Source organism: Vigna unguiculata, chromosome 8 (assembly GCF_037176805.1).
Source record: "Vigna unguiculata cultivar grain cowpea cultivar isolate G323 ecotype 2 chromosome 8, ASM3717680v1, whole genome shotgun sequence".
NCBI lineage: Eukaryota > Viridiplantae > Streptophyta > Magnoliopsida > Fabales > Fabaceae > Vigna > Vigna unguiculata.
In genome coordinates this window covers 9,743,428-9,804,375 of record NC_140799.1, presented here as the reverse complement: position 1 = coordinate 9,804,375, position 60,948 = coordinate 9,743,428, and the positions used below count along the sequence as shown (strand labels likewise).

General features: G+C 36.4%; 3 protein-coding genes across 5 annotated transcripts; 2 read left to right on the top strand and 1 right to left on the bottom strand.

Annotated features, from left to right (window-relative positions):
• The first annotated feature begins 11,300 nt into the window (after positions 1–11,300).
• Positions 11,301–11,817, top strand: LOC146884119 (uncharacterized). Its single transcript, XM_085665858.1, has 2 exons — positions 11,301–11,513; positions 11,575–11,817. Exons 1-2 carry the CDS (start codon positions 11,301–11,303, stop codon positions 11,815–11,817), a joined length of 456 nt encoding a protein of 151 aa, XP_085521984.1.
• A 5,124-nt stretch (positions 11,818–16,941) lies between these two features.
• On the top strand, positions 16,942–22,152 carry LOC114193416 (Thioredoxin superfamily protein). 3 transcript variants are annotated; one of them, XR_014984026.1, is made up of 11 exons: positions 16,942–17,244; positions 17,331–17,375; positions 17,993–18,049; positions 18,412–18,481; positions 18,855–18,896; positions 19,054–19,127; positions 19,705–19,775; positions 21,078–21,163; positions 21,310–21,419; positions 21,806–21,899; positions 21,993–22,152. XR_014984026.1 is itself a non-coding variant. In XM_028083205.2 (11 exons), exons 1-10 carry the CDS (start codon positions 17,115–17,117, stop codon positions 21,897–21,899), a joined length of 720 nt encoding a protein of 239 aa, XP_027939006.1. In that variant the 5' UTR covers positions 16,942–17,114; the 3' UTR covers positions 21,993–22,152. The 3 variants fall into 3 exon arrangements, 2 of the variants coding, with proteins under 2 accessions (XP_027939006.1, XP_027939004.1); XM_028083205.2 differs by having other exon boundaries at positions 19,705–19,747; positions 21,837–21,899; XM_028083203.2 differs by having other exon boundaries at positions 16,944–17,244; positions 21,837–21,899.
• A 6,761-nt stretch (positions 22,153–28,913) lies between these two features.
• On the bottom strand, positions 28,914–39,361 carry LOC114194345 (TOM1-like protein 9). The gene is made up of 10 exons (XM_028084506.2): positions 39,083–39,361; positions 38,015–38,093; positions 35,884–35,982; positions 35,677–35,790; positions 35,273–35,433; positions 34,491–34,572; positions 31,217–31,302; positions 30,846–31,049; positions 30,017–30,516; positions 28,914–29,766 (listed from the first exon to the last, which is right to left on the bottom strand). The coding sequence occupies exons 1-10, from the start codon at positions 39,181–39,183 to the stop codon at positions 29,198–29,200; spliced, it is 1,995 nt and encodes a 664-aa protein (XP_027940307.1). The 5' UTR covers positions 39,184–39,361; the 3' UTR covers positions 28,914–29,197.
• Between the last annotated feature and the right edge of the window lie 21,587 nt (positions 39,362–60,948).

The window sequence follows — 60,948 nt, the reverse complement described above, 5'->3', positions numbered from 1 at the left end:
GAATAGAGGGGTTTGGAGGTTGGATTTTTGAGAGCATTGTAAGGTGTACGAAATTAAGAAAAAATAATGATTAGTAATTGAATTAGAAGAGCTAAATTGAGGTGGTGCTAAGGAGACCATTGGTAGCATTTGCATTTTAAGCAAGGAAACCAGGTTAGGGGAGCTTTTACGCGCTAATTTTATTTTAAGTTTGATGGGCATGCTAAATAGAGTAACCTTATGCGTTAACTTTATTTTAAATTTGATTCGCATGCTAAATAGAGTAACCTTACGCGTTAACTGTATTTAAAATCTGATTCACATGCTAAATAGAGTAACCTTACGCGTTACCTATATTTAAAATTGGAATGGTATGCTAAATAGGGTAATTTCATGCGTTGATTAATTTAAGTCTGATTGGTATGCTGAATTTGGTATTATCATGCTGATATTTTATTTCCTTTTAATTTATTGTTTTTGGAAATTTTCAAAAACAGTCTGGTTGGCGATGAACTGCCGCCAGACGATCCTTTCCATTCTAGGCCATTTAGGGTTCTTACAGAGGAACCATCTGCCAAAGATAGTGTAAAAATAGCCTATTTGACCAACGTTGACCGCCCTTGCCCAGAGTTAACTGGTTGACCAGTGTTGACTCTTTGACTGTCCCGTGAGAGGCTGCCACGTGTCAGAGCAGTCTCTCTCCCAAATCAGATTTCCTTTCTGCAATTAGGGTTTGGCGACCGTGAGGGTTACCGTAAGGTGCGTTTCGCAAATCAGAGACCTGCGAATGGTAGAGGCTCTGCGTTGCATCACATAATCTTGGTTTCCCTCACGGTGAAGGAGAGCAACAAAGGTTGGTGGTGCTCCGCGAGTGATTCAGTGAGTTCATGGTGGTTGTTGCGGAGGCTGTCGAGTTGACGGAGTGCGGGTTTGAGGGAGGTCGCGACGCGTAGAGACTCGAAGCTGCGCAGAACAAAGGCGCTCCGACGGTGCAACGGTGGTGTTTTTGAAACGAGCAATAGTGATGGCAACGTGATGATGAAGGAAGAAGAAGGTGTGATAGCCATGGATTCCGGCAGTTCTGCGCAGTTCGCGACAGCCATGGATTCGTGTTCGTGAATGTAGGGTTGTCCCGACAGTTCGTGCACGAAGGAAGTGCAGCCATGGATTTCGGCGTGATGGTGGCTGCAGGATCTGCGAGTGCAGCAATGGGGATTTTCGACAACGGGACGACGCAGAGGAGTCGAGGCGCAGCGGAGACAGTGGTCTGCAGTTGAAGGCGCGGTGGTTCTGTAAGTCATGGATGTTGGTTCGAGAATGGTGCAACTTGGTGGCAGCAGGACGCATCGGAGAAGACGGTGGCTACAGTTCCGGCGAGCTGCAGCGGTGGTCGGAGGTGGTGACTGTGGAATGGTGTTGGTGCAGAAAAGAGAGAGAGAAGGAAAATTAGGGTTAGGGTTTTGGTTGTGTGAAAGAGAGAGAGTGATGAAGTGTCACTTTATGATTGGTTATTTTAGTGAGTGAGAGATTGAGGACGTGGCATATTTTCATTGGTTAATTTAGTAAGTGGAGGATTGCCACATGGCAAAATCTGGTGGATTGGAGTTTAAGTGACATTAAGGGTGTAACTTAGTAAAAAGAAGGGGTGCAGAACAGAAATATAAAGTTCAATTATAGAAGGGGGGTGTACACCTGAAAACAGGAGGTGTAGTTAGCTCCAGAAATGTCCTTTTTCTAAAATAGATAATCCAATTGGAAAAACGGGTGTAAACATGAGAATTAGGGGTGCATTTAGTACCTAAACTATTCCTCTCCAAAATTCTTATTTTGGGACTTATTTTATGACTTAAAATATTCACTATTTATAATCTTAAGGACCTAAATTAAATTCTAGTTGCGTTATTTAACTTAAGATTATCCAAACAAATATGATGCAACTAATATCATCTTTTAAGTGCGAAAATAATGTTAAATTCCCAAAATTTAAATATTTAATGTGAACAAAGGTTTGACCCATCACACCCTCCAGGCGGTCTGGAAGCGCACAGTGTCTGGTGGTACGTGTCCCCCGCCAGGCGATTGTACTGCAGCGGTATTGGTGTTCTTACTTTGACGTGCGTGATCTATAAAGCTTTAGTGATGCCTTAAAGGCCGGCTTGCTGGTGTTCCTTGAGTTGAGCTCGGAAGTATCTCTTGAGTTGAGCTTGGGATAGGGGTTAAGCACGTGGCATTCCTCGAGTTGAGCTCGGAATGACATCCCTCGAGTTGAGCTCGGAATGGCATCCCTCAAGTTGAGCTCGGGATGGCGGATGAGCACGAGGAACCCTTGAGTTGAGCTTGGGTTGGCGAGTGTTGCCAGTGTGAGTGTGCTGGTTGTGGCTAGTATGGATGGGTCCAGAAAGATTGCCCTCCTCAGTAATTAGCTTACGAGTTTGGTAGTCTTGGGGCGTTACGAATTATGTTCGTATATGAGAAGTCCACCTGGCGTTACAATGTATGATCCGTAGCATGGTTTCCCGTACGTGCTCTATCGGTTGTGGCCGATAGGTATGGGAGCAAGACATCTTAAGGTAATCGCTAGAAGACGTAGAACACGATTAACATGGTTGTGGCCATGTGGTATGGAATCAAAGGAAGGAATTCCTTTGGTGTGATTGTGTGATATATATAATTGTGCCATATTTATATATATATATATATATATATATATATATGTGTGTGTGTGTGTGTGTGTGTGTGTGTATGTGTGTGTGTGTGTAATTTTTTAGCTCACCCTATCTGCTTGTGTTTGGCGATGATCGTGTACGCGATACACGGGAGTAGAGATGATATTGTAGGTGGATTTGGTGAGGCGTAGAGCCAGAGCGGGGCTAGACTTGGGAGATTTTTATCAGAACTTTTATGAAGTTTTTATGATTTCAAATAAATTGTAATTATGGATATTACTTGACTTTTGGATAATTACAATATTATTTATACTTATGGATTTTGGTTCATTATTGAAAGTAATAAAAATTTTAAATTTCCCGCATTTTTGGGAAATAATATTTCATTAACTGCAGCTTAATTGTATTTCTTTATTTTATTATTTTAAACCCGTAATATCCAGTCGGGATGTTACACTCACACTGTTTCCCAGACCCCACACTTCTTTCACTCAGGTTCACACTCGTATCAGGCCCCTTACGGAGCTATGATACCAATTTGTTAAAACTCAGAGCACAAAATATACTCACACTGTTTGTAGATGAAAAATACTCTGATGCATTTCAATTGAAACAATATGGCTTTTATAGGCGTTTACATGAAGCGGTTAGAAACTGACACTATGTACATGGCTACAAAGTAGGCCACACATACATAAAGAATAGCTAACTGACAGACTACTTCAACCCCGAGAAATAGGGATGCTTTATTAATAAATGCAAAAATAAGCTAACATTTCCATGTATTTTGTTTTCTGAAGTGGATTTTTGCTTTATAATTATTTGGGTAAAATTTGATAATGAATAGGAGGTTTTGTTGATTAGGAAGAGAATAAAGGCTTTGTTTGTGTTGTAATTTGTATAGGAGAAGAATGTTGTTGTGTTAGTGGATGGGAAGAAAGGAATTTAGCAGAAGAAGAAAAGAGAGAAGAGGTGACCTATGGGTGGTTTTGTAGAAGAAGGAAAAACAAAATGGGGAAGATAGAGGTATCTTGTGTGTGCTCTCTCTTCCCGTTAGAGGGAAGATGAAGGCCTCTCCTGTGTCCTCTCCATGTTAGAAAACAAATTACATCACAATGTAGGACATCTGCTGTCACCTATGCAACCCTTTTCACTCTACTATTAATAATTTTAACATCGTCATCAATTAGGACCAAATTAAATATTTTTGAAAGTTAAAAAACTTAATTGAACCAAATAAAAATTAGAACTTTAATGGAATTTTTGAAACAAATGAGAGAAAAAAAAATTTAGGCGATGCTTATATTGTTTATTGTCTTTTATTTGGTGCATGATTATATAATTTATCAAGGATAAAACTTGTGCTAAATTTTTAAAAATGTTATTTTATGGTTACTATAAGATGTAATTTTTGCACACCTAGTTTCTGGTGGGGAATTTAGGCTGATAGAGCTAAAATTGATGTCTTTGTTTCTCTATCTTATCTTGCAATTATGGTAAATGTGTTCTTTTATTTAGTATGCACGTTATTTTGATAGAAATTTCATCCACGACTTCAACAAGATAACCTTGTCATTGTCCAAATTTCTACAAAATGATGTGTAGTTTGTCTTTAACCAAACATGCTGGGAGGCATTTCAAGAGTTGAAGAAGAGACTTGCCACTACCCTTATTATTCAACCATCTAATTGGAAGTCTTTTTTCTTTTTTTTTTACTTTATCTGTGATCCATCAACTTTGCATTTGCCAAGCGATTGAATATTTATGCCTCTCACCTATTAGATACAACTCATACTAATTATACCACCATTTATAAAGTACTTTTGGCCATTGTTTTAGTTTAAGATAAAATTTTATTCTTGTTAGGCTTTAGGATTGTAATTTTTGACCATACAACTTTGCATTTCTTATTGAAGAAGCCCAAATTAAACAAAGATTATTAGACGAGAGTTTATTTAAGTCTAACTCAATATCACAACACAAATTTATAAAGTGAGGTTTATATCTATTTATATATTGTGAAATCATCTTATATTTATTTAGTTATTGTGAGATCTCTAACACGTTTCCTCACATCAAAACGTATATATCTCGAGCATGAGACTAGACATTAATGACCAATTCGATAATAACCCAATAACGAGTAAAACAATAACATAACAAACAACAAATTTCACTAAAATATGCTTTGATCCATGATAACTTTGATACCATGTTAAGTTTCATAGAAAAAAACTCATACCTCTTTATTTATCAAACCATTAATACAAAGATATATTTCACTTTATTCATTCTAAGCATAGTATAAACATAATAAATATTAATACATACATTTTTTTTGCAAATTTAAAGAACTAAAAAGGAGGCCAATTGTTGGTAGATATATAATATAATTTTTTGGGTTAAGTATGTTTTTAGTATCTGAATTTTGACTCAAAATTGAAATTTGTCTTTCTCCGAAACTTCGATAAATTTTGGTTTCTGCACTTTAAAAATAAATGAATATAGTCATTTTAATCCAATTATGTTGAATTTAATTTTTACGTATTTGGGTGGGTTGAAAGAACTATATTCATTTATTTTTAAAGTTCAAGGACCAAGATGTATCGAAACTTTGAATGTAAGCCCACTTACTTTTCTGCCTTTATTTTAAAGGGTTGCCCCAAATGAGTTGGGCCTAGGGTTGGCCCAAAAGGAACCAAAGTCCCTAAACCAGCTGAAACACTTTCATTCTTCTCACTTTCAGAAAATAGCCTCCTTTCTCTTACAACAGTAACGCTCCTTTGCTAGGGTTTGGGATTCATCAAAGTTCAACTGAGTTCAACCCCTTTCTTCCACTCACGTAAGTTATTTTCGATGCATACTCTTCTCCTTTAGTTTAATCATCGTGCTTATTGTTAGGGTTCCTCGTAATAATCTCGTGCTCCATCTGTATTAAGATTTTCAGCTCTTAAACCTGCTCCTGGAGCTGTCGTGCTCATTTGCTTAAGTGTCGGAGTCATTTGGCTAGCTCCTTCCAAGTAAGGGAAGCTAGGGTTTTATCTGTTCATCGATTTTATGCTTGTTTTGGTATGACTTTATGCTATGATAGTTTATTGTATGTGGTGAGTGCTTGGAAAAATGCTAAAACTTTGTGTGGTTGTGAATTCTTGGTTATGCGTGCGAGAATAGTGGAGAACTCTGGTATCTTCGCACAAGCGAGCTAGTCTCGCCCAAGCGAGAGCCTTAAGGGTTTCTCCCTGGAGCTTGCGCGAGCTGTCGCTCAGGTGACGAGCTTCTGTTTTGAGCGAGAGCCATCTCGCTCAGGCGAGGAGGTCTCGCCTAAGCGAGAGAACGCGAATGCTTCTTGTTCCTCTTTTCGAGCTCTCACCTAGGTGAAGGGAGCTCACCTGAGTGAGGGAAATCTCTCGCCTAAGCGAGACACTTCTGCCTGAGCGAGCAGTTGGGCAAGAAGTGCATTTGTTCTGTGGTTTCTTGGTTTTTGGATGTTGGTCATATGTTTGGACTGATTATATATTTTAAAGCATGAGTTGAGTGATTTTTTTTTGCATGAGCAAGATGAATGGTGGTTTGTGGTTTATGAGTTTAACAACGATTTGGGTATGATGCATGGGCTAGATTCATGAGTCTTGGCATGGCTTTGGTATGATACATGTATGAGATGGTTGGTACTAAAGTGACATGGAATTGGTATGAGCAATACTTGTATATTGGTTGTTGGAACATGTTGTTGGTTTGGGTTAAGGCGTAATTCCATGAGCCTCTAGGAGAGACCTCATGGTGGTGCCTCACTTGGTCGGGACGCAATTCCATGAACCCTGTTAGTGGGAGTTCATGGTGGTGCCCCATCTATATAATTTCGTAAGGATTCAAGGTAAGGTTGCATCTTGATGCTCTAAGGAGTCAGTTAGTCTCACATAGAGCGGACTGACTCTTGTGGTGAGAGTAGCAAGAGGCCTGAAACTCATTAAGGGCTAACCTTGTGTGTGGGGGTTGAGACATTGTAACACTTAGCTCGGGGGAGAGCAACTCGGTAGAGTAGGAAAATCCACCACAAGTGCAAGCATCCGCTGAATCTGACTAATTATATGTATTCGGATGAGTCGAGTCAGAGTCTTAGTGTATTGGTTGAAAAGTCATAACATGTTTGGTTGACATATACTGCTTGGACTGTGAAATAGCCTGTAACTGTATGATAAACTATTTTCCACTCTAGCTTACCCTTTTGTTTGTTGTATGTTCTATCGTGTGGTTTTCTCTCTTTGTGATGATCATCAACTTGTTGATGTGAGCAGATGTGAGAAACACCCATGGTCATCAGGATGATGGAGGTTCCGCTGCGTAGCCTACCCAACCTGGACTTTGCTGTTTTGGGCTTTATTATAGGGTTATGGCCCATGTATTGGCTTGTCCTTTAAATTTCAATTTGATTACTGTTGAACTTTGTATCTTGTTTTGTTTTGGCATCGTTGTATGCCTTGGATATGGTAAGGAGTAATGTTTTTGCTCCAGGACCGCGCTACTATATTATTCTGTGTGAAGTTTCCTTTAATTAGGATTATTAATTAAATGGGACGTTACATTTATGGTATCAGAGCGGTCAATCCTTAGAGTCTGTGGACTTGGATTTCTGCTTAGCTTTCTCTATGTCATTCTGAGTGTTCTTAGTTAAGTTAATGTCTTATCTACTCTAACTTTTGGTTTTCCTATGTGCCAATGAATTATGGCACCTCCTCCTAGGACCTCTTAATCATCTCAAGGCGATGTACCTGATATCGCCAGAGCAATAGAAGCCATGGTGGCGGCGATGACCCAACAGAGTACGACTATGATGCAGCAACATGAGACATCAATGCAGTGACAGGTAGTGTCCCTTGAGCAGCAACAACTGGTGATGCAACAAATGGAGGCTGCTAGGGTAGCTATCGAAGATGCCCACAAGCAGCATATGGAAGCCCTCCTCCAGCTGGGGGAGAACATGATGGTTGCACTTGCCTTTGGTCTTGAGCCACGACCTACAGTCAGGGAGTGGAGTCTAGAAGACTTTCTGAAGCACCATTCAGCGAAATTCAACGACAAGAAAAGTCCTGATGCCACAGACCAATGGCTAAAGGACATAGAAAGAATATTTAATGCGAAGATGTGCCCCGCTGAGAGCAAACTGGCGTTTGTGGTGTACATGCTCACCGGTGAGGCAGAACATTGGTGGATAAGCATGAAGTCCATCATGGAGGAAAGAAGGGAGCCCGTTACTTGGGAGGCCTTCAGGGGGAAATTCCTCTCTGAATATTTTCCAAACAGTGTGAGGTATACTAAAGAGGTGGAGTTCCTCTAGTTGACCAAGGGAGGAAAGTCAGTGATGGAATATGCTGAGAAGTTCAAGCATCTCAATTGCTTCTACACCTTGCCGCTCGATGAAGAATGAAGATGCCACAAGTTCGAGAATGGCCTCAGGGGTGATATCCGTTTGATGGTAGCCCCATCAAGGACTTTGCTGCATTGGTGAAGAAGGCCAGGGTGATGGAGAAGATGAAGAACGAGGTAGAGGGTCAACGCTCACAGCACTAGAGGATTGGGGGACCATTTGGGTCCAAACCGAGGCATGAGGAGAGGAGGAAGCCTTATGACATACCTCATCACCAATCCCAAGGGTCTAGGAGTTTTCCTACACAATATGGCCGAGTCCAGTGCTTCTAGTGTGGGGTCCCTCACTTGAGGAGTGTCTGCCCCCGTATGAAGGGTTACCGCAGATGTAACAACTGTAGCAAAGAGGGCCACTTTGGTAAAGATTGCCCTTCCCTTACTAGGGCAGTGGTACGACCTCTAGTGCAGACTCCTACTCAACACTAGTAGAGGAACAGAGGCAACAAGCCTCAAACGACAAGCAAAGTCTACGCTTTGATAGGAGAAAAGGCTGCAGACTCAGGTAATCTTGTCATGGGTCACTGTGTGGTAGCTGGAAAGCATTGTTGTGTATTGTATGATTCTAGAGCGACACACTCCTTTGTGTCAGATGCTTGTGTGAAATGTTTGGGTCTGCCGGTATGTGAGCTATAGTGTGAGCTTATGGTGTTTACTCCAGCGTCAGGATTGGTCAGGACATCGTCCTTGTGTGCTAGGTGTCCAATGGAGGTAGAAGGACGCAGGTATAAAGTGAATCTGATATGCTTACCTCTACAGGAGCTAGAAGTGATATTGGGGATGGATTGACTCTCTTCCAATCGCATTCTTATAGATTGCCGAGAGAAGAAGTTATTGTTTCCCAACTCAAAAGAACCCGAGTTGTCATCTACGCAGGGGGTTATGAAGGAGATTCAAGATGGTGCTTAGTGCTTCATCATCTTCACGCACCTAGAGGTGGAGAAGGAAGAGGTGACGTCTATGATACCAGTCGTGCATGAGTTTGGAGATGTATTTCCAGAAGAAGTACTAGGGTTGCCTCCCAGTAGAGAAGTGGAGTTCTCTATTGACCTGGTGCTAGGAACCGGTCCAGTGTCGATGGCTCCATATCGTATGGTTCCAGCAGAACTGGTAGAGCTCAAGAACCAAATAGAGGAATTGTTGGAGAAATAGTTTATACGGCCCAACACTTCAGCTTGGGGAGCACTAGTGTTGTTAGTAAAGAAGAAGGATGAGAGTTCACGCCTATGTGTGGACTATAGACAGTTAAACAAGATGACCATAAAGAACAAGTATCCCTTTTCGAGAATTGACGACTTGATGGATCAGTTGCATGGGTCGTCGGTGTTCTCGAATATTGATTTGCGGTTGGGATACCATAAGATTCTAGTGAAGGCGGATGATGTGCAGAAGACGGCCTTCAGGTCCCGATATAGCCACTACGAGTATGTGGTTATGCCGTTTGGTGTGACCAATGCTCCAACGGTGTTTATGGACTACATGAACAGGATTTTCCGACCATTCTTGTATAAGTTTGTCATAGTCTTCATAGACAACATACTTATCTATTCCAGGACCCAGAAGGAACATGCAGAACACCTGAGATTAGTGCTTAGCGTCCTGAGAGAGAAGCAACTATATGCTAAATTGTTTAAGTGTGAATTCTGGATGGATGAGGTACAATTCTTGGGCCATGTGATATCTGCACAAGGCATTGCACTAGATCCAACAAAGGTTGAGGCAATGGTAAAGTGGGAAAGTCCCAAGTCAGCGACAAGATAAGGAGCTTCGTGGGTTTAGCTGGCTACTATAGGAGATTCATAGAAGGATTCTCCAAGATAGTGGCGCCTCTGACCTAGCTTACCCGGAAAGACCAACCCTTCACTTGGACAGATAAGTGTGAGGAAAGTTTCCAAGAGCTGAAGCGATGATTGACGAGTGCTCCGATATTGGTTATCCCGGATGTTGGTAAACCCTTTGAGGTGTATTGTGATGCCTCTCACCTTGGACTTGGTTGTGTTTTGATGCAAGAAAAAAAGGCGGTGACATATGCTTCGAGGCAACTCAAAGTGCATGAGAGAAACTACCCCACTCATGACCTGGAGTTAGCAGCCATCGTGTTCGCCTTGAAGATCTGGAGGCATTATCTTTATGGTGCTCAGTTTTGTGTATTCAGTGACCATAAGAGTCTCAAATATTTATTCGATCAGAAAGAGCTGAACATAAGGCAGAGAAGGTGGATGGAATTCTTGAAGGACTGTGATTTTGAACTCTTGTACCATCTGGGGAAGGCGAACGTAGTGGCAGATGCTCTGAGTAGGAAGATCGTACATACTGCACATCTCATGATCAAGGAGGTGGAGCTACTAGAGAAATTCAGAGATATGAAGCTACATGTGGAGTTGGGATCCGAGTTCATTAGGTGTAGTACGCTAACTATATCTAGTGACTTCTTGGACTTAGTTAGAGAAAGATAGTTATTAGATGTCAGCTTGAATCAAGTGAGAGAACAACTTGAATTAGATGAAGCAAAGGATTTTTCTTTGGGTAATGATGGCATATTAAGGTTTCAGGGCAAGGTGTTTGCCGGATGATGTTGAGGTGAAACAGTTAATCCTTGAGGAAGGGCATAAGAGTCGTCTTAGTTTGCATCCTGGCATGACTAAGATGTATCAGGATCTCAAGGAAACATTCTGGTGGCAGGGTATGAAGAAGGATGTAGCTCAGTTTGTATCAACTTGTTTGACGTGTCAGAAGGCAAAGGTAGAACATCAAAGGCCCGATGGAATTCTACAGCCCTTGGAAATACCAGTGTGGAAATGGGATAACATCTCGATGGATTTCGTGACCCATTTGCCACGAACTTTTAGGGGGCATGACACCATCTTGGTTATAGTGGATCGACTGACTAAGAGTGCTCACTTCTTGGCGATGAAGTTGAGGATGTCCATGGCCAAGTTGGCCTAGTTGTACATTAAGGAGATTGTGAGGTTGCATGGGGTGCCGTCAAGTATTGTTCCAGATAGAGATCCACATTTTACTTCCCGGTTTTGGCAGACATTACAGAGTGCTTTGGGAAGCAAGTTGACTATGAGTTCAGCCTATCATCCCTAGACCGATGGCCAGTCTAAAAGAACGATCCAGTCGCTAGAGGACTTGTTAAGAACATGCGTGCTGGATCACTTGGGTGCTTGGGGTGAAGTTTTACCATTGATAGAGTTCACCTACAACAACAACTTCCACGCAAGCATTCACATGACGCCATATGAGGTTCTATACGGTAAAAAGGGTAGGACCCCTCTATGTTGGTTTCAGGATGGGGAAGCAGTATTGGTTGGGCCAGAGTTATTAGAGCAGACTACTAAGAAAGTGAGAATGGTGAGAGATAGAATGCAGGCTTCACAGAGTAGGCAAAAGGCATATGTAGACCGTAGGAGGAGACCCTTGGAATTCGCGGCTAGAGATCACGTATTCTTGAAGGGCTCTCCGCTCAAGAAAGCTTTCTCCTAAGTTCCTTGGCTCTTATCAGATCTCAAGGAGGATTGGGCCAGTGGCTTATGAGATTGCTTTGCCTCCTCAGTTGGCAAATCTTCACCCAGCGTTCCACGTGTCACAGTTGAGGAAGTATGTCTTTGATCCCTCTCATGTGTTAGAAGCAGATGATGTACATATCAGGGAGGATCTCACTATGGAAGTACCACCAGTGGCTTTAGAGGATAGCAAAGTTGAGGAATGCCGAGAAAAAACAGCCAATCTTGTCAAAGTCATCTAGGATCGGAGGACAAATGACTCTACTTGGGAGTTGGAGGAGGATATGAGGAAATTGTTGTAACGTCCTAGCCATAAATTACTTATAAGATAAATAAAAATAATATTTAACTGAATAACCTAATTTATTAAGAACAATTTCCCAAAACGCGGGAAGAAATTTAAACTTAAAGTCCAACGTGCCAAATCAATTAATCATACAGCGCGGCAAAAACCGAAATGTAATATAGGTGTCTATAAAATTTATTACATCAAATCCATATCATGGCAAAATAAAATCAGAAAAACTCTCAAAGAGGTCCCCTCTCCGCCTCTATGTCTCGGTCTATCCACTTGCATCAACATCTGCTCCCATGTAACAAGTTACATGATCATCGTCACACATATACAGATAGGGTGAGCTCGTTTAAATAAAATCAAACAATATATTAATAAATACCACATTAACAAATTTAAACCCGGTTAGCACACTTCCCTTTCTTTTACTCTTTAATAACCAACACTTGCCTTTAGACGTCTATCATTTTCATACCCTTTAGGTGAGATCCATGATCGATCTTTGCTGTACGAGTGTCTACTCGCCCCTCCGACTATAGGCCACCACCCGATAGTCCACACGTGGGAATAACTTTGCCACGGCATCTCACCGTGACACCAAGTGGAGTTCCCCAAAACAAACATAAGTTTGTAGTTGTTCCCAGACTACCAAATCTCTATCAGAATCCACTGAAGAGGGCAATCATCTGAAACCTCGCCGTACGAGCCACAACCCGCACACTCCACTGGACTTCCTAAACCACCAGGCTACTACCTAGAGTGGTCATGTGTTACCCCAATACAAGATGCACTCGTAACTGGGCCCCCAGCCAAAGCATCGCATCATAAACGTTCTCTAAAGCGGTGTAGAAAACTTTCCTCACGCACCATCACTGGACCAAAATCAGCTGGCGCACATCTCACGCCGCTAGGCGGAACTTAGCTCCAGACCGCCTGGCGGGCATCACACACCGCCAGGCGCCATGCATCTGCAGTACCCCCTTTCTACCGCCACTGCTTGGCGGCCACCACCGCGCCGCCAGGCGCACTGCTCCGTCGTCACCGCCTGGCGAAGCCTTCGCCTGCCGCTAGGCGCCCTGCTCCGGTTGTGACCACTGTCACTTATTTATTTCCCGTCCGCCTGGTAGCTCGCTCACGCCGCCAGGCGCTATACCAGTAGCATAATGCTACTTGTGTTTGGCACTAAAACTGGTCCTAAAGGATCCCAAAACATTCAACATAGGGAATTACAACACAGTATGATTTTCCAAACATAAACCTTTAACTAGATTACATTACAACTATTCCCAACACCACCAATTTGCTCAACATCATGCACACATGCTCACAATCTTTTGGTTCTACCATTTACTGACTATAAGATTCATGCCACAACAGTTTTCTTACCAACATAGCTCAATATATTATCACAAAACCACTTTCAACTCACTAATTAAAACATAGATAACACACATGCAATATCATTCATATCAATCCTACCTCTATTGACTTATAACACATGATACCAAACATGCAATATCATTCATATCAAACCCACCCTTTATTGACATTTAACACATAGTCATACACCTCCTATAATTTTCAGTGCATACCAACATATACTCATTTAGTTAACTCACTCTTCTTTTTCCCCTTAATTACCCCTCATGCACACCCAACCTATAACCTGTGATAAAAGTTCCTTTCTTCCTACTATTCTCTCTCGAAATATACCCTCTGTTTATCCCTCATACTTCTCTTGGCATACAATCATAGTTTAAAACTCAACAAAAACATCAACCGAAGCCATGACACACCATTTCACAGATTCATACCCATCAACAAATATCTGTAGATCATATAATAATCTGATTTCGTAACGCCATATCTAATCCCGAATTTATATCATGCATAATTGTTTCCAACCCTCAACATAAACCCTAACCTCCCAATTTCATATCAAAAGTAGTGTTTTGCAGCAAAATCAACATACGCATAGTCTATCAACATCAAAATTCATATTTGAGCATACAGACATCACGACCACATCACAGGTATCCCAAAACATCAAAAAAATGACCAAAACAGTGAAACTGGGTTCGTGCCGCTTGGCGGTTCATCCTCTGCCGCCAGGCGGTTCATCGCTGATACCTAGAAACTGGGTTTGGTGCTTTTGTCGCCTGGCAATCACGCGCGACCTGCCAGGTGGTTTCTGGAAAAATTCCAGAAAACCGATTTTCCTTCTGATTTTCACGTAAATAGTAGTTCCCATTCCCACATACATCACGATTCAGTTAATACTGAATAAAACAACCATTGGCTGCTCCTCTAGCTAGGTTTCTCTCGCCCCTTCACATTCTTACCAAAACTAAAATTGATAAAAAGAAAGTCTATGGTTTTGTCCAAGCCAAGGTTTGAACCCAACACCACACAATTCAAATTCAAATGCATAACCAATCCAACCAAATCACATTTTATGATACAATTCATACTTCAAAGGTTATATCCTACTATCACGCTCCAATCACATTATCAGACCAAAATAATAAAATAAAATAACACAAATGACATACACAGGACTTGAACCCAAGTCCTCTCGTAAAACCAAAGTACTCTCAACCATTTGAGCTAATACTTTTCCATGTCATGAAAGTTAACATTTAATGCCATAAAGGCTTCTCCTACCCACATTTATTAAATAATTATTTATTTAATTATTTAAATTTCGTGGGTCTTACAATCACATTCACACCTTTTTACCTAGTAAGTTTTCATTTTTGAGATCGAAAATTTTTGTTGTTGGGGAGAATGTAAGGTCCACTTACTTTTCTGCCTTTATTTTAGAGGGCTGCCCCAAATGAGTTGGGCCTAAAGTTGACCCATAAGGAATCAAAGCCTCTAAACCAGCTGAAACACTTTCATTTTTCTCACTTTCAAAAAATAGCCTCCTTTCTCTTAGAACAGTAACGCTCCTCTGCTAGGGTTTGGAATTCATCAAAGTTCAATTGAGTTCAACCCCTTTCTTCCACTCCCGTAAGTTACTTTCGATGTATACTCTTCTCCTTTAGTTTAATCTTCGTGCTTGCTGTTAGGATTCCTCGTAGTAATCTTGTGCCCCATATGTATTAAGATTTTCAACTTTTAAATATGCTCTTGGAGCTATCGTGCTCATTCGCTTAAGTGTCGGAGTCGTTTGGCTAGCTCCTTCCAAGTAAGGGAAGCTAGGGTTCTTTGTTTTATTCGATTTTCCTTGTGTTTTGGTCCTGTTTTCTTGGTTTGGGATGCTTGATTTACGTTATCATTGTTTGAGAAATGTTAGCACTACTACTTTGGTTTGAAATGGCTATCTGTGCACGCGGGAACAGTGGAGAACCCTAATAACCTCGCCCAGGCGAGCCACTCTCGTCCAAGCGAGAGTATCAGAGGTTGCTCCCCAAAACCTGCGTGAACTGTCGCTTAGGCGACGTGCCCCTGCTTTTGAGCGAGAGCCCATCTCGCTCAGGCGAGGAGGTCTCGCCTAAGCGAGAGGACGCGAAGACCCTGTTCCCACTTTTCGAGCTCTCGCTTGAGCGAGAGTCCCTCTCGCCTGAGCGAGACCTTTCTGCCTGAGCGAGGAGGTGGGCTAGAGTGCGTCCTTGTTGTGATATCTCTTTGTTCTTTGATGTTTGGCATATGTTTGATTGAATTACTATATTAAAGCATGAGATGGGTGAATATGCATGAGTAAAGATGGTTTATGGGTGGTGAAGGATGAGTTTGCCATGATCTTATTATGGAATATGAATGAATGGTTGGTTACATATGTAATCATGGATTGAGTATGAGCATGAAAGTTATATTGATTAATGGAATATGTTGTTGGTTTGGTTAGGACGTAATTCCACGATAGTTTCGTGGTGGTGCCTCATTGGTTAGGGTGTAATTTCATGGGTCTCTATGTGAGATCTCATGGTGGCGTCTCAGTTGGTTGGGACGTAATTCCAAGACCCCTATTAGTAGGAGTTCATGGTGGTGCCCCATCTATATAATTTAGTAAGGATTCAAGGTAAGGTTGCATACTGATACTCTAAAGAGTCAGTTAGTCTCACATAGAGCGTACTGACTCTAGTGGTGAGATTAGTAGGAGACCTAAAACTCATTAAGGGCTAACCTTGTGTGTGGGATGAAACATTGTAACATTTAGCTCGGTAGAGCAGGGAAGTCCATCACAAGTGCAAGCATCCGCTGAATCCGACTAATTATATGTATCTGGATGAGTCGTGTCTGAGTCTTAGTGTATTATGTGCAAGTCATAACATGATTAGCTGATATATATATATATATATATATATATATATATATATATATATATACATGTTGGAATATGCAAGTGTGTGTGATAGTATGATAAACTATTTTCTACTCTAGCTTACCTTTTTGTTTGTTGTATGTTTTGTTTGTGTGGTTTTCTCTTTTGCCATGATCATCAATTTATTGATGTGAGCATATGGGAGAAATCCTCGTGGTCAATAGGGAAATGGTGACTCCGCTGCATAGCCCACCTGAGCTGGATTTTGCTTACTTAGGCTTTCCTTTTAGGGCTATGGCCCATGTATTGACTTGTCTTTTAATCTTAATTTGATTACTGTCAAACTTTGTACCCTGTCTTGTATTGACATCGTGGTGTGCCTCACTATACCATTTTAAGTACCTTGAGTATCTTTAAGTTGTGATTTCATACCCCGCATTTTGGCTCCCTATATTATTCTGTGTAATATTTCATTTACTATGTTATTATTTAAATAAGGTGTTACATTAAACAGAAATGAATTTCAATTTTGGATCGAAACTCAAAGACTAAAAACATATTTAACCATAATTTTTTTTTAATTTAGACAATTTTATCCCTTACTAAATTATTTTACCATCTTATAATTATTTTTAACAAAAAAATGTGTTCTTTGTTAAATTAAATAATTTAATTATTCGGTCTTTATTAAATTAAATAATTTAATTATTCGGTAAAATAAAATTTTAAACAAAAAACAAGTCTATAACCTTTTAATTAACAAATTGATACAACTTCTCAATTTATCTTTTTGTTTCATAACTGGAAATTTTCTTTAACAATGCACATCGCAATGCACAGTAATACTGAAAGACTTGAATATGTGATGAGTATAGTTGTAGAAATCGGGTGAGAGGGAAATTCCAGATCCATACGAACCAGTTAAGAAAGAAGCAAATGACAAAGGAAAATGGCAATAACACGGTTCCAGGGTTCCAATGGCTGAATCGCATGGTTTCAGAACCCTATTACCTCTTCCATTTCTTAACTTTCTTCTCATATTTCATCATTCGCAGCTCCGCTTCCGAAGTTCTTTCCCCTCATCTCATTCAACATCTCCTTCGTCGCGTAAAATTCTCTCTCCCTCTCTCTCTCTATATATATCGCAGGGAATTCCATTCAGATTACTTACTTTACTTGTTCCCCTGTCTCAGGAAATACAAACTTTGCTTGTGTTGGCGATATTGGTTGTCATCAAGGTACGTGCTGTTAATGTTAGATCGAATTTGACCTCGATTTTTCCTTCCGTGTTTACATTTGCCTGAAATTTAGTAGTTGATAGTTTGAATGGTAACTGTTAACTCTAAAAATTGATCATAAAAAATGTGAATTGCAGGCAATTCAACTCTTGGTCTGGTCAAGTTATTTATTAATTTATTTTACCCGAAAAACATTATGTTAAGTATACCATCGCAATGCTAATGGAAATGTCATGTCATGTGGCTAGTTCATGGATACGTTAATAACTGTTTTAATATCCAACAATGCCATAGGTTGTGGGTGAAATTTATGCAACAGTGGTGAGTTGGTTGGCATTAATAATGAAAGGGGTTTTGCGGTTTAAGTGTGAATGGCGCAAAGCTGAAGTGTAATCTTTCTGCATTCTCTAATCATGAAGCTTCTAGTTATGGCTCATGTGTTAGTGAGATTCTCCGTTATAGATATCTTGTGTTGTTAAGGCACTCTGATTTTTTTGACTAGTTTGTTGATTTGGGTGTATATGATCGATTGATCAACTGTTGTTTCACGCACTGCTGCTTTTAACCTTGGAGAACATGTGTGTTTTGTATTCAATTCTACTTTTCTTTTGTTACAGGGAGTAAAAGAAGACAACTGGGAAGCCTTTATAGCCGATGCACTTTTCCTTGGCAAGGTAATCACAATTGATGAATTTGTAGGACTTTTACAGCTCCCTTCTTTGATTCATAAATCAATTCTCGCTTGCCCCATTTTATTATCAGTAAGATATGGTTCTGAACTTTTTATTTTATTTGAAATTAAATTGTTCATAACATCTTAAGTCTAACTAGGTTAGATGGCTATTACACTATGGAGCATGCATTATTATGATCTTCCTGCTCCTTGTTTATTATTGGCAACTGCACAGTTTCTGTTGTGAAAAAAAAAAATGACATGTTAAATCACTTTCTTGCTGCTGCATCCTGTGATTTAATTTTTTTTTTCTGTGTCTATATGGAAATTCTCAAACCTTCTATCTTATCTTATTATTTCCAGATTTGTCTTTTTGTCCTAGCCTTTACGATGGATCGCCAGTTAGCAGTGTGGTATATTCTTGTATTTTTAGGTGGGTAGTTTCATCTTATTCTGTGTTAGTTAAGCACAGATGCCTTTTATTCACACCATGTTTAATTTCTTGCAATATAATTTTAACTATAAAAGGCATCATGAACCATCACACTATTGTTTTTTGTTATTTTAAAAAAAATATCTTATATATTCTTTTCACCATTTTTTGTGTTTTAAAAATATTTTTTATTGGTGATTTTTTTTAATAAGAAAAGTATATTAAAAACTGCATATTTAATTCTCATGGAGTTAGATCAAAAGGAAACATTAGATGTGCGTTAGATAACTACTGAAAGTAACTTACAATTACAGCTTGTGATGCTACACCCCATTTTGTAGAGGCGTGCTTCTGATTATTTTCTGTGTTGCAGTGATCCATATGTTAACACAACAACCTGTATTCCAAGGACTAGGTACGGTTGGTTGGGTTCGACTGATTGCCTGTGCGATTTTGTTATATTAAGCATCTTATCATTGGAAAGTATCCTAAGAAATACAAGAATTCGTTATTTTATTATAGTCATAGATCATATGATTAAATTCTGTTTCTCTTTGATTAATTCTTCTCAGGCACGTCCAACAAGCTAACCCCATTGCAGTTGGAAAGCCTGTTGACAGAGGGGACAACTACAAGATTGTGGCTGGTGCGTATCTTCAGTTGAATGAAATTGCTTTCTGTATCTTACGGAAATATGCTGTTAGTTTAGTGAATGCAGTCAATGCACAATGATAATGACCTGGAAAACAGAGTGTGGTTCAATACCTATATTTATATAATGTACTACTTCTTTTTTACCCATTTTCTGTTTTGTTTTTTCGAGTATTGCTTGGTGGAATTGGCTGGGTTGAAATTTAGTTGGTGAGAAGAACTTATTTCTGTTTTTTCCTTTTTTTGCAATTTATTGGTCTACTAGTGATGCAAATGGCTAAATTTCTGCTTTATATTATTATCAAGCAATTAAAGATTATTCTATATATCGATACTTACATCTCCTAGTACCAGTGGGATGACAGCTAGTTTTGGGATATCATTATTGCCGAACCAAAGGCTTATATTGCATTTGCTATAAGAGTAATTGAACAAACATTGAATACCCGAAAATTTACAAGTAGCTGAATGTTTATTTCATAAGGGTTTGGTCATATCATTGCTTATGTTTTAGTTCTCTTTCATTTTTCCTTTGGTTTTATCCACTTTTCTTTCTTTGTGTGAGTTGGCAGGTGGAATTTCGTGCTTCATATTCACCTGCTTGCATTCGCTCAAGTCAGTATTTTCCTGACCTCTCAATTACGTATGTTTCTCTTTGACTTTTGTCTTGAACTATTTGTCCTCTCAAGTGAAAGAGGAAAATATTGGAAACTTCATATTGTTGTACTTCTTACCTATTATGAGTAGCTTTCGTGCCTTTAATAGGTTTAGAAGCTGTGTAAATATTGAGTTATTTTTATTTGAGTTAACTTTTTTTTGTGTTCTATTTTCTTTATAATGCCCAAATGAAGGAAACGTTTTGGTTATAGTTTTTTTATTACAATATAAAGTTGCAACCACACTTTTCCTATTTTAATAATTGATGGAAATGAATACTTGGTTTTCAAATTTGACCTCTTTTTTTATTTGTTTACCAAGGCCTTCATTCAAACCTAACCAAACAATTTCAAATTTTAGTTCTTTTTAAATTGAAAATTAAAATACAAAACTAAACACTCATTTGTGGTGTTTTACCATTAAACGCAAAGCAATCTTATATTTCTTTCATTGTTTGGCTTGGGAAAACTAAAACCACATGAACTAGTGTTGAAATCCCACACCAGCTAGGTCTAAGTATATGACTAAAATACTCCTTAATATGACTTGGGTGGAGCACGGATAACGACACGGACACAAACAGATGTGTAGTCTCCAAAATGTAGGACATGGGACATAGATCTATATATTAGATCATTATGAATATTTAATTTAATAACCAATATTTATATACTCAGTATAAACAAGTTTAGTAAAATATAATAATCTAAACATATTGTCACCTTTTACAAAAATGAATCTAATCCATCTATGTAATATCTAAAAATTGAAAAGTAGTGATCATATAGTTTTGTTCTTTATTTGTATAATCATAATAGAGTCTTATGCAATAAGTTTTCAAGTTTGAGTTTTTAGAAAATAATTGTATTTGTCTTTATTAACATTCTATTGGAGCCACGTCAAGATTATGTTTGAGGCAAACAAATGCCTTTCAAATTGAACACTTCTCCGATACGTAATCATACGAGTATCGTAGGTGTCCGATTCGTGTTAGACACATGGACACGCCATTTTTGAGGCGTGTCCGAGCTTCATATGGGTGATTCTCTTTCCTTCAGTTAGATTCTGGAATTGTTTTAGATCCAGTCTGTTATAAATTCTATTAAGGCATTAAAACCTATCCAATGCCAATAAATTATATTAGGGAAACTTATGTATTGTTTACACTGCAAGTATACGAAGTTAACTAATTTGGTGAAGAGGAATTTACATCCCGCATCAGCAATTTCCATGAAAATTGTTGTGATTACAGTTTTTGACAATTTCCATACATTCATGTCTCTGGCAGATATTCAACCAAAAATTTATCGTTTGGAATAGTTGATCTTGGTCTCTTTCCCAATGCTGCTGAAAAATTTGGAATATCACTAAGTGGTACCTATTCTAATTGTTAGCTTTTTGAAAAAAAAAAATTCACTAAGTGTTTAATTTCTTTCTTTTACTATTATGTTGTTTTTCTAGTTAATGTTGTATAGTGATTTAGTGAATATGGAATTTATATGATGCCTTGTGATTATCAGGAAGCATGGGCCAGCTTCCTACATATATCTTATTTGAGAATGCAGCTGAAGTTGCCCGCTTTCCAGAGTTGGATTTTGAAGCAACATATTTTCACCCTACGATTACAAAGGTTTGTCATATTTAGGATATATGCTATTTTGAATAGTGACTGAATAAGACCAACTGGTCAATCTCTGTTTAGAAAAACTTAGCAATCTCTTTATAAAAGAAGAAAATAAGTTGAGTTTCTTGTAAATAGAAATAATTTATGAATCTTAGTTTCATGCAGGTAGATGAAAGAACTTTTATACAAGTGAATGGCATAAATTAATTTTAACTTAAAAGAGAAAGTAAAAAGTATTTGCAGAAATTTAACCAAAAAGGTTCAAATATGCTTTGATTTTGAAACATTGTCAATGCTCTGCATATCATTGAACTCGGGCTGGGACAATTTAAAGTTTACTTCCATCGCCTTGTTATCGTCACTGTTCAATTAACTGTCTCCGATTTGTATAGTTTAACCGGGCACATGAATTGTGAGCTGCAGGGGCTTCTTTCTCGTCATTTTGAGCTTGATCGGCACCTTCTGGAATATTTTAATGGTAAATAGGTAATTTCTCGGAAATTCTATCCTACTATGTTTCGGTTTTTTCTGGCCCTTTCAGTAACATTGTAATAATTGAGATTTATTTGTTGGTTCTAGGATGTAATGGAGCAAGTTGTTCTCCGAAATTTCGCCTCACTCCACTCTAACTTATGCTATTCCTACGGGTAGTGGGAAATCTTGCATCGGTCCAAAGAGAAACAGTTTCTTTTGTAAAAGAATTCAATTTTTTTAATGAAACAATTGACCCTTTTAGAAATATTGCTGTAGTTTCCTTGCTTGCTCTTCCTTTACTGTTAGCGAGAAGGTTATCCTCCTCATAATAATCTCTTTATTAGATAGTCACAGATTCTCAACAGAATTTATTTTATAGATGCTAAATCTTCTGAGATACATTTTAATTCATCCATGTATGAAATTTTAATACATTTTAATCTTTAAATATAAATAATAAATAAATATAGTATTTTTATGTTAATATTTAAGTAGAAACGTGAGAAACGTGTGAAATTGTATAAATAATTTAAATGTTAAAAATTTGACATGTAAAAAAAATATAATAAAATTGAATTAAAGAGAATTAAATTCATTTTTAGAGTTTGAAAATAAAAAATATCTCAATATTTCAAATTAATTTTAATCTCACTTTAAGTTTAAAGAATAAAATCATATTTAAGACTTATTTCATTAATTTCTAAGTGTAATGCAACATTTCCGGTATACTGGATTTGCTTTTGGTCCAGACGAAAATTGCGTGTAGAACCTGAGAAAATGTATGTCTTGTCGTAGTCTATCTGCATAAACATACAGTGTACATTTTTTTTATCAGCAGTGTACATATATCGTTGCTCCCTTATGGCATTCTATTGGAGTTGCCTGAGAAATATATCGTTATTATTCAATATTATGATGAGATTGTTCTACAGAGATTATATTTCCGAGTAACTATAAATATAAGATGAAAAAACAATTCTACTTTCTTAGGAAAAACATATATTCCGAGTCTTTACTCTTGGTAAGTTTGAAAAAAAAATACCTTGATATCTTAATATCGTTGATATGATATTGAGAAATCGATGTATTTTGAGTTTTCTTTGTAATTTTTATTTTTTTAATTAAATATGATATAATGATCTATCTAATAAAAATTGAGGACAATATCAGTGATATTAAATATTATTTATTGGTAATTAATGTGAATTTTAGAAGGTATTATCTAATTTATTATATATATATATATATATATATATATATATATATGAATTTTAATGTATAATTTAGTTTTCACTTTATGAGAAGAACCTGAAAGTTAATCACATAATTTATCGCTCATATTTTAAACATTATTTTTTTTTTAAATGTAATGTCAATATCCTTTCCAAAACCAAATATTATAATCATATACTCTTGTTTTTTCATCAATTGATATCAGAGTTTGGCTATTGATATTGAGTAATTTTTGTATACTTTTTTTTTCACACTTATGATAAGTACCGATACTATAAATGTTTCCCAACTTAAGGTATATCATTGTTTGTTGATAATACTGTTTCACAAATGAAGAGAAAATTAAAAGAGAATTTTGAGTAGAGAATAAGGGGAAAAAAAGAAAGAGAAAATGTATAAGAATAAGGGAAGACACACAAACACACAAACACACAATTCAGTATCAATCAATCAATATTGTTTGCATAGATTTTTGTTTTGAATTGAAAAAATAATGAAATAAGAACCCCATATTCCATATTTGATTTTATTACAGTAATCGGTGACGATTAACCCTATGATTTATCACCTACTTTCTCTTATTTCTTGAGTGCAACATCAATATTCTTCTCCAAGCTCTATATCAAAATGGTACTCCCTGTTTGCTCATTGATAATTAGAAAAAAAATGGAAGTTATAAGTCATAGAGGGAGATTAAGATGATATATTCATAAAAGGGTTATATACTCTTTTGTAATTAGTGGAATCCCTTAAGAGTTTCTTAAAGTTTCTTAGCACTCCATTTATAGGTTACTTTAAGTTGAGCTCAAAGCAATGCCTAACAAGTGTGAACAAGAAAGAAGAAAATGCACAAATTTCCATATTTGTTGCATTTGAAAATTTGATGTATGTTATAGTGTGTACAAGGTCAAACATTAGTCATGTTGTTGGTGTTGTTAATCATTTCTTGTTAATCCTGGTAAAAGGATTGACAAGTTGTAAAGTGGGTACTCAAGTATCTTAAAGATACTTTAGAATTTGGTTATGCTTTGGAAGTGGTAAGCTTATGTTATATGGTTACACAAGCTAGTGATGTAGATTCTAGGAAGTCTACTTTTGGTTATATGATGACTTGTGCAAGGACAATAATGTCATGATAATCCAAACTAAAAAAAGGTATTGTTCTATCTTTATAGAGGTAGAATATATTGTTGTTATAGAAGTTACTAAAGAGCTCTTGTGGATGTAGAAATTTCTACAAGAGTACGGACTGTCACAAGAAAAAATATGGTTTGCATTGTGATAGTCAAAGAACAACCCAATTCAGTAAGACCTCAACAATTATATTAGAGAAAATGCATACTAATAAGAATGACTTGTTGAACATGAAGAAGAGCTTCAAAGTGAAGATGAATGATGATTGAAGACATTGATGCTAAAGAACTGTCTAGCTTTCTTTGTATTTTTTTATTCAAAGTATTCATAAGGACTTCTAATTCGGCACACCTTAAAAGAATTAAAGAAAATGATTTGATATGGTTAAAATCAAGCATACAAGGATTTTCATCATTTTTAATTGATTAGTTTCATTTGTAATTGATTAAATTATTTCTGGGAAGACTCAAAACAGGATAATAAATTATTTAGGTTAATAATTAATTAAACCAAAGAAAGCTTGAACTGTTTTCAAACTCCCAATAACCAATTAAACTCATTTATAATCGATTAAACTTAACTTATTTTATGTTATTAATGAGGAGTGTGTGATAAGAGTCTTCTTAGTGATTTTTAATTGCCAAGGTGTTATATTCAAATTATTTACGAAAACTCCAAGATCCCTACTGGACATTAAGATAATTAAGTTATCTTAGATAAAAAGGTTCACTTTAATAGGGGTTCATGAGGAAGAAGAGAAGTTGGATTCAAAATGAAAAAAATGAAAAGAACTAAACAAAAACCCAAGATAACAAAAAGTAAACACAAGCTAGAAAATGAAGTAAAAGATGAAAAGAGGGGGATGGAAAAAATGGAGGTAGCACATCACTTTAGAGGATGGACCAACCCAAAGATGAGTGGTGTGTCGTCACTTGAACCTTAGTTCAAGATGAGACTAAGAAAGCTCAAGAACACTAAAAAAAGAGCACTATCTCAACTCTCTACAAAGGTTGAAGCATAATAGCTTTACTTAATCAAATGTTCAACCCTTTCATAAGTGGTGGAGGCAAGAGAAACCTCTTAGCAATAAGAGTGAATGAACTCCCTACCAAAAGAAAAATGCATCTTTTAGCAAACCTAATGATAAGGGAGGGACAATGCATTGAAGAATATTCTCCAATCATCACCAAAATCATCAAAAAATGTATTTTCTCTCCTCCAAGTGTGTGCCGTGAACCCTAATAGTCATTACTTCAAGACGCTCTCCATTTTCACTTTTAAAGGATATTCTTTGCAAAATTAGGAGTGTGATGATTACACATCTTTAAACCAGACAAATCTTTCATTTCCTTAGAAATGCGACAATCTCAAAAAGAGAAATACCACTATCAACCTACAAAATAAACACACTAGATGCTAAACACAAAGAGAAATACTAAACAAATTCAAAGAGTAGGTGAGGAAGAGATTTCCCTTTATGTTTAATCGATAACACGTGATAATCAATTTTAACATAAAGATGTACTGTTTTTGAAAATTCTATCAGGATAATCAATTACCTACTTGATTTAATTGATTAGATATATAATAAAATACACAACTTAAAGAAACTATTTTGTAAGGCCCACTAAATTCCTTTTTCCTTTTCTGCCATAAATTAAAAGGGCTGCCCTAATGTAATGGGCCTAAGGGCTGGCCCAATGGGGATTCAGACCCTAATCTACCCTAATTCCATTCTTTTATTCACTTTTCAGAAAACACGTTCCTCCTTGCCTCCTTTGAGCAGCCGCAACTCTCTGCTAGGGTTAGCCGTCAACCTTCTTCAACCTAGCTCAAGCCAGGTTTCCACTCCACGTAAGTCATTCCTTAGCTCATGATTTCCCTTTTCTAGGCCTATTTTCGTTTTTACCGTTAGGGTTTGGTAGTAACTCGTTACTTTTTCTGTTTTACCATTTGTTTTAGCTCTTTGGCCATCCTTAGGACAGTCGTGCTCACTGTGTGCGTGTCGGAGTGTTCCGCTAGCTTGTTTTCCAGGTACGGGAGGCTAGGGTTTGCCCTTTCTTGTGTTATGCTGATTGTGCTAGTGTTTCATCATTTAATATGCTTGGTGTGTTGATTCAAACCTGTGTATGGTAGTATTGAGCCATTTGTGACCTGTTGAGTGTTTGTGCACGAGAGAACAATGGTGAGCACTGGTTTTCTTGCCCAAGAGAGCATGTCTAGCCTAGGCGAGATCAACAGAGGCTCGCCCAAGCTGCTTCATGCGAGTGGTCGCTCAGGCGACCCACGTTGCTCTTGAGCGAGCGAACATCTCGCCCAAGCAAGAGGGGTCTCGCCTAAGCGAGATCCTGCGTGAGGTTACTGTTCCTCCTTCCCGAGCCATCCGGGGCTCGCCTAAGCGAGCGTCTCTCGCTTGAGCGAGACCCTTCAGCCTGAGCGAGGAGCTGGGCGAGGGCAGTGTGATGTGTGATCGTTTCTTTGAATCTTGAACAGTTAATACTTGCTTGGATTTGTGTATTGTGTTAAATGCATGAGACAAATAAATATGCATGAGTGATGTGATTCATGAATTGTGAATAATTGGTTTGGCATGAACTTAGCATGTGATCTTAATGAGGAGGTTGGTATTAAAGTGGCATGGTAACAAGATGAGTTGGAATGGTATATTCATGGATGGAGTATGATGAACTGGTATGGATTGATCTAGAACGTGTACATATATATATATATATATATATATATATATATATATATATATATATATATATATATGCATGATAGGTCTTTCTTGATTGAATGAACATGATTGGTCGATGGTCAGTGCATAAATCCTTGAGATCTCTAGGTGGGATCTCAAGGTTGTGCTTCAGTGGTCGGGACGTAATTCCATGGCCCCTGTTAGTGGGTGTCCATGGTGGTGCCCCATCTATATGGTCTGGTAAGGATTCAAGGTAAGATTGCATCCTGACACTCTGAGGAGTCAGTTAGTCTCACTTATAGCGGACTGACTCTTGTGGTAAGAGTAACCGGAGGCTTGAAACTCATTAAGGGCTAACCTTGTGCGTCAGGGATTGATTCATCGTAACTCTTGTAACACGTAGCTCGGGGGTGAGCAGCTCAGCGGTGAGTAGGGGTATCCACCACAAGTGCAAGTATCCGCTGAATCCGACCAGATTATATGTATCCGGATGAGTTGAGTCATGGTCTAGTGTATTGCTTGAGAAAGTCATAACATGTTGGATGATTTATAAATATTGCTTGAATTGGGTGATAGTATGTGACTGCATGATAAATTGATTTCTACTCTAGCTTACCCTACTATTTGTTATTGTATATTTTGTGGTGTGGTCTTTTCTTTTGCAATGATCATCAACTTGTTGATGTGAGCAAAGGTGAGAACTCCCCAAAATAATCAGGGTGATGGAGATTCCACTGCATAGTCCGCTTTAACTGGATCTGTATCTTGATGGGTTTTCTTTCTGGACTATGGCCCATATATTAGTTTACTGTTTTAATTGCCTTTGGGTCTACGGTTGAATATTGTAACTGGTTTGCTTTGGCATCGTGGTGTACCTAGGATCTTGTAGAGATTGTGTTTAATACCCCAGAACTGTGTTTGTGCGTAACGTTTCTTTTAATTACACTTATTAATTAAATTGGACGTTACATATTTCATAACTCATTTGAATTTTAGCCTTCTTTTAGAATTTAAAATTCTACAATTAATTTTAACAATTAAAACATCATTTAAAAATTTTCATTTTTATAAATTATTTATCTATTAAACTATTTCACATGATTTAAATTCCATAAAATTAATTATAAATTATTATTTTAATGTATATATATATATATATATATATATATATATATATATATATATATATATATATATATATAATGTGTGTGTATTACATATTACCATCGAAGGTACCCGTAAAAAGAAATTAAAGCTAATATTTGTTCTTTAAAATCAAAGTACCGTTCAAATAAAAACCATCATTCAACTTTAAGTCAGACATAGTTCTGGAAATTCAAAGCAAACCAACTTGTATCCCCTAAATTAAAATTTAAGAAATTAGAACGACCTTTTTTAAAATTTAAGATCCAAATCATGTATATGCTAACTTTCAGAGCGTAACTGCATAATTAAGCCGAAAATTTAAGTAGTTTTTCCTATACAACTTTAGCGAATGCAAACATTTACGTAATAATTAGAAACACTAAGAAAACTAGTCTCACAGTCTTGTCTGTTTCGAATAAAAATAATAGAAATTTGAGACCTACAGAAGAGGGTCCCATTGAAAAGGAAAAGTGGAGGGTACATTTTTTGTTTTAATTGGTTTAAAAATCTTATATAATTTGTAACAAAATAATAATGATGTAAAAGTTTACGTTTTGGGCTAAAATTAATTTCCAACTAAACTAAAGCATTTTCCACTTTCTCTACTTAGTTAAGAAAATTTATCCACTTCTTGTTACTTTGTTCAAACAAGAAACATTTTTAACTTTATTTCAGTTTCATTTTTATCATCTTTTTTCTTCCCTCAATTTCAAAGGGCAGAAGAAAAGTGACGTCATGATCTTTTTCTACGACCTGCTAACGACAGAATCCTTTTCCACATTGATGCTTAAAAGAAAGAAGCTTTAGATCATAACTACAGGCACAAGAAGGGAATGTAATGTAATACAAGGAGAATTGTCACAAATTACAATCCAAAACCAATTATGGTTTAGCCCCTTTCTCCCCATTTTTCAATATTTTCTCTAAAACGAATGTACATTATCAAATGCTAATTCCCAGACAAGCAAACAATATGTAACAAGAACCAAAAAAAATTATATATATATAGTAATATGAAAACATAAAAAATAAAAATCAAAGAAAAAGGAGGCCAAAAGTTAGCAATCGGATGAAATGTGCAAACCCGGTAATTTAGTTTTTACATGCTACCAGCTCGGCCTGGGGTGGGATTGGGCTTCACCTTTGCCAAGTTAACAAGGTCACCAAATAACTTATCCTCTGGCTTGGAAGGTTTCCCAGATGGTGGAGCATAAGATGTGGTAGAAACTGTGTAAGAGTTTCTCAAGGCACTGTCATCTTTCACAGACATACCATACATTTGACGTTCAATATATGGAACTCCTTGTTGCTGATGATCATAACCGTATCCCATAAATTGGGTTCCGTACATCTGTTGAGGATACATCACAGGACCACCCTGCATTTGATGTGAAGCCATACCCATGTAGGGCCCAGCAACACCTTGTATATGCTGAGGATGTAAGCCCATTTGATTGCTCCCAACATGGTTATGCATTCCTGGCATATGGCTGTTAGCATTTGGCTGCATATACATGCCAACGCCCTGCTCATTGCCCATTGTTTGAGACCCTGGAGGATGTGCAGCATTCTGCACATATGGATACTGAGCGCCACCTACTGAACTTCCATTATCTGCTGCTTGAGCTTCCCAAGGAGGGGGTGGCAATGATCCACCGCTTTGCGTACCTATCAAACAAAGTAAATAAGTCAGTTATGCAACCTAGTACAAACAAACTATTAGAGCACAATCCTATTTAAATTTACATTCTCAACCCATCCAGCACCAACTCAACATATCAGTGCCAGACCAATTTAAAATATTGCAACTTTCACATTCCAACACAAACCAATTTAAAACCATCTTCTAGAAACAGTGTAATTCTGAAGGATTTCTGTCACAGGAATTCGTTTAAATCCAAAGAAACATGAAGCGCACCATAAATAGGCGAAGGTGGTTGTTGCTGCTGTTGTGCAACCTGACCATTCCATGCAGGACCTGTACCGTGTGTATACAGCGGTTGTTGCTCGTACTGAGGCGAACCCGCATTTGGGACATTTCCATTGGGGTAAAATCCACCTTGAGATATGACTGTTTGCTGTTGCTGAAATTGGGGAGTATATGGAGTGCTTTGGCCAGCAACATTGGCTGGCTGGGGCAGCTGGCTATTGACAGATGTAGGTGCATTATTTCCATTGGAAAACATATCAAAAAGAACAAGGGCATTCTGCTGAGAAACAGGACTAGCAGGTGGTTGTTCTCCCACAGGAACAAGAGCATTTGAAGCATCTGCCTTTGGAGAGTTATAGTCATCACCACTGAGTAGGTCCAATTTGGGGTCAACCTTAACAGGAATTGTTGAACCATTAGAAGTAGGAGGCGCAGGAAGCAGCAACTGATTCATTGTTTGGGATTCTGCTTCAACATTAGAAGAGGGTCTGCACATATATATGTAAGTAAATAGCTATGAGAGCCATATAGCCAAAGCATCATATGGATCAGATCAACATGAAAGTAGTTCATATACATCAATCTCTTCCTACATGTTTACAAATAAAATAACGAAAGTAGGTCTTCAGCCAAAATGAAAGGTTTTGACTACCTCATGAACAATAATCGATCAATTGTAATGAGTGAACTGAACACAAATGAATCCTAATACAATTATTCATTGCATGAGTCCTAATACAATAAAACTAATAGTAACATGCCAAAATGTGACATTCATGAGCAAAGCAATAATGGAAGAAACAAGAGACTGGATTACCTTTCTTTAGTTTGTCTGCTAGTATCCCCAGTATCAACCAAAGGAGCATCTATATCTACAAGTGCTCCAGGAAGGGCAGGTTTTGAATTTTCTGTGTGATTTTGGTTTTGGGCGGGAGTTCCCGAAGAAATAGATTCGTGCTTGGCTAGTACACGCTGCAGATCATCATTCAGGGCCAGTCCTTGGCATAGCAGTGATTCATCGCTAGAAAATAGTCAGAAAAAGATAATAATAATAATAATAATAATAAAAATAATAACATCAAAAAGAAATTATTTTACAGAAGATGCAATTAACATGAATTAAGGATTTAGCGAGTACTATATCAGTCATCATTATATATTATCACGGGAAGGGACTCCAGGACTTACGAAGTTGAGTTGACAAGGTGTACCACTCTCTGCTTGTAAGTTCGACACTGCTCCACCAAGTCCACAATAACCTCCTGTCTAATCCCCTGAAAATAATAACAAAGGTCATCCATTAGATGTCAAGAAGGTTTTGTAATTTAAAGCTTGGTAATCAATGACCACTTGAAATTAAAGGTTGAAATAAAAAGTAATTAGACTTGGGCAAACATGTTTACGAGCAAGGTCAAAATCAAATATACTGTAACAATGAGTTACGCTTAGATTTGATGAAAGCATGGAGGTGAATGAAATTTCATAACATATTCAGAAAGGATGGAGTCATACAGACTGGTCAGCTGGCATACCATGAGCAGCAAATTACTTGGTAATAGATGCCTAGCAGTATTGGTTGGATGAAGAGGTTTCCCATGCATTTTCCAATACCAATCAATGGTATGACCATAGCAATGACAATGCTCACATTTTAAATGATTTTTAGAATTACCTATCCAAAAGTGCCCAAAATTAGTACTCTAATGTAAAAACGGAAGTGTCCCCAAAAAAGAGGTATGAGTCTCTGCAGAGCAGAAGACATAATTGGGGTTACTGGTGATCCCAAAATCTAATCATGTGTAGTAACATACTCAAGAGGCAAGCCATAAAGTAAAAAATTGTACAGTTCTTCTCAAGTTTCTATTTTAATCTACATATGGTGGCAGGAGCTCATTAAAATCATGTATGGGAACATGAATCCGCCCAAGATATAGCATATATCAGGGCCATCAAATCACCGAGGAGAAAGTAGTGTCAAAAGAACTTGCAAACACAATATAAACGTTGGGTATCATTAGTATTGAGGGCACAAGCCTCACTCCACATTGTTGCATTGCGTCTCATGAGGGAAAGTAAGTTTGTTTGAGTGAGTTGAAGATAGTGGACTTTAAAACACCAGAGTCGAGCATCAATCTATATATACCCACTATTTGTGTTCCTTTATTGGGGTGGATTCAGAAATGGCACGGAGATGGAATTCATGGAAGAATGAGAGACAACACGTGTGCAGGCACATAGATGGGTGGTTTGTCTCAACATTTGTATGGTTTGAAAGATCTGTTGGATGCAATCCCAACCCTGTGCTCACCACTGCAAATATAGGCCGCAAGAAAGCTCCCCAAAATACTCAATGAGCATAGCACATGAATCTAGGAGAAAGGTTCGCTACAAAAAAATCATCCTTCGGATACAATTGGTCTAGCTTGCCAACACAGTTTTTAAAAACACTCTAGATACTATGTTAAAATATAAGAAATAGAGAAGCATTGAGCTAAAACAGTGTATTTTTAAAGCATGGTTGTTTTATTTATATGAAGAACATGAATCAATACAATAAATAGAAGGGATTTGTACCCTCTAATAATAAAGATATAACACTAGAATAAATAATACTGTTCCTAATAAAACAAATATAATTGAGATTCCTAATTTTGAATCTGCTCCTTATTTTATAAAGAACTCTGCTTTCCTGGGGGTGCAGAATTCACTGAATGCAGAAATCATGGGTGTTGTTCTAGCTATTGAACATTCTCAGCTGGCTGGATATAGGCATCTCTAGTTGGAAAGTGATTCCATGTTGTTATGTAAAGCTTTTTCTACTGTACAAATTGTTCCTTGGTCACTTAGAGGAAGATGGAGAACATGTATGGAGATTTGTGAACGAATTGAGTTTAAGTATTCTCATATTTTCAGAAAAGATAATCATTATGCGGATAAGTTGGCTTATCTTGGATTAGAAAATAAGATTCAGTATGAATGGTATGATACTATGTCATCTAAGATAGCTCTTGATGTCTTTCATAATAGGTTTCAACTTCCAATGTTTAGAGTTGTTTAGTTCTTTGATAGGAAGTTTTCCTTTGTTTTTACATACAAGGATTTGCTTTGAAACACAAAAGTAACTTCCATTTTCACTCTTCTTTTCTTTTATATAAAAGGTTGACCAACATGTATCACTATGGAAAAATGTCTTCTCAACAACGTTTATGGCCCAAAACCTAACAATCATTTGATTCTCACTCATACTTTTATTCTAATTATTTTGAATTCTAAACTAAAGTCCCAAGATTCTCTTAAAAAAAACCCATGTATTTTTAAATTTACTCAAGAATAGCTTTCTTGGATAGTATTTGTAGAAATTTTATTCCAGGAAATACAGGACCATAACTTGAAATTAATGTCACTATAGAATCTACCTTTTTGTCCGTATCCTTAAAGGTAAAGTAAATAGTAAATAATACAGTTACATAGTGTTAAGACATCTATCGGGTAAGGCTAATGCTATTTGGTTAAAGAAACAAAACACCAAACTAAAGGCATATGTAGACCAGTTAAAATACGTAATATGATGTGGTGCGTATTACTATACAAGCCATTCATTAATCATGCGATGCACTGAAATCAGTACTACCAAATCTTTTGTTCTTGTAACCAGTGTTATCACTAGTGAAATCGAACTTTTGCCTTGTCCGATAAACAATTTTCAACACCTATTGTTAAACTATAGGAAAGAGAGACATTAAGCTGAAACCATGTGTTTCTCAGACAGAACCGATGCTTATTTATATTGTGAAAAGGAATAAATAGAGAAGATTTGATATATATACATAAATATATAATCTAGATATTGTTGATTATAAAAGATTTGTCCCTGATTTCTATAATTATAACACCTATGAATAGCAATCACCATATCAACAGTTAAAGCATAACCACAACAATGAAGACGGAGCACAAAAAGCAGTCAATCAATTTAGTATCAAAGTAATTCAACAAAATTATTAAGATAACCAAAGAAAAAACACAATAGTTGTGAAACAAAATTGGACTACAGTGAATCTGATAATTAATACACATTCAACCAGATCAATGTATTATTTTCAATATGCTACACTCATAATCTTCACCATCATTACAATATAAAGAACTTTAATACCTTTATGTCAAAACTGTGCTGCTCATTATGTATTTTAGGAAGTTTTTTATTTTAACCTTACTATAATTTTATTCTTGATTACAGGTGTATCTTGCTATTAAAACTAGGATTACGTATTCAAAAACAATCCCAGAACTACAAGGATTTGTTTCCTTAGAATTAACTCTACATTTCCCAAAATAAACAACAGGCTCATGTATTTACAGATCCAATGACCTCATCATTGAAATACAGAAGGAATATAGTATTCTTTCTAAATCAGAGAATTTGTTTTCATAATTTGAATAACAAAATTGTGTAACTTACTTCTTTGTTGCTAGGATCTAAGGCATTGAGCATTTCTGCAAGAACATCCATGATGCCACGAGCATTCTGAATTTCTGTCAAACTGTAAAAGAAATATCGATTAGATATTGAGAACAAAATAAAGCATTATATATGGGAATCTGTACCAAAGCTTAACCCTCACTATCATTATATGAAAATACCAATTAAGTACATACTAAAAGAAACATGAGCTGATTACATCAAATGAATGAAATTAAATTCATTCAGCTTATTTAATAACACATAGAAAGGCACTGATAAATATAGAAAGAGAAACTTTGATTAAAATTTGAGTCCTCTAACTTATTTAGCATATTTTTTTCACATTTCATTGGTTCCCCAAATACCATTAAACTTTTCTTGATTCCATACAGCCATCAAAGAGTACATTGGCCAGTAACAAGCAAGAATATGGCTTCAAATGTGACATCAGAACAGCAAATAAAAAAATCACTTTCCATTGGTTCCGCAGATACCACCCAACTTTTCTGATCTCATAGGGAGAAAGATCCCGTACAGCTATTAAATAGCACATTGCCCAGTAACAAGAAAGAATATGGCTTCAAATGTGACATTGGAACCGCAAAATATTCTGCCATTATTAAAACTACCACAATGCATATATGATTCTTATGCGCACACACACACTGTATAACATTATTTCAACCATAATTAAAAACAATACAAAAATTGAATGACCATGAATATATAAGAATAAAGTCAAACTCCCTTCATATAAGAAAAAGGAATTTAGTCTATACCTTAGAGTTGGAAACTCAGACTCAGCAGAGGATTCAGCTGTGTCCTGACGAGTATCCGTGTCACGTATATTTTGAGGGTATGACGCCAATGGCTGTGTTTGTGGAGGTGTGAATACAGGTGCAGATTGTTCCGATCTCTGAGGGAATACTGCCCCAGCACGCTGAAATAAACAAACCCTTTATAAAATAAACTATCATTGAAAAACAATTTCATTCTAAAAGTTTTGGGTTAAATTTTGACTGCAACAATTCACACTCATAAGCAAGCAGATAAAACAGTGTATGCAAAAAAAAATGCTAAAATATTGATTGTTTTGTTGAGCAGCTTTCCTTCATTTTCACAATGGCAAGAGGAATACTTGGCAACAAAATCTCTATGTTAAACAATTCATAGTAAACATTACCAACAGTTCCTGATAAGCAGCAAAATATTGTGGATATCTTGCCCTCGGGCCTCCAAATGCTTCTTGCCAAGTATCTATAAGAGTCAATATCTTCTCTTTGACATGAAAATCAGGCTACAATCAGCATGAGAAATGACATCAACATATTTTACAAGCAAACAAAAACATCAGAAAACTAAAAAAAAATGTTCAAGAAATTATGTATACCTTTTTCTTCACTATTTTGACCATATCATGAAGCACATCTCTCTCTGCAACATGCATATGAACAATATCTCCACAGTTCTTTATGATTGTCTCCAACAACTAGAAACAGTAAACCAACATAAAACCAAATGAATTTTTTGAATAGTCAATCATCTAGACAGTTAATCATACCCAAACAAGAATGATTCCTTGCTGAACACACATCATTTGAAAAGGTACCCAAGGTGATCTCAAAAATTAGTTTGTTATTTCACACAAGTACTGTCAAAAAACTTTACTTTTGATACGTGCATGTATGGAAACAAAGAAAAAGAGCAGCAACACATCATCCCAAGAAGGATAGCCAAGAGCATGACATGAAAAGATGTTCTTACTCACAAAAATAGTTGATTAGCTTCTTTATTTTGTATTTCTTGGACTCATTAAATTGTAAGATATTTCCTTTATTTTTTCTTACTAAAATAGGTATAGGTGCAAATAATATTTTTCTAGCATATGTTGTAATTCAGCTCTTTCAAGCCCAAATGCAGGCTACATCATTTGGCCAAGGAAGCAAGGACAAACACAGAAGAAAAACTAAACGGAAAGCCCATTCTTAATTTTGGCCAAAGCACGTGGGAACAAGGTAAGGGAAGTATGACTGGACATAATATGTTAGTAGCCTAAATAAACCTTTAGGCGCAAAAATGGTATTTTCCCTTAGATTGTTAATAGGGAAATTATTTGGACTGTATGAAAAAGGAATTAAAGAGTGAGGGAATAATGAGCTGGCTAGGGAGAGTGATCTGAGCATTGTACATGAGGCCAATTAGTTGGAAAGGATTTTGTTACATTGGGGCATGCGAGGAGAGAGAGGCATCTTGTCCCTTATTTAGAGTTGGCTACGGATGGAATGCAATAGCTCTTCATAAGAGCTTTGCTCTACAGACAGGTATTTTGTTTCCTATACTTTCCCTTCTGTGTTTTGATCCAACGATGCAGTATTACCATATTTCTTGTGTTCTTTATTCCTTTTTGCAATTTCTATTTCTGGGAGAATAGAGGTTAAAATCACGTTGCAGGAGGCAGAGGTGCACAATCTCACAGCGACTGTGGAAATCCATGTTCAGACCACATTGATCTTGGAGAAGCTGGAGGCTGTATTCAGAATACAAAAGAACAACAAAACCGATGCTGGAGGTAGTAAAAGGAAGGAGCAGGACACTGAGCAATAAAATCAAGAAATTGAAGGCGTTTTAAGGAAAGAAAGCCACCACTTGGAAAAGCACTTCAAGATCTAGCCCAAAGAAATTACAATGGGATGCACTAGAAGAATTTTGCCAATTCATTAAGAAAATTGAGTGATCAATGTCTGATCAAGATGATACTACCTGTTGGATTTCCCAAAGTTGAAGTCTATTTCCAGGTACAAGTAACACTAGATGATGTATTTGTGAATCTAGCCCAAGTTTGTATTGTGGTCCAACAATTCATTTCTTTCATTCTCTATTGGAAGATGACGAAGATTTGACATGGGATCAGCTTAAGGTTGAGCTCTTGGAAAACATCTTTGAACAATTTAGGGGTCTCCAAGAACTGAGTGTGGGCGATTACATTCAATAATTTGAACTTCTCATAGCACAGGTCAAGTTTATTCCCGATCATCAATATTTTGGGTATTTTTTACATGAGTTGAAGGCATCTACTTACCAAGATGGTACAGAATTATGTCTATATGCACTCTCAACTAACAATAGCTTAAACCAAGTATCCATTTCACACAAGAAGAATAAAAATTTATTGTAAATTTTAGGTCTGATATTTTTGAGGATATGTTAGCTGTATTGTCATTTTCTCTCAAACAAACTAACTATTATATCCAAAAATAAAAGCATCTATTGGTATTTCCCTGTTTTACTTTAATAGTATACAAAGGAAAGAAAAGAATCTTAAAAAAAAATCTTAAAACGTACATTAGTGAACATCATATAATTAAAAAATCAGGCAATAATGTAAAGTTTAAGAGGTCAAAATGAAATTTGAAAAATGCATTTGAAGCAAAGATGCATAAATCTGAAAGAATCTGGAACAATGCTGACATCAGACTTTACAGAGAGAGAAAAAGGTTGTATTACAACACTATTTCGCTTACAGTTAGTGCAAGAAGTTGAACTTTTGAATTTTTACTTCCAATCTTCTTCTTTATCCCTTTCACGACATCCTTTGCTTGCCTGTTAATCATAACCAAACACAGTTCTCAATATATGGACACATAACAAAGAGAAAATCCAAACATTATCAAGTATTCTGATTCTAGTTTAAAAAAGAATCATCCAGTTCATAACTGTGTAAACACAATCTTGCAGAAACTCTAAAGATGCACATGTTTAAGACACTCCACCTTGTTCTCCCCCTGAGCAAACATTAATATCACTCAGAATATACTTCAAACTGTTGGATATTCGTTCCAATTTCTAATACAGAACGTCAGAATTTTCGAAATTTAAGGAAACATACAAGAAAAAAGAGATGTAAATTATGAAACCGTAAGAATTGATATAAAGTTAGGTTAATGATAATTTATGCTGCTCTGATCCCTAAAATTGTACAATTAGACCACAAAGTGTCGATTTGTAAATAAATTTAACGTTTAACCGACCATATTGCCAACTGCCAACTAGTTCATCCCTCGAATAACCAATTTATATAAATGAAAACTTTCATAGATCAAAGTAACACGAGATAACACTTTCCGAACCAACTTCCATGCTATTAACTAAAAGCATTACACAGAGTATGGAAAAAATATCCTACAAATCTTAATATAATTCCGTATATAGTATAACAAGTAAATTAGACGTCACCTAGCATATACGCACTCGTCCGAGACAAAAAGACTTTAGGAGAACCCACAGTAGCTATGAACTATCACTGGTTGATCAATTCAAAAGGTTTCACGAAAACTCCATATACAATAACACTCAGATACACCCATTTTGAAACAACAATTATCATACGGCAAAAACGGTTATCATTAGTAAACAGACCAAATCACTCCGAATCCCAGTAAAATTTTAATCAAGAACTTAGCTCAACACATCGATCGGAAAAGGCAATTTAATCTTGAATATTTGTTCCCAAAAAAGGAGAAAACGATAAAAAGAAAGAAATCAAAAAGAAAACGATGCGTTTTGGATGCAACAGGAAAAGGGAGGCGTACCCAGGGTCATGATTGAGCATGTCGCAGATCTCAATGTTCATGGCCCAATCGGGCCCTATGAGCATGTCGCTCGTGGCGCGCTCGACCATGGAATTCACCATCTCCAGTCGCCTACAAAGACGATTCGAAACCGAAACGAGATCAGCGATTCTCCGATGACCATAAACCGAACCACCGGCGCGATCGGAGAATGGTTCCGGCCTCTCTCTCTCTTTCTCTCTCAAAAGAAGACTAAGATTGTGAGTTTAGTGGATTCCGTTGAGGAAAGGTTTGGTTGGGGTTAGAATTGGAACTTTGATGGAAGCAATTTGACATTGTCCTTACGAGGACTTGCCACGTGTCCATTGAGATGCGATTCGCACCTGATGCCGTTGCTTTTGCCGACCACCTTTTGGATCAACGATTCTCACCTGCAGTTGCATAGGTCATCCTAGCATACCCACCTGCCTTATAAAACTAACACGAAATTAAATTAGGAAAGAATAGAGTGTGAGCTCATTAAACAACTTTATTGTCCAATTATAATCCAATTATCTAATTAGAAATAATTAGGAATGTGAAGGGAGGGTTCATTGTATCTTATATTTATTTCTAAAGAAAAAAAATCATTATCTTATACTCATGCATATTGATATAACATTTTTTTTATTATTTTAATGTTAATTAATTATTTTTTATTAGAAATACAACAAAAAAAATATGTTATTAAATATTTAATATTAAAGTTATATTTTTGTTTATTTAGTAACAGATAATTACAAAGAAATTATAATTATACATACCTCAAATTAGAGTATCAGACAAAATTATAAAAAAAAATATCTTAAATGTCTTTTTACTATTTTCTTTTTCTAAATCTTAATTAATTTTTTTTCTATATACTAATAAAAAATATAATATCTCACTTGAACAAGATCGCACATAGAACAGAACAAAGATTAAACTAGTAATAATTGAAATTTTATATAAATTTTTTATCTTTTGAACTTCATTGAATGTTGGGATGATAATAAACAAGATTCATGACAATGACATTAAATTGTTATGTTCTAGTAAATAAAATCTTTTCATACAATTACAGTCATAAATTACACGAATAAAATGAGTTAGAAATAAAAGTAATGATATGAAAAAAATAATTATCAAAACAGTATTCTACATTATAAAAATAAAATATAAATAAAAATGCTGAATGAAATTCTATAAATGTATAATCAAGACTTGATAAGATAAAAAGTACCTTAAAAATCTAAGAAATAATTTTTTTTTCAAAGTAGTCAAACTATAAAAAGATAATGAAAATTGTTTTGAAAAAACAAAAATTATTTTTATGAAACAAAAATTAAAGATAAAAGGAAATAAAAAAATTAGGCTTTTTATATTACCTACTAGATGAAAAGTTTATGTGATTGAACATTTGAAATTAAAAATTAAATATTTTTATGTGAAAAAAAAATAAAAATATTTAAAACAATATAATAAATATTCACATGAAAGACATAAATATTTGACTAAATATAATTATAATGAGACATAAAACTAATACATCATTTAATCAAATATATGGACAAATTTAAATAATATCTACGAAGAAAAAAATTTATTTGACATAAAAAAATAATTATATATTACACGCACATACAGTCATATGACCATTAAGATTTAAATGTACTTTTAATTCATTGAAATTTTTAACATCTTTCGAAGTTTAATATTTATCTTTAAAGTTTCTTTATTGCAGTAATATAATATTGTATTATATATATATATATATATATATATATATATATTAATTAGTGCATTTAATATTTATCTTCCAAATATGGAGATTCGTATAATTTATTTTGATATTATAATTTTAGTAATTAATATTTATAATAATAATATTTTTAATATAGTTTTTTTTATTTATTTTTTGTTTAAATTTATAAAGGTTTAATATCCTTTGATCCTTATATTTATAATAATAATTTGATATTTTTTTAAAAATTTATTTTAAAAGTAATACGTTTTTAATTTTTTTTAAAAGATTTAATGTGATTTTTATCTATGTTAATAACTTTTATTTTGTGAGACATGTGACTTCCACGTGTTTTAGCACGACTAACACGAAGCGTGTTTTATAAGAATAGAGTTTAATTTTCGCATCACATTATTAGTAACACATTTTTAAGAAATGTTTTAGGATGCTAAAATCTTTATATAAATATATAAAAAAACATGGAGTGACATATATAAAATAATATATATCTATACCAATATATAAATATGATTTTTTCTTTTGTGTCTACATTTTAAAATACCAATTTTACAATTTAAAATATAATTATTTATTAAATTTTTGAAAATTGACCGTTATTTTTATAAGTTTTTTATGAAATCGTTTATCTCTACTTCTTCTTTTCTTCTTTATTTATCAACGGTTATCTCTCATCTTTTCTGATATATTTCACTTTATTTTTAATAAATAATTTTATTTTATATATTAACTTAATAACGTTATAATATCATCACCTACTAATATAATATCACACATATTTAAAAAATGCGTACACAGAGGCGCATGTTTATCCTATCTAGAAACTTGTGGAAACACTCTCCTTCGTGATCATAGGTGTTGTAGCTGTTGAAGATTGATCTTGGATCAATTCTTGAAGCTTTTGGCTTGGTTTGAAGCTTGGAGAAAGTGGTTTGTGTTAGGCAAGGCTGTGCTACCACTAAGGTTTGATCTTTCTCAAGCTTTGTGTGTGTGCCTGGTGGTTTTCCAAGTCTGTAAGAGGGTTCTTGTTGTGCTGGTGTGATTCTTGTGTGATTCAAGAGTCTTTTGTGGTGTTTTTGCATATTTTGGAAGTGTAAGGGTGGAGTCTTTGTAAAACTTTTGAAATAGTGCAAAGTCAAGCTCAGGTTGCCTTGACAAACTGGATGTGGCTCAGGTTTGAGTTAACCAGTATAAAAATTCGTGGTGTCCTCTCTTCTCTAACCTTTCTCTCTTGCATTTTCATTTTAAAGTTTCAAGAACTTGTGCTTTAATAATATTTTTCATGTTCTTGCATGTTTTCATAGCATCTGAAGCATTGAGCATGTTTGTATAATCATTTGGAACTGATCTTGATCATTCTTGAGCATTGTTTCTGGTTTAAAATTCAAATTCACATTTTTGCATTTTTCCTAGTATTTTAGTCGACTGTTTTTCAGTTTCAATCGATTGATTATACCATAACAGAATCTGTTTAGTAAAATCAATCTGTTAACTCTGTTTTTGATCGATTAAAAGTGTATAGTTCAGTACTGTTTGCATCCTAACTTGGTGATCTATTTGATTCAATTAAAGGAGGTTTTTAGCTTGCAAAAATAGCCTAAAGTTTTAACTAGCCAATTCAACCCCTCATACATTCAATCACATAATGTAATACTTTGAGGAAGCATTTCCTTCAACAATTGAAGGAATTTTGTGAAGCTTTTATCAGTCCACCCATTTAATGCATTCAAATTGATCAACCTTAACACTGTTGATAATCGTGTGAAGTTAGTGAACCAAGATATAATGGGGTCTCTACATCTGTAGTCGTATTTTTATACACGCCTTTAGTAAATGTTTGTACTCCAACATCACAATCATGTCCTCTAATCTATCTTTCATTGTCTATTCCACAAATTGATGTGCTTCAACCACAGTTTGAGTTTGTACTAATTCACCATGCCACACCCATGTAGTATAATACTTTAAAAATCCATCGCATAAAAGATGTTCTCTAATATCGACAACATCCAATATTCTCCCATTCAAACAATTGACACAAGGACACCTCATCTTTCCTCTATATTTTGCATTACCACCATGACGTTTAGCGAATTCTATAAACTCCTCGACTCCTCTCTCACAATCATCACTTATACATGATAGATTAATCTAGCTCTGATCCATGACTATTCTATAACGAGAAAAAAATTTATAGTACATAAAAGCAATAAGTTTCAATGTAGCACATGACTATTCTACAACACAGGGCAACAATAGTGGAGACTTTGCAAGTGCAGCAACAGTTCAGTAGCAGCGGCCTCAACGTAGCATAGCGACGCGGTGGCAAAGTTCCCAGCAGCGACGCAGTCGTAGGGGCTTTGGTACAGTGGCAGCGGCACATGGAAGTGGTTGTAGCGGTGTCAGCGGCGTAGGGAAGCAAATGCAGCGGTGGCAGTGACTACAAACCTCACACAAGGAGGCGGTGGCAGTGACACAATGGACGTCACACAGAACTCAAGCAGTAGCGGTGGACGCCGTAGTGGCTAGTGTAGATGGAGTGCAACAAGTGGAAGTGAGAAGAGTGAGCGCAAAGAGAAACAGTGAATATGGTTATTTTTTTAACCCGCGACAAGCTCATCCACGATGGTTCTAGGAAACACCGTCGTGGTTATCACACGCCAGCATATCAACGGCAGTTTTGGAGAGCACCATCATGGTTATGGTACACACTAATGATGGTTAAATTAAAAGACCGTCATTGTTCTCTCTTCTGTGCACATCAACGACGGTTGGAGGTAAAGTCGTCGTTGTTTTTGTCCAAATATTTACAAAAAAGTCACCACCTTTTTTTTTCACAACGGGTGTGTTGGAACCGTCGATATTACGTGTCGTTGAACAATGTTTCCGCACTAGTGTGGGTGACTGGGAATAAGGTTCTTAGAAGAGTAATTAGAATGGTCTTATGCTTGTAGTATTGTGATAAAAATTGCACAAGGGTTAATGGTAAAATAAATTCGTGCATGGAATAAGATGGAGTGATCATATAAGGAAAAATTGATGTGGTAATTAATAGTGAGTCTGTCTTGGTGTTTTAATTAGCTGAAGATAAGGAGAAAAAGATGTAGTGTAACAAAATAGGGAATGGTGAGGATTTGGGGTATCTTAGTGTATGGAATTTGGTAACTCTGGATATCTTAGTGAAGGATTGATAGAGAGGATAGAAAGTGAGTAGGTGTTCGATACTGTAAAATAATTGAACATGCAGGTAGAACTTGAGGTAAGATCTGGTTTTGTTATGTGTGGTATGCGATAATGACTTTGTGATGTCCAATTGTAGTGTTGAGCTTGAGTTAAGTGGATAAAATTGTGCTTGTAGATATATAAGATTAAAGTATATGAGATGTGACTCTAAGTCTGGAGTTAGAGAATAATTTGTGGACATATGTTATTGTATTTGGATGAATTTATATTAAGTTATAACCTGTTTTGACATGCTAAAATAGTAGTTGGTACACTAGTAGTATAGCGCTTGGTGGCACGGGAGTGGTCACCAAGCGATCGGAGTATCAGGGAAGTCCCTGGAGTGAGTAGTGCCTGGCAGTGAGGAGTGATCTGCCAGGCGATAACGTTAAAATAGTGGCTCTGGAATTTATCTGGCGCTTGGCAGCGAGAGGTTTCTGCTAGGCGGTCTGCGTAGGAATGTCGCTTGGTGACCTTTAGGCAGTGCCAAGCGATAGTCGCCGCCAAGCAATAGCGTTGAAGGCAATAGTCTTTTCTTAATTGTGTGTTGTATGTTGTAATGTGGGACTTGGACTAGGAGATGCTTGACTAGGTCATGAACGAGTAGGTTTAGCTGGTAATGAACACGTGATAATATGAGCGGGAAGGTTCATATTACGATGCTCTCGTGTGAGGATATGAGCGAGGAGGTTCGTATGTTTTGTGCTCACACTTGAGGGTTATTGCGAGAAGGGAGGTTTGTAGCTATTGGATCATGTGTGTTGGACTACGGGCGGGGAAGTCCATAGAGTTTGACTACAAGCAGGGAGGTTCGTAGAGGCATGACCACAAGTAGGCAAGTTCATGGAAGCATGTTATATCTTGGGTCCATGGTCAAGTAATTGTGTGTTGGAAAACCTTACAGTAGTAAGGTTTCTTGGCTAAGTATTAACTGAAATAAAGTAGTTTTGGGTGGATATTTATTTTATTAAATTATGTGTTTATATGGTTATGAGCTCACCCTTTCTGTTTGTGTTTGGCGATGATCGTGTGACTTGTCACACATGAGCAGATGATATTCAAGGTGATGCTGGTGATGCCTAGAGATAGAGCGAGGGCATGGAACTTTTGCCTAGGGATTCTGTTTATGTTTTCTTAAATTTAGTCGGTTTGTTGGAACTTGTAGTACATTTATGATTTGGCTTATTTAAATTTAAGCGTGTTGAATAATATTCAAATTTTTCTGCATTTGGGAATAATAAATTATGACGTTCAAATTTTAATTATAAATTATTTCTTTTATTTAAGTAATTTCCAATAGGGATGTTATAGTCACCCATTCCATGTTTGTCCAAGAAAAACTCAATGTTAAAAATGATTGGTGACATTTTTGTAAATAAAACGCTAAAATTGATGTTGGTTACTTGTCCCACCGAAGTTAACTTTAAGAATAACGTCGGCCTCTTCACGTTGGACGTCAAATAATGTCGAAGCTCGAGAATCAGACGTCAAATGACATTGGCATTGCCATCTCCGACGTTGAGTAACGTTGGCGCACCCAGGGTTAGACATCCAAAAACGTTGTGGCTCTCAAGATTCGACATTAAGCTCATTTCTGCAATTTAAAAAAAATACGTGAAATCTTATTCTAGTTCCCTGTTCCTTCGCGCTCTCCTTCTTCCAAAGTGACACAATGACAACGACGAGTTTTCGACCACCACGAAAGGTTATTTTTAGTTTGTTTAACTTCAATGGAAGTTGATTGGCACCCTTGATTTACATTTTTTAACGTTTTCACTGATCATTTTGTCAAGGATTCGCATAGTAATAGCGGCAAGGTTGTGCAGCTCCTTCGACAACGTCTAATAGCGGCAACGACGTCGAACAACGGCTACGACGTGTTCTGTACTGTCCAATAGCAGCGATGACGCGGTCTCCCCTCTCCATTGCTGGCAGCAACTCCCTTCCATTCCTCATCGACATTTTGGGACCCTCTAAGGTTAGTTTGTTGGTACATTGCAATGTCTTGATTGCTTATGATGTGATTTTGATTATGTTTCCTTATTATTAGGTAAATATTTTTACAAATTTAAGCAACTTTTTTTGAAAAAGGTTATTTTGATAAACCTTTTTAAATTGTATTTTTAGTTTCTATTAGATATTATATTAATTTTAATTTTTTAGATATTTGATTGGTTTACTAGCTATATTTTAACTTTGATTGTTTAATTTAATTTTAGATTTATTAACATTTGTTGTAATTTTAGTTAAACATTGAGTGTTTGAGATTTCATTCAAATGATTAAATTTTTAATCGTTTGTATTAAATGTTGAATTGTCCGATCAAATAGTTTGAAAAAAATTATTTTTCATAATAAACTATAATGTGTACATTGAGGTTTATGCATAAATTTGATAAAATTTTGATTGAGACAATATTGTGTTGTTCTCTGGATGCATACTTGATTGTGATCATTAGTGATCACTTTCATTTCGTGTACTTTAGAGACCAATGCAAAATGTTGTCAAATTTATGATGTTTGACTTCTTCGTATACGTGTTAGTAAATTATAAAAAAATATTCTTGATGAGTTCAAATTTTTGCCCTCATTTAATATTTAAATTTGGGGATTTAATTGATTTTTCTGTTCTTAAAGATTGATTTAATTAGGATTTGTGATTATTGGATTTATTGAGTAAGTTTGGTAAAAGTGGCGTAAAAATTGATTTTAGTTGCATAAAATATTATTGGATATTCTAACGTTTGTTAATGCAGCTGAAATTTATTTTTGGTCAATTAATAGTGTGATTTTAAATATTCAAAGTTACAAAATAAGTCCAAAATCAAGAAATTCTGAAAAAGAATAAATCAGGAGCTAAATGCACCCCCAGTTTTCATTTGCACACTCCTCCCTCAAGTAGACCACAAAAAAAAACAAAACAAATAGAAAACAAAAACAGAAAAGGGGGAAATCTCCCCACACCCCCACACTTTATCCATGCATTGTCCTCAATGTATTCAATATGTATAAAATGCAAAGAAAAAGTATGAAGTGTACTTACCTCCTCAAGGTGGAAGGTATGAGGGAGAAGTCAAGTTCATCCCATCCATCGTCTTGTTCAGCATATCTTGATTTTCATTGAATATCCGAAGACGATGCCCATTAACTTTAAAAGTTCTTGCTGAAGATTCTTCCTTGATCTCCACTGCTCCATAAGGGAAGACTTCTGTAACAATGTATGGTCCTTCCCAAGTAGAACGCAACTTACCACTCATGTGACCAAGCTTGGATTTGTATAGTAACACCTTCTGGCCTACCTTGAAATCCTTTCTAGCCACAAGCTTTTGGTCATGGAACTTCAATCTCCACAGGTAGATGACAAGCCTTTCCAAAAACCACCCTGAAAGGTGACATACCTATAGGTGTTTTGTAGGCTGTCCTGTGCGCCCAAAGTGCTTCATCCAATCTTGTGGCCCAATCCTTTCGACTAGGCTTCACTACTTTCTCTAGTATCTTTTTAATCTCTCTGTTAGAGATCTCTGCTTGCCCATTGGTTTGGGGATGATATGGTGTAGCAATGCGATGTGTCACCCCATACTTCTTCAACATGTTCTCAAGTAGCCTATTACAGAAATGAGTCCCCTGGTCACTGATGATGGCTCGTGGTATCCCAAATCTGCAGAAAATGTTAGACCTGACAAAACTCATAACAACTCGAGAATCATTAGTCCTTGTAGCTATGGCTTCCACCCATTTGGAGACATAGTCTACAGCAAGCAAAATATAAGAAAACCCAAAAGAAGGAGGAAAAGGACCCATAAAATCAATACCCCAAATATCAAATACCTCACAATATAGCATGGGTTGTTGAGGCATTTCATCCCTTCTTGTAATGGATCTCGCTGCCCTTTGGCACTGCTCACAATTTTCATATACCCTCTGTGCATCTTTAAAAATGGTAGGCCAATATAATCCACAATCCAACACCTTCCTACCTGTTCTTTGTGTGCCATAATGTCCACCAAAAGGAGACGAATGACAGAACTCAAGCACATGAGGTATCTCGATATCTGGAACACACCTCCTTATGACTTGGTCACTACCAATGCGCCATAAGATTGGGTCTTCCCAGATATAGTATTTTGCCTCACTTTTTAGCTTGATTCTTTCATATTTGGAGAAGGAAGGAGGAATAGCAGAAACAACCAAATAATTAACAATGTCAGCAAACCAAGGTTCAGGAAACATACCTTTCACAGCAGTCAATGCTAGGAGGACTTCATCAGGAAAGTCATCCTTAATAGGAATGTTATCTTCTCCATTTTCAATCCTGCTAAGATGATCGGCTACCAAGTTATGTGCTCCACTTCTGTCTAAAATCTCAATGTCAAACTCTTGGAGCAGTAGCATCCATCTGATCAACCTTGGTTTCGAATCTGCTTTCTTCAGAAGGAATTTTAATGCTGCATGATCAGTATAAACAATTACCTTGGAACCAAGTATATACGGTCTGAATTTGTCCAAGGCAAACACAACAGCCAATAATTCCTTCTCAGTCGTGGTGTAGTTAGCCTGCGCTGTGTCCAACGTTCTGGAAGCATAATATATCACATGTGATAGCTTCCCATCTTTTTGTGCAAGCACCGCTCCTACTGCAAAGTTTGATGCATCACACATTAGCTCGAACGGTAATGTCCAGTCAGGTGGCTGGATGATAGGAGTGGTGGTAAGCGCCTTTTTCAATGTATCAAACGCATCTTTGCACCTCTCTCCAAAGTCAAATACTACATCCTTTTGCAACAAGTTGGAGAGAGGGTTGGCTATCTTGCTGAAGTCCTTGATAAACCTCCTGTAAAATCCTGCCAATCGATCTAGCATCTGGTCCATGAATGGTAAAGGAAAGTGGTCCTTCCTGGTGGCCTGGTTTAGTCTTCTATAATCAATACAGACCCTCCAGCTATTCTGAATACGAGTAGGAATCAACTCGTTCTTCTCATTCTTGACCACGGTGATCCCAGATTTCTTGGGGACCACATGTACAGGACTCACCCAAGTGCTGTCAGAAATGGGATATATAATACCTGCTTGTAGCAACTTGGTGACTTCTTTCTTCACAACTTCCATCAGCTGAGGATTCAGTCTCCTCTGAGGTTGCCTCACTGGCTTAGCATCCTCCTCCAAGAGTATTCTATGCATGCAGAAAGAAGGACTAATACCAGGAATATCTGCCAAAGTCCAGCCTATTGCTCGCTTGTGATCTTTGATAACCTGCAATAGCTTTTGTTCCTGCTCATCAGTAAGCAAGGCAGATATAATAACAGGGAGTTTCCCATCCCTTTCAAGATAAACATATTTCAAATGAGATGGTAAAGGTTTCAACTCCAAAGTGGGTGGCTGTTCCACAGATGGCAACATTTTACTGCCTAAGGTAATTTCAGCCACCTCAGCATCACACTTGGACGCCACAGAGGTATCAAATAGTGACACCGCGTCCTCAACATCACCTGTTTTACAATTTTCTCCTTCGTCTAAAATTGAGCCCGAAATATTCGAAAAAGAAAAATCCAAAGAAGAAGAAAAACCAGATAAAACGTCCAAAAGTCCAAAAGCATAATTGTTCACTACATTACTCAATAAATCAATACAAAACAAAGAATGGTCTTCAATTGGGTGCTTCATGGCTTCTAGCACGTTGAACTGCACCTTCTCATCTCCTATCTCCATAGTTAAGGATCCTGCATGCACGTCTATCTTGGTACGTGCTGTCATCATGAATGGTCTTCCCAAGATGATTGTGGTTGAACTCATTCCCTCATCATCCTTCATGTCCAAGATATAGAAATCTGTAGGAAAAATTAACTTGTCCACACGGACAAGCACATCTTCTAGCACACCTGCAGGGTTAACTGTGCTACGGTTGGCCAATTGAATGACCACACCAGTAGACTTAAGAGGTCCAAGATGAAGTGAAGTAAAAACAGATAAAGGCATTACATTAATAGAAGCTCCTAAATCTAACATAGCATTGTCAAACTTAGTACTTCCTATAATGCAGGGAACAGAAAACATACCTGGATCCTTACACTTTTGCGGCATTCTGACTGCAGGCTTCTTAATTAAGCTAGAGACATTTCTTCCCATGTTCACTACCTCTTTGTCCATAATACGCCTTTTATGTGTACATAATTCTTTGAGAAACTTGGCGTATTTAGGAATTTGTCTCACAGCATCCAACAAAGGAATGTTTATCTCCACTTTCTTGAAAGTATTCAGGATTTCTTTGTCTAACTCCTCCATCTTTTTAGTTTTTGGTTTCAAACGGTTTGGATAGGGAGGATGAGGAGAATAAGGAGAAGGATTTTCAGAGGAAGTATTAGGGGATACCAACCTGGAGTTATCACTGGGTGTAGGCATCTCAGATGTTGCTTGTGTTGCTTCATCTGATCTTCCTCTTTCATCATTAGGTACAACTTCATTGTCCTTATCTTCATCTTCTTGGGCATCCCCAAGACCTTGTATTTGCTTACCCGATCTTAAAGTAATAGCACTTACATTTCTCGGGTTGATTACAGTTTGTGCAGGCAAATTGCTTGAGCCTTGTTGAGACTTCATCTGATTTAACTCATTTGCCATTTGTCCAATCTGATTTTGCAAGTTTTGATTGGTTGCTTCCATCGTCTGTTTCAACTCATTGATTTGTCCCTTCATCATGTCAGCCATCATTTTCATCATTGCTTCCATGTTTGAATCACCAGAGGTTGCCGCTGGTTGTGGTTGTTGCCTCTGTTGAGGTGGAACATAGACTTGTTGGTGTTGAGGCTGTTGATTTCCCCATTTCTGGCTGGGATATTCCTTCCAATCTGGGTTGTACTTGTTGGAGGACAGATCATGGTTGTATTGCTGCCGAGGTGGTCTATTATTGCCATAGATGTTTGCAGCATATGCCTGAGGTTGTTCATTGTCTAACGTCCCTGTCTCTTTTAACATAGAACAAGCCTCTGTAGGATGATTAGTAGAAGCACAAATTCCACATAAAGTAGAAGGGATAGACTTTTTCTGTAAGTCTGTCAAGGTCCTTACCATGGCTGCTAAGTCATCCAACTTCCCTTCTAATTTCTTGTGATCTACAACATATGAAGCTTCTACTCCATGGGTTCCCTTCAATAGAGTTATAGAATTGCTCCTTGTGGAAAATTGTTGATGGTTCGATGCCATAGTTTCAATCAATTGTCTTGCATTTGTTGGCATTTTATCCACCAATGACCCTCCACTTGCAGCATCTATCATTTGTCTATCCATGATACTCAATCCCTCATAAAAGTATTGAATGAGGAGATGCTCGTTTATTTGGTGATGAGGACATGAAGCACATAACTTTTTGAATCTTTCCCAATACTCGTGAAGACTTTCTCTTTCTTGTTGCCTTATCCCATAAATATCTTTGCGAATAGCAGCAACTCTAGATGCTGGAAAAAACTTTTCCAGAAATAATCTTTTCAGAGTCTCCCAGGTATTGATGGATCCTGGCGGAAGGCAGTATAACCAATTCTTAGCGGCATCTTGCAATGAGAATGGAAAAGCCTTAAGCTTGATATGTTCCTCTGTCACTGTTGTAGGTCTCATGGATGAACAAACAACATGAAATTCCTTCAAATGATGGTACGGGTCTTCTCCTGCTAATCCATGGAATTTGGGTAAAAGATGGATTAACCCAGACTTAAGCTCACATTCTCCATCTGGATATTGGATGCACATGTTTTGTGTAATTGCTGCATCCGGTGAAGCCAACTCTCTTATTGTTCTTTCTTCCATTCTATCTTCTTGAATTTCTGGTTCAGGTGATGGATCAGAAGATATGTTAATCACCGGAGGTGATTCTAGTGGTACACTTTCAGTGGTAGGTTCAGATGATGATGGTGCTCCTTCAGTAGAACACCTGAGATCAAGTCTCCTACGTGATTTACGCAAATTCCTTTCAAGTTCTGAATCAAGTTGATAAAAATGACCCGGATTGGCCCGAGTCATGCACTGTGCAAGTCCACCTGAAAGTGTTTCCCTGTGTGTGTTTTTTTTTCTTCCTATTCTTGTTTTGGAGAAAGATTTCAAGAAAGAAATGAGTTAAGATGTCGTTGGGTCTACTCCCAGGAAAGAGAGGTGCGTCACAATGGACAACTTAAATACCAAGTCTTTCCTAGACAGAGTTTTCCAAACTAGTCTCAAAAAATTTCTTAAAAGAAATTCTTAATCAAAACAAAAATAGAAATTTGCTTGGAATATATTAACAGAAAACTAGATACTACAAAATAACAAACTATATCAAACGTATATGCGTAAAATAAATAAAAAATAAAAAATAAAATAAAATAAATTAAAATAAAATAAAATAAAATAAATAAAAACAGAATCAAAATAAAAGAAATACTAACCGTATTCCCCGGCAACGGCGCCAAATTTGATATCGCTGTCGTTAGGCGATCAAATTACCACTACTTTAGCAACTTCAGTATTGCCAGTTTGTAGTGAAGAAAATAGTTAGGGTTAAGATAACCCTGAGTCGTCTCACAACGAATACGGAATTGATCTCAAATATTTGATTCTCAAAAATGCAATTTAAAACTAGCAACTATAAAAATAGGGGGGGTTTTGTTATGCAAAGAAAATGACACGGAAGATTGTAAACACAGTAATAGTAAATAGGTCAATTCCACTGCTTTTTCTAAATAAGATTCTTCATTGGTTATCTAGAGATTATTGTTAAATTAATTATTGTTGTTGATTTACAAATCAATCAATGTAAAGACTCAATTCATTTGTTGGCATCCTCACTTTTAATCAAAGTACAGTCTCAATTAAAAGTGAGAATTGTTAGATTGTCCATAGTAAATTCAATCAAAGTACAGTCTCAATTAATTTTACTATGCCTAATCATGTCTATTCCTTTGTTTCTTTACCAAATAGAAAACTTAATTAATCAAAGTAAAGTCTTGACTAATTTTAGTTAAAGTAATTACCTCTAATCAAATTAAAGTCTCAATTATTGGCAAAAACTTATTTAATCAAATGAAAGTTTCTAAACAAAATCAAAGTAAAGTCTCAATTTTATTTAAAAACCTCTTAACTCATATGATTAGCATGCATGTAGATTTAAAATCATTATTCTCTATTCGATTAAGAAGCAAAGGACATAGATAAACAAAAACCACAACAATAATCAAAATAACAAAACATATAAATTCATCTAACCTCAGAATCCATTTAAGAAATTACAGTGGAATCAACCCTTAAAATCTTAGCCCTCCATGGCTTTGATGGAATACATGATGATATGAAGGAAAGAAAATAAAAGAAAGAATGAGAGATGTGGTGGAGACGGTATCTGCCAAAACCAGAGAGTTCTAAGTGTCTAAGCTGTAAGCTCTAAATTTCAGTCGTGAATTGTGTCCCGCTTCTACTCCCTTAAGTCTCTTTATATAGGCTTCCACTGGACTTTGGGCTTTATCTGTCAGTTGCTAAAATCTTTTATTTTTATTTAATTAATTAGCAACTTAATTTCTGTCCAATTTCCAATTCTGCCCCTCTTATTTAAGCATTTTTACCAAATTGACCAGAATTTGACCAGAATTGACTGCTGACTTTGACTAGTTGACCAGAGTTGACCAGTTGACCAGTTTGACTGTCCTATCAGACGCTGACACGTGGCAGTGCAGATTCTCTCTCCAGAATTAGGGTTTCACTCTCACACTCTTCTCCCTCCCTCGTGACGGCGGCTGCTCCGACGTGTGGCTGCTCCGGCGAGCTCGCGGTGGCTGCAGAACAGGTGGTGAACTGCGCGGTGGTGGCGGTCGGAGGCGCGACAGAGCTGCGGAGAAGCTTCACGGAGGTTGTTCGTGTGCGCTGCAGAGCTGCCATGGTGGTGCGCGATGGTGTTCATGGAGGTGGCGTGAAGCTGCGCAGATGCAGGTGTAGGCGTGGTGGCTGCGTGGACGTTGTTGCAGAAGGTTGCGAGAATGGAGAGGATGGTTCGTGACGGCGGCGCGAAGGCGAGAAGATGGTGCTGTGTGCGGTGGTGCGCGAGGAAGTTTGACGGAACTGCGGAGAAGACGGAGGCGCGAATGGAGGAAGATGGTGGTGGCGCGCGGTGGCGTTCTGCGCGAGTGGCCGCGGAAATGGAGCACGCGATTTGTGGTGGAACTCCGGCGAGTTGACGGTGGTGGCCGCGGGAGAAGATGGTGGCGCGAAGAAGAGGAGAAAATTAGGGTTAGGGTTTTGGGAGATGAAGATGATGACGTGGCAGAATCTGAGTGGTCAATTGGGTGAGTGGAGGATTATGACACGTGGCGGCTTATGGTTGGCTAATTTTAAAAGGTGAGGATTGCCACATGGCATGATCTGGTTGAGTGGAGTTTAAGTGGTAGGAGGGGTGCAACTTAGTGAAAACTGGGGGTGCAGAACATGTTTTTGTGGTCTACTTGAGGGAGGAGTGTGCAAATGAAAACTGGGGGTGCATTTAGCTCCTGATTTATTCTTTTTCAGAATTTCTTGATTTTGGACTTATTTTGTAACTTTGAATATTTAAAATCACACTATTAATTGACCAAAAATAAATTTCAGCTGCATTAACAAACGTTAGAATATCCAATAATATTTTATGCAACTAAAATCAATTTTTACGCCACTTTTACCAAACTTACTCAATAAATCCAATAATCACAAATCCTAATTAAATCAATCTTTAAGAACAGAAAAATCAATTAAATCCCCAAATTTAAATATTAAATGAGGGCAAAAATTTGAACTCATCAATTCTTTTGAGTGGGGGGGCCTCACCTTGTGAGAGTTAAAAGTTTGAGATTAAAGAAGTTTTTTACAAATATAGTATGGATCAAAGTGGATGAATGTGCATTACATCAATCAAGAGTGTGAAAAAGGGGTTTTTGAGTTTTTGAAATATGCTCAAGAACACGCAATCTCTATTAATGGGACATATTTTTGTCCTTGTGTTCGTTGTCTTAATCAAATATGTCAAGACTTGGGCACGATGCGTGATCATCTATTCATCTTCGGTATAGTAAGGAGTTATACACTTTGTACTTGACATGGAGATGTATTAGACAAGTCTACGACATCACAAGGAACAACTTATGTGAATGAATATATGAGTGATCACTTATAAGACATGGTATGTGATGTTGTGGTGGAAAATTTTGGAAAAACTCATTTATATGGTTTTCTTAAGTCTGATTCATAGGAAGAGTTGTACCCAAGATACACTAACTTTACGCGATTGTCGGTAACTTTGAAATTGTTCAGTATAAAAGCAAGGAATGGATGGACCGGTACAAGTTTCAGAGAATTGTTGGAGTTGTTGAAGGAGATGCTTCCAAAAAATTACGAGGCGAAGAAAATTTTATGTCCAATGGGTTTGGAATATCAAAAGATACATGCATGCGCCAATGATTGTGTTTTATACAAAGACGAGTTTGCTTCACTGAAGGCGTGCCCAACATGTGGTTTATCGCGATTTTAAAAGAAAATTGATGGAAATAATGGTGATTAAGACAAAGATGGTCCACTTGCTAAGGTGATGTGGTACCTTCCTATAATACCTAGATTCAAATTGTTGGCACAAGCAAGCTTGAAGCAAAGATTTGATAAAGCCAAGTGCATGAAGATCACATGTGTTTGATGAAGATTGATGAAGATCCACTTGAAAATTATGTTTTTAGTGTATTAAATCTGGAAATAATGTGTTAAATGTAATGATTAGGTGTTATATCATGTTGGTAGGCTATATGACATAGGTTGGATGTCTTTTAGTCTTAGTGCGTCTCTTTTAATCTGTTAAAATGGGTTCTAACAAGTTAAAAAACTTGTAGTATACCGTTTCTAGTATAAATGTATTCAATCAGTTGAATTACTTTTCAATCGACTGATTTTACTTAAGTCAAGTGAAATCAACTGACTATACGAAAAATTCAACCGACTGATTTCACTTAAACCAAACTATATATGTTGTGTTTTCGAGAGCATAGGTGTAATTTGAGTTTTAGAGCACAAAAACTTGTCATTCATCACTAGAAAACTCTCTCTCTGTAATACACAGCTGGAATGTGTTGATTGAAGATCTTGGTTGATCTTGGAGGCATTTTGGCTTAGGAATAACTTGAAGAACACATGTATGGTTAGCTAGGGAGAGTCAACATCAGGTATGATTGTTCTTGTGCCTTTGGTTCTTTTGATTTCAGGTCTGTAAGTGTGATTCTTGCAGGGTGTTAGTCTAGATTTTTGTGTGAGTAAAAAATATTGTGAGTTTCTTTATTCAAAAGTGTAATCTTGGTGTGTGATTTGTAAAACTTTTGAATATAGTGGAAACCAGGCTCAAGTTGTCCTAGTAAAGTGGATGTAGCTCTGTGATTAAGTGAAGCAATATAAAAATAATTGTGTAATTCTTTTTCCATCATCTCACTCTATTTGAATCACTCTAAAAACTCAAGAGAACCAAGTAATCCACTCTTTGTTATGCTTTAATGCGTTCTTGTGTAATCTGAGGTTGTATACCTATTAGAAATATTGATTGGATGTAGCTTTGTAATTGAGTGAACCAATATAAAAACAATTGTGTAATTCTCTTTCCTTCATCTCACTCACTTTAAATCACTCTAAAAACTTAAGAAAACCAAGTAATCCACTCTTTGTTGTGCTTTAATGCATTCTTGTGTAATTTGAGGTTGTATATTTGTTAGAAATATTGATTGGAACAAGTCTTATATGTAAAAAATTGTTGTTTGAGTTAAATTTTTTTAATTTTGCATTCTGCATAAATTCCTAGGACTTTAGCTGACTGATTTGATATTTTAATCGACTGTTTCATACCTCAAGAACTAATTAGTCTGTTGTTTTATATTTTGACAGATTCAAAGTGTACTGTTATGTAGATTTTACATTCTAATTCTCTAGTCTATTTGATTCAATTAAAACGAGTTTTATGCTTTCAAAAAAGTTTTAAACAACCAATTCAACCCCCTCCTTCTTGGCTTAAATTACCATTTCAAACTTACAATTGGTATCAAAGCAAGGTTCTTGAAAGATATTCAAGTTTGATAAAAAATCTTTTGAAATGGCTGAAAATAAACTACCTTTTACTAAAGGTGCTTCTACTCATAGGCTACTTATGTTTAGTGGCATAAACTACCAGTTTTGGAAATTAAGAATGCAAATTTTCATTGAACCTATAAACAAAGCGATTTGGGATGCAACATTTAATGGACCATATTTTGAAAATAAGTAGGTGGACAAACGTTGGACTGAATGGATGGATGAAGAAAGGATAAGAGCTTAATATGACTACAATGCAAAGAATATCATAACTTCATTTTTTAATATGGATGAATTTTTTAGGGTCTCCCAATGTAAGTGAAAAGGAAATGTGGGATGTACTAGAAGTCAGACATGAGGTGAAGAGACCAAGGAAGCATGCCTTGATTCAAGAGTTTGAACTTTTCAAGATGCAAAAAGAAGAGTATATAACTGAAGTTCAAAAAAAGGTTCACTCACATTGTCAACAGTCTCATGGGTCTAGGCAAAGAATTTGACAAATACGAGCTAAACATCAAAGTGCTAAAGTGTCTTGATAGAAGTTGGCAACCAAAGATGACTGTCATCTCAGAATCTAAGGATTTATCCATCATCACCACAGTTGCACCGTTTGGCAAACTAAGAGAGCATGAAATTGAAATGCAAAAGCTAAGTGAGCTTGAGTCAAGTGAGAAAAAGGTAAAAACCATAGCCTTGAAGGCTAACTCTAAGAATATTGATGAAATCGAGGAAGAGGTAGCTGAATCAAGTGATAATGAGAACTTGAATCTACTAGTCAAGTGGTTTAGGAAGTATCTAAAGAGGAAAGGCAACAAAGGTAATTAAAGGAGATACATTTCTAAACAAAATGATTCAAGTAATACTTCAAAATTCTCATGTTATAATTGTGGAAAGCAAGGACATATTAAGATTGAATGTCCTAATGTTGACAAAGAGAAAGAGAAGTTTGGTGACAATAAAAAGGAGAAAAAAGCTAAGGAAAGATGTGCCTACAAAGCTTGAGAGGACAATGATGATTCAACAAGTAGTTCATCTTAAGAAGGAAGTGAGGAAGCAAATCTAAGCCTCATGGCCAGATATGAATCATCCTTATCAAGCCAAGTGAGTTCCTTGTCATCCAAAGATAAAATTGACTATTACCAATTTTTGCATGACTTTGAAGAGTTGCATAATGAGGCTAACAAAATTGTTATCATGAACAATCGACTAAAAGGGTTAAATAGCTGGTTAGAAAATATAGTTAGCCAACTAGAATCAGAAACAAACGACTTAAAAACTAATTTTGAACATTTAGAAATGATTTATAGTAATTTGGTCAATTGTTATGAAAAAAAGCTGGCTATAAAACCTTGTGAAAAATGCACTACTTTGAAAAATCAAGTGAAATATCTTTTGAAAACTTATGCAAAGTTCACAAGAGCAAAGCAAACCTAGAAGTTGTTCTTAGCTCTCAAATTTGTGTTTTTTGGAAGGTTGGACTTGGTTATACACCTATCTTTGAAAAAAAAGCCAAGAAGTTCTCTCGTTTCTTTTCCAAGAGTGAGCCAAATGTTATGCCATTCATTTCTTGCAACTATTGTATGAAGAAAGGCCATGTGCTTAAGAATTGCTACGCAAGAAAATATGACGTACCTAAGGGATTTATAAAATGGATCCGAAAGGCAAAATCATGTTGGACCCAACCTATCAAAGGGTACCATGTAATGCTATGTTGTTTTGCAGGTCATAAAACATGAAAAGAAAGACCTATGGTACCTAGATAGTGGCTGCTCAAGGCATATGACTGATGATAAGTCCAAGTTTGCAAAGTTGGAACTGAAAGATGAAGGCTTTGTGACTTATGGTGATAATAACAAAGAAAGGATACTTGTAAGTGGAGTCATAAGTAATGGAGCCTCATTCAATATCTATAACGTGTTCTAGTTGAAGGGCTAAAGCACAATTTGATAAGTATAAGCCAACTGTGTGACAAAGGTTTTAATGTTGTGTTTGAACCAAATCATTGCCTTATATATGATGCATGTGGTAACATGGTGTTGTTAGGAGAAAGAGTCAATAATATATACTTGCTTAATCTGCATCATGCATCATTTATCATTCATTGTTTGCTTACAGAAGAGGATGATACTTGGTTATGGCATAGGAGGCTTTGAACATACATATGTACCATTTGAATTGGCTAAATAGAAAACAATTGGTTGAAGGGTTACCAAAACTTAAATTTGAGAAGGATAGAATATGTGAAGCATGCCAAAAGGGAAAGCAAACCAAAGTTTCCTTTAAACCCAAAAACTGTATTTCAACTGAAAGGTCCTTGGAATTTCTTCACATGGATCTATTTGGTCCTTCTAGAACTATGAGTCTTCGTGGAAACTTTTATGCATTGGTTATTGTTGATGATTTCTCTACATTTACATGGACATTATTTCTAGTTGCTAAGAATGAAAAATTTCATGCTTTTAAGAAACTTGCCAAGGTTTTAGAAAATGAAAAAGGTTCTAAAATAGTCTCTAAGGAGTGATCATGGTGGAGAATTTCAAAATGAAAAGTTTAAGCACTTTGGTGAAAAACATGGTATTAAGCATAACTTTTCAGCTCCTAGAACTCCACAACAAAATGGAGTGGCTGAGAGAAAGAATAAATCATTAGAGGAACTAGCTAGAACCATGTTAAATGAAACCTCATTGCCTAAGTACTTTTGGGCTGATGTAGTCAACACAACTTCATATGTTTTGAACCATGTGTTGATAAGGCCAATTTTAAAGAAAACACCTTATGAACTTTTCAAAGGTAGAATGCCTGCCCTAAATCACCTAAAAGTATTTGGTTGCAAATGTTTTATCTTAAATAATGTAAAAAAGCAACTTGGCAAATTTGACTCAAAAACGGATGAAGGCATCTTTCTTGGTTATGGTATTAATAACCATGCATATAGGGTTTATAACAAAAGGCTAATGATTATTTAAGAGTTTGTGCATGTTGTATTTGATGAAACTAAACCAGTGCAGCAAGATCAAAGAGCTAAGATTGTTGATGAAGAAGATATGTTGCAGGAAAATCAAACTGCTGCAAAAAAAGAATCTGCTGTAGGAAATCAACAAGTTGAAAAGGAAATTCAATTGGCTAAAAAAGTTGCAGACAACAACTTACCCATGGAGTGGATTGAACCCAAGGGTATCAAAGGACAACATAATTGGTGATATAAAATAGGGAGTATCCATTAGACACAGGCTTGTATTCTTTGAACATGTTGCATTTGTGTCTAAAATTGAACCTAAAAGTGTGAATGATGCATTATGTGATAGTAATGGGTTGTTGCTATGCAAGATGAGCTTAATCAATTCACTATAAATGATGTGTGGTTTCTTGTTCCTAGAACTAATGAAATGAATGTCATTGGTACTAAATGGGTGTTTAGGAATAAAATGGATGAAAATGGTAACATTGTTAGGAATAAGGGTAGGCTAGTTGCTAAAGGTTATAATCAAGAGGAATGTATTGATTTTGATGAAACATATGCACGTATAGCTAAGCTAGAAGCTATGAGATTATTGTTGGCATATGCTTACATGTGTAATTTCAAACTTTCTGAAATGGATGTGAAAAGTGCATTCTTGAATGAATTCTTAAATGAAGAAGGGTATTTATCATAACCCCCTTGCTTTGAACATCACCTCTATCCTAATCATGTTACCAAATTGAAAAAGGCTTTGTATGGTTTGAAACAAGCATCACGATAATGGTATGAGAGGCTAAGCAACTTTCTTTTATCAAAAGGTTATGCTAGAGGTGCTATTGATAAAACACTT

What these genes read in the sequence shown, in the direction of transcription:
- LOC146884119 (XM_085665858.1), top strand. Translation starts at nt 11,301, where the DNA reads ATGACGCCATATGAGGTTCTATACGGTAAAAAGGGTAGGACCCCTCTA. An exon ending in AATTCGCGGCTAGAGATCAC is followed by an intron (nt 11,514 to 11,574) that starts GTATTCTTGAAG and finishes GGCTCTTATCAG; the next exon opens with ATCTCAAGGAGGATTGGGCC.
- LOC114193416 (XM_028083203.2), top strand. Translation starts at nt 17,074, where the DNA reads ATGACAAAGGAAAATGGCAATAACACGGTTCCAGGGTTCCAATGGCTG. An exon ending in TTTCCTGACCTCTCAATTAC is followed by an intron (nt 19,776 to 21,077) that starts GTATGTTTCTCT and finishes TGTCTCTGGCAG; the next exon opens with ATATTCAACCAAAAATTTAT. An exon ending in TTCACCCTACGATTACAAAG is followed by an intron (nt 21,420 to 21,836) that starts GTTTGTCATATT and finishes TGTGAGCTGCAG; the next exon opens with GGGCTTCTTTCTCGTCATTT.
- LOC114194345 (XM_028084506.2), bottom strand. Translation starts at nt 39,183, where the DNA reads ATGGTGAATTCCATGGTCGAGCGCGCCACGAGCGACATGCTCATAGGG. An exon ending in TTCAACTTCTTGCACTAACT is followed by an intron (nt 35,983 to 38,014) that starts GTAAGCGAAATA and finishes TACTGTTTCTAG; the next exon opens with TTGTTGGAGACAATCATAAA. An exon ending in ACCACCTTCGCCTATTTATG is followed by an intron (nt 29,767 to 30,016) that starts GTGCGCTTCATG and finishes TTTGTTTGATAG; the next exon opens with GTACGCAAAGCGGTGGATCA.